General features: G+C 40.2%; 10 protein-coding genes across 10 annotated transcripts; 5 read left to right on the top strand and 5 right to left on the bottom strand.

Annotated features, from left to right (window-relative positions):
• The first annotated feature begins 3,238 nt into the window (after nt 1-3,238).
• Nucleotides 3,239-15,389, top strand: LOC131288128 (homeotic protein labial-like). Its single transcript, XM_058317240.1, has 5 exons — nt 3,239-3,382; nt 3,431-4,589; nt 14,672-14,767; nt 14,903-15,084; nt 15,156-15,389. The coding sequence occupies exons 1-5, from the start codon at nt 3,239-3,241 to the stop codon at nt 15,387-15,389; spliced, it is 1,815 nt and encodes a 604-aa protein (XP_058173223.1).
• A 5,208-nt stretch (nt 15,390-20,597) lies between these two features.
• Nucleotides 20,598-24,005, top strand: LOC131288127 (zinc finger protein 235-like). The gene is made up of 2 exons (XM_058317239.1): nt 20,598-20,813; nt 20,909-24,005. Exons 1-2 carry the CDS (start codon nt 20,709-20,711, stop codon nt 23,438-23,440), a joined length of 2,637 nt encoding a protein of 878 aa, XP_058173222.1. The 5' UTR covers nt 20,598-20,708; the 3' UTR covers nt 23,441-24,005.
• Nucleotides 24,006-24,110: 105 nt separating this feature from the next.
• On the bottom strand, nt 24,111-25,364 carry LOC131286971 (electron transfer flavoprotein subunit beta). Its single transcript, XM_058315981.1, has 2 exons — nt 25,199-25,364; nt 24,111-24,938 (listed from the first exon to the last, which is right to left on the bottom strand). The coding sequence occupies exons 1-2, from the start codon at nt 25,247-25,249 to the stop codon at nt 24,225-24,227; spliced, it is 765 nt and encodes a 254-aa protein (XP_058171964.1). The 5' UTR covers nt 25,250-25,364; the 3' UTR covers nt 24,111-24,224.
• Nucleotides 25,365-28,575: 3,211 nt separating this feature from the next.
• On the top strand, nt 28,576-29,878 carry LOC131288320 (3'(2'),5'-bisphosphate nucleotidase 1). The gene is made up of 2 exons (XM_058317441.1): nt 28,576-28,932; nt 29,000-29,878. Exons 1-2 carry the CDS (start codon nt 28,693-28,695, stop codon nt 29,684-29,686), a joined length of 927 nt encoding a protein of 308 aa, XP_058173424.1. The 5' UTR covers nt 28,576-28,692; the 3' UTR covers nt 29,687-29,878.
• A 7-nt stretch (nt 29,879-29,885) lies between these two features.
• LOC131288319 (uncharacterized) lies at nt 29,886-32,167 on the bottom strand. Its single transcript, XM_058317440.1, has 3 exons — nt 31,933-32,167; nt 31,588-31,798; nt 29,886-31,339 (listed from the first exon to the last, which is right to left on the bottom strand). The coding sequence occupies exons 1-3, from the start codon at nt 32,056-32,058 to the stop codon at nt 30,039-30,041; spliced, it is 1,638 nt and encodes a 545-aa protein (XP_058173423.1). The 5' UTR covers nt 32,059-32,167; the 3' UTR covers nt 29,886-30,038.
• A 1,621-nt stretch (nt 32,168-33,788) lies between these two features.
• On the top strand, nt 33,789-35,433 carry LOC131286089 (beclin-1-like protein). Its single transcript, XM_058314955.1, has 2 exons — nt 33,789-35,062; nt 35,138-35,433. Exons 1-2 carry the CDS (start codon nt 33,903-33,905, stop codon nt 35,247-35,249), a joined length of 1,272 nt encoding a protein of 423 aa, XP_058170938.1. The 5' UTR covers nt 33,789-33,902; the 3' UTR covers nt 35,250-35,433.
• Nucleotides 35,434-36,211: 778 nt separating this feature from the next.
• Nucleotides 36,212-40,167, bottom strand: LOC131289743 (nuclear receptor binding SET domain protein-like). The gene is made up of 2 exons (XM_058319051.1): nt 36,857-40,167; nt 36,212-36,771 (listed from the first exon to the last, which is right to left on the bottom strand). The coding sequence occupies exons 1-2, from the start codon at nt 40,157-40,159 to the stop codon at nt 36,403-36,405; spliced, it is 3,672 nt and encodes a 1,223-aa protein (XP_058175034.1). The 5' UTR covers nt 40,160-40,167; the 3' UTR covers nt 36,212-36,402.
• Nucleotides 40,168-42,855: 2,688 nt separating this feature from the next.
• LOC131287913 (uncharacterized) lies at nt 42,856-44,125 on the bottom strand. The gene is made up of 3 exons (XM_058317007.1): nt 43,788-44,125; nt 43,601-43,718; nt 42,856-43,524 (listed from the first exon to the last, which is right to left on the bottom strand). Exons 1-3 carry the CDS (start codon nt 43,881-43,883, stop codon nt 42,881-42,883), a joined length of 858 nt encoding a protein of 285 aa, XP_058172990.1. The 5' UTR covers nt 43,884-44,125; the 3' UTR covers nt 42,856-42,880.
• A 713-nt stretch (nt 44,126-44,838) lies between these two features.
• On the top strand, nt 44,839-46,530 carry LOC131286210 (mitochondrial import inner membrane translocase subunit Tim17-A-like). The gene is made up of 3 exons (XM_058315134.1): nt 44,839-44,957; nt 45,226-45,399; nt 45,476-46,530. The coding sequence occupies exons 2-3, from the start codon at nt 45,256-45,258 to the stop codon at nt 45,875-45,877; spliced, it is 546 nt and encodes a 181-aa protein (XP_058171117.1). The 5' UTR covers nt 44,839-44,957; nt 45,226-45,255; the 3' UTR covers nt 45,878-46,530.
• A 2,819-nt stretch (nt 46,531-49,349) lies between these two features.
• On the bottom strand, nt 49,350-53,158 carry LOC131285075 (uncharacterized). Its single transcript, XM_058313934.1, has 5 exons — nt 53,071-53,158; nt 50,314-50,349; nt 50,040-50,200; nt 49,794-49,948; nt 49,350-49,704 (listed from the first exon to the last, which is right to left on the bottom strand). Exons 1-5 carry the CDS (start codon nt 53,156-53,158, stop codon nt 49,350-49,352), a joined length of 795 nt encoding a protein of 264 aa, XP_058169917.1.
• Nucleotides 53,159-61,227: the final 8,069 nt, after the last annotated feature.

Raw genomic sequence — 61,227 nt, 5'->3', positions numbered from 1 at the left:
CACAAATGTGCCTGCGCGATTGACATAGGGTCTTAAAAGTTTGCATCCGATGACCAACGGTCAGCAGCTCTGAATTGCTCATGTCGTTGGTTTAAACGGCTTCTTTAAACATCCTATCTGTAAGTCCAGATCAGGCCGCTTGACAGGTTGTATGGTTGATTCAATTGGTTTAGCCTTCGAACGGAACAACTTCACCGATAACTCCAATTATTTTCTTCCATTTCGATTGCAACTGCTGATTGCGGCACCAAGCGGGCATTGGAAGTGCTACAGACTCGTTTTGAACATCTCGCTAGGTGCATCGTTCAAAGAAAGAAAACGGTTTCCTTATAGTCCGCTAGAAATAAGTTCAAAAATAAACACGCGAACATCATGTGCATGTGCAACGAGATGTGAGTAGTTCCATCCATCAACCGGATCGTGATGATATAACTGTAATCGGGCCATACAATGGGTTGGAAGAGCATGTTTTCAGTACTCTCAACCAAAATAAGCCATCCTCTCATAGTCGTTCCCCAGCAAGCTGCTACAGACAGCGAACAATTAGATTATTAAGGAACGCTTTCGTGGTAGGCCAGAGATTGTATGCAACCGTAGGGCAAAAAAGGAGTGTTTTTTAAATAAAATGCATACGTGAACCAACGATAAAAACGTTACCGCAATTAACTGTTGTCCATTTAACCAACTCGGACGTGTTTTGATTTGATGACGTGGATCAATAAAAAAACAAATTAATATGACACTAAGTTAAGTAAAACCAACCAAACATAATCAGACAAAATTTGCAGATATAATAGAGTGTACAACCAAATCAACAATAAAAATGTTATCAAACCAAGAAAACGATTTGATTATGGTCGTACCGATCAATCGTTTTCGAGCGTAATGCATTAGTTACTCTATATTCAAGTAGGCATACTACATAATTGTCAATAGCAAATTACACAGATGTAACAATAACATTTACTGAATTTTGGGTTTAAACTAGGTGAATAGAAAAAAAGTCAGAACTAGATTTGCAGTCGATTCAAGCTTGATTGTTTTTATGAAGTACAATGATTATAGAAATTACCAATAATGGGTGGAACTTTTTTCTTTACTATTCTACAAAATTGATGGTATACTTGCAAACATTCCAATTTTGTTTTCTAGCAATCAATTACACAATGAAACATTCATACACATTTATAATCATTTTGTGTTCTATTCCACTTGTGTTACCTAAAATCAAGCTTCAACCAATTCTATTGCAACGGAGCTAAGGATTAATTTTTATCTTAGAAATGTATACACTGTTTTTACTGTATATCTGTACTGTCAGTATTATCCCTATAAGATTCTGTGTTTACCTTCTTTAATGTATAGTTGCGTGTCCGTTACTTTTTTGATACAATCAACATGATGTTGATGTTTCTTTAAATCAAAGCAGAGGAACAAATAGAGACTGCTATTCACGCTGCTCATGATAATATACAACCCCATTTCGTAGTATCCGTTCAGTTCATTCATTCATTTTAGTTTTATTTTGTTATGATTATTATTAGTTAAATATACACATAAATGAGGGAATCCGCGACAGCCGAGCGGTAGCGCCGGTTAGAAAAATCGCGCCGGGGATTACCACCTCGACGGCGTGGGTTCGAATCCCAACCGAGACCAGACCCTCCCCTGTACGAGAGGACTGACTATCCAAGTACGCACAGGGTAAAAAGTCTCGTAAGCCCTTAACGGGCAGGCATGGCCAAGAGGTCGTTACGCCAGAAAAAAAAACACACACACACACATAAATGAAGAAGAAGAAGAACACATAAATCCCATATGATATGGAACAGTAACAACTTACAGATAAAATTGAAACAAATATTATTTCATTGTTGACAAGAAACCCATATAATGCATCATTCTTAGCTGCTTTTATAATTTTTCGGAATTTTGTTCATGTAATTTTGAAAAATTAAAGAATCAAAAATAATTTAGAGCTTCACAGACCACACCGCTATAAAAAAAAATTATCGAGATTTTAACGGATTTTGTTTTGAATAGCGCCTTACATAATTTGGCCTGGAAAGTCTACACCTTACTGCTATCATTGTCCTTCGCAACATAAATGTGTAAATAGCGAGCATCTATCCGTTGATCGTTTGATCATACAGTATGTTCGGCAGCCATTACTGCTACTTTCCTTTCTACTCTTCTTGGATGTAATTTGGAATATGTCTCAATTGCTTTTGACGAGGGATGAGGTTTTGTTGAAACTGCTATTCAAACGAATGACAAGCAGACGACAATGGATAGGGAAAGAACCCTTACAGCAGCGGGAAAAATTTCTCTGACTTGACTTAACTATACTGTTGCTTGAGGCTTGACAACTCGCTTCGAACCGGCATGTGTGCATTTGCTTTTTCTCACTTACATAATTCCTTACAAACTTTTATTTTTGCACTGTACTGGCATACGATAAACGATAGGTAAAGTTAACTTTTAAATGAATGTATCGTCACCTTCATTTGAATCAATTTAACACTTTAATTCTACCCGCTTCTCATCTGTTTTCGAATCCCCACCCCATTGGATTTTCAAAGCTTCTGATTCGTTGACCGCATCTCATCGGTAGCGAGAAAAGGGTCAACATAAAAGAGCCTTCTTAGTGTGAGAAAGACCAAAAGTCTACAGTTACGATAGCTCCTCCTACCATGTGCGGGTAAAAGAGAGAATACTATAGGACATGAAATAAAACCGAGAGATCTACACCGCTGGTGTGTGTGAAGGAGCCGATAACACCAACACCTCAACAACGTCCACGCCGACGAGTACAGGGTCGCTTGACGCGTGAGTTTGGCATCAGTTGGTCAAAGACGTTGGCGCGGTTGCGCGTTTTTGACGTTTGTCGAGTCGGTCGTACGAGAAAATAACCCACAATAAGTAAAAGCGATCGTTAGTTGATCGCACATTTTAACTGCCTATAGTCATTGTGGATTAAGTGCGGTGTGCTCGTGGCAGACAATGAGAAGGCTTGTTTGGTCGTAAAGTGCATCTACAATGATTTTTCAGTGATCAGTGGTCGTTGAGTTTCGTGTAATATGTGGTGTTTTTGAATAATATCCATACCTCACCTCCGGGTTCCTGTTGAGGCTAAAGTGGTGGAATTATACGGTTCAGTGTGATACGAAAAATAAAATTCAAAGAATAAATCGAAAGCGACCGTGCCCGCGCTACTGAAGCTGCGCGTCCCGCCAATATGATAGACATAAGTATGTACGGAAATCATTCTTCACACACCAGTGGTTTTCAGAACAGTGACCTTGGATCCGGAGGGTATCCTTACTTTACGTCGGGTCATCATCACCACCATCACTACCACCAGCACCAACGGCAAACCACGGCGGTCAGCTCGACAACCAGTTTAAGCTGCGGTCCTTCCCAGTCGCAGCAGCATCAGCAGCATCCAAATTCGACTCATTTAGCCAACTCGGCGCACAATGTTAACGCGCCAGCAAGCAACAGCAATAGTGGCAACAGTTCCACTGGAAGCACCAGTACCAGCAACACCACCACGACCTCTAGCAGCAACAACAACAACAACAGCACGCCGAGCAGTGCTCCCAACAACTGTTCCAATGCTCCTCCTGCCAACGTGCACCAGGCTTCCTATACGCATACGCCCCACCTTTACAGTCCGTCCGCGATCGAGTACGGCATTACTACCTCGAGTTCACCGACCACCGATTTGTATTTTGAAAGTGGTGATAGCCAGAGCGGCATTTACTACGGCCCTGGCGGTCAGACTGCGCCCACGGTACCCTTCCAAGAGAACCGTATCATTAGTGCGGATAATGGACTCAGCTACACAAACCTGGACTATGCGATGTACCATCAAGCACAAGCGCAAGATTGCGTAGAGGGCACGACCCCGTACCTGGCACACCACGATACCAAATTGCATCTCCATCGCTATGGACCGTCTCCATTTTCCGGTGGCATGGCGGACGATGCCGTTGCCGGTGAACACCATCACCATTTGTCCCACGGCCATCTCCACCACCACCCACACCATCACCATCATCATCACCTTCCACATCCGCACAATCCAACTTCTCCCGGAGTGGGTCCTGGCGGAAATAGTGCGGGTGTTGCTGGAGCTGGCTGGGGACATCCTCAGCTTTACCCGGACGCTGTTGTTCAACAGCAGCAGCAACAACAGCATACCCAACAGCAGCTCACAGTTGGGCAGTGTAATTCCAGTGTTTCGACGACATCGGCACTGCTGGAGTCGCAAGGTTTGCTCGCGAGCGCGAATGTGTCAGACGATGGCGATAGTAATGGTGGTGGAGGTGTTGGAAACAGTTTGCTACACTTACAGCACCACCAACATCTGCACCAACAGCATCACCATCATGGTGCTGGTTTGCATACCACGCAGAGTATGCACTCTCAGCAGCAACAGCAGCAACAGCAGCAACAACACCAGCTTACACATTCCCAGCAACATCAGCACCAACAGCAACAGCAGCATCAGCAGCAGCCAAACCACCCGAATGCACCCACCTACAAGTGGATGCAAGTCAAACGAAACGTGCCAAAGCCTCCAAGTGAGTATTTTCACCTTTCAAAGGTCCCTAGGTTCCTTCACACCTGGATAACCACAATCCTCGGGGCCCGCCCCGCTAGCATGCTAGGGACGTTCGATTGTGTCTGTCAAATGTTGAACTCCCTTCCTGACGGGATACAACTCCCACAGGGAGTACTGTTCCCAGTAGAATATCCTTTTTCTTCGTACCTAACTCACATTGAACCAGAGAAGAAACGATCATTTCATGCCTTTAGACATGCTTTGCGTAAGGTGAAATCACGTTTCAAACCCATTCAACTTCCATTTTCTATGCTGTACGAGACCATCTTTGAACCCCGAATAGATTATGAAGCTTCTTATTGTTTCACATACACAATGCAGTGATGTCGCCGAACCCCGAAAACTTTTAATCAAACTCGACAATCTTACATTTGTTTGCCATAACAAAACACACTAGACCACGTGACACTCCGTAAAGTCACTGGAAAGCGACTGCAAAGAAAACCTATAAATATGGGCAATAAATTATACCGCCCCAAAAAGGATCAGTGAGGTCCGAAGCCTTGCCGCCCATTGAAGGGGTCGTAATTCAAATTTTCAAATGCCCGTAGGCTACGGCCAGGGACTCGTTATCGTTGGCGCTCAGTGATAATGCCCACAAGTGCTGTAAAATACGTAACAAAACAAACAGACAAAATGTGATTTTCACTGACGTCACAGCGTAACAAACATCAACCCGATCTCTTGTGAACATAACCGCGAGATTAACAATCATGTACGCAATCGATGGGAAAATAATGGCGATAAAAGTGGGTACCGGTCAACTTTATCTTTGGTCGGGAGCATAATGAAACGGTATAACGGACAAGTTTTGAATGTCACACGATAACACGACGAACTTAAACATCCGTTTGAGTATGCTGTGGGGCTAAGAAAATGATTGTTCGAATAGAGATAAGTGGGCTAGCAAATTCCACTCCCAACATTATTTAAGTTAATTCCAAACAAGGATAGCAACCTGCAAAAATTATGCTTCTTCTTTGTTTGCGAACGTCTTCGGCCATGCCTATCTCATTAAGGGCTTACTCGACTTTTTCCCTTTGTGTACATAGATAGTCATCCCTCTTGTCTCGGTTGGGACTCGAATCCACGCCGTCAAGGTGGTGAGCCCCAGCGCTCATGGAGCGATTTTCTAATCGGCGCTACCGCTCGACTGTCATGGACCCCTTTTAATGATATAATTGAAATAATAAAAGCAATATGGACCTGGAAAGACACCGTTATAGTGAGATATTAACACGCATTAATTACAATAAGTCTCTCAACAATTCTTAAAACTAGTATACATTAGTCTTTGGGTTATCAACGGTGAGATTATCAGTTACTTTCAAAAATATTTCGCTATAACGCACATAAGTATTATCCACAGAATAATATGTTCTCCTTAAAAAAACACCGTCTATTGAGTAAATTGACAGAAGACTTTTCAAAACTTACTATAAACTGCTAAAAACAAACCCAAGAATGAGTAAGAAATCCAAACTTACTGCTATGTTAATATGAACTATGTTACTTTGTTTTTTTTACTGTGTTTCATTTTCAACTGTTGAATCAAATGTTGACGTTAATTTTTAAACATTTTCCGGATTATCCGCGATAACGATACCATTCATGCTATAACATTATTGATTTTCTAACAAAATAATTATACCGAAGCTTTTAGAAAAATGTTCACGATTTGGTTTGGTACACCAGGTAACCCCAATACAGCGACAAAGGTGAACAAACTTCCCTTACGACCTCTGCGCTATTTCTTACTCATTTGGATACTGTTATTCCTACCCTTCATTCGTTCCGAAAGCGTATGGTGTACCACCTACTGCGGGTGCGTGACTACGCTCTCCCATTTGAATACTATTGCCATTACTTCCAAAACCTGTACCAGTTGGTTGGCTGCCACGATAAGAAGCATACGAACCAGTAAAGGAATCACCTACTTCTTCACGCGCTTCCAAGGTCACTGCCGGCGCCGTTACAGAAGACGAAAGTGAAACGTTCTGGCTTTGACGGAGAAGTAAAGGTCCTGGCACTCTTGGTCTTTTTTGACCGAGTAAAAGGATCGATATTCATGCCGCGAACGGTAGCGCAAAGAACAGCGAGACTGACGCCGACCATTCCATTAGGTTTCAATTGGGCAAACTGTCCACTGTCAAATATGTCAACCATCGCAATAGGCCCAACTAGTCCTCGCAATTGGCGACAGCAGCAGCAACAGCAGCAAAGGCAGCAATTTTGAGTGTCACTCAAAACGAAAACAAACGAACAAATATTAATTTCGTCCCCTGCTCCCCTCGTGTGCTTGACTTTTTTTCTTTTAGCAGAGCTGGTTTCTTTTTACCTGCTTCCTTGAAGCGCTTTCAAACGTGATGGTCAAGTTTCTGCCAATGACCACCTTAAAGAATAGAAGCGCCAGAAGCGTTGTTTCACATGGACACCCATTTGCGAAGTAGTGTCTTTGGTGGCCACAGTAGAAGCAGTCGAAAAGAAAAGTTTAATTCGATAATCACCGCCACTTGCCACGAACCTAAAAACCCAATGTTACCCTCCATTACCGATCGCCAAACGGTGCAACGGTAAAGATATCTCTAAATTGTTTGGACTGGGTTCTATTCGTCCGCTAGGATTACGATCTAATGACAACGAAAACCCACCGACGACACGCACGATGACGACCTTTCAGACGGGCGTCTCAATATCAGTAACATGACACTCTTTCTTAGGACTGGGAAGTTACATAAGGGGCAGGTGAATTTAAGCTTGCGATGGGAACCGGTTTGACTAGTTTGAAAATCTCAAAAGTTAACAAATACTATAAAATATCGCACATGACCCGTTGGTGTTAATTTAGTATGGGACTTCGTCTTTCCAGTTTATTGTACAAATAAGTACAATATGCTTTGAGAAGGGATTCGTCGTGGTATAACGTTCCTATTTTCTAACTCAAATCGTCTACAGTCTAGACACCGGGAAAGTTGTGCTCTGTCCGTAACTGCCCCCCACACGCTGTATAAATAGAAGATTTTATCACGGCACATAATTATAATATTTTCACATCAAGTGACACGCAACGAATCGGTGATACCGAGAGGGGTGTTCGGTCACCGCTACTGCTCAAATGTATACTCCAGTGGCCACCATGGTTAGTTGATTTCTATTTTTTGCTTTACGGTCCACCCTCACCTTCAAAATCACAAACACCGCAGGGATGCGGATTGACGGTAAAAGGTAGTTTTTTATATCATTTTTCTTCAGGGCCGATCCCCATTCTCACAAAGGTTCCATAAAGTAATTAGGAACAACGTGGTGAATTTTTATTTTGTTTTCAGACCCCCTCCACCCTTTTTCCAGGAGTCATGAACACCCGCCTCAGTCCATTCCACGAAACGAACCACTACATTTGAGCGTTTCAAGCGGATCGTAAAAACTAGCCCATGCTAAGAACTAAGAAAGGACCTCAAGAAAACGGTGTCTCGAGGGCGGATTTCCTTCACGCGCTTCGAAACACCAGCTGTTTGCGTGTTTTGGTTCCAAAAATTGTTTCTAGATGTTTTTTACTCATTGTTGTGGTCCTTGCATTGCGTCTCTTTTGCCGGCCCAAAGTCGCTAATGCGACACAGTGCGGCCAATGGCATCAAGTATGTATAGCCTACATACCACAGAGAGATTCCTTCGAAGGTGTATGGCGTGTTACACTTTTGTGACCTTTCGTAGATTTCGAGATTTTTTTTCTATTCTTGAGTTCTAGCCTCTGCACTTTACGATATTTGATATGTGATATTTTACGATAATTGCAGCACTATAAAGTACATTTTAATTGAATAAGTGAATGTTTTTAACTCTAAAACCAAGCCTACGAACGTGATTGGGAATTGAAGTTTCATGAGTGAAAACATTTAGTCACGGACAGTTTCCTGTAGAATTCATAAATCAGATTAAAAAAGCAATATTTGGAAAACCAGTTCACGGATCGATTACGATCCATTAAAACGAATATCAAGAAGAATTGTTTATGAAAAATGTAGCGAAGTTTCTAGAGTGAAACAAAAAGATTTGCTCTGTCGCAGCTGATTCTGGTGTTATTCACCATAATTAATGATCTCATGTAGCTGACCAACAGACACCGGTAACCGGGAGACACATTTATCTCGACGAGCAGAAAGTTTAGTTGATAAACCTGTCCGCATACGCGTGATTTGCGCCGTTAAACATAACACAAAAAAGGAATTATGAATAAAGACAGGTCTACAGACAAGGTTTTACATGGTTGGTCTCTATCTCAAATACTCAAACTTTGTCTGCTTATAATTAAGATAAGGGAAAGTATTGATCGATGGAAATGTACTCTAGACATGCTGCTACGAGATTGATCCTATTTTCCGTAAACAGCCCTACAATGAACAATCCTTGACTTATAATATCGAATATTTAACATTTTTGTAAGAGCACCTGTATAATTTGTACATATGGGTGATTTTGATATTAGATTAGAAAAAAGTTTTTGTGAAAGCATCGGTATTCTTTGCCGAGCGGACAATCATTGATTGCATCCTGCTCGATTCCTTAACACGATCGTGTCTGGTGGTCATTTCTGATAAAATAAACCGAAAGCTAGCAAACAATTGTTCATCTACGGTAAACCGAAAATTTCTACCAACGAATGCCTTTCACGTCCTCGACTTTGTGTCGCTTTTTCTATATCGCACACTGATCGCACAGTTGAAAGGGTCCAGAAAATTGGAATTTGCTTCAAATCAATGCCAATCACATTTCTCTGAGGAATTTCGATCGACCATCGGTCTAGTACGCTTGGCATTTCCCAGGCTGAAGGTATTAGCGGGGCTCCTAAAATAGCACGCGCACAAGCAATAGCTGGACGAGAAATAAACCAGCGCCAGAATGGTGGCCATCGTCTGGCATCGTTCGAGTCGCCTTATCCATTTTCGGGGGATGGCAATAATTCGCCGTTCAGAATAACTCGCACGAGCAGCACGAAAAGTGCTGGCCCATGTTCCCTGTCATATGGCGAATTAATGTATTTGCCTAGAAAGAGCAAGTCGCGGACATCGTTCTCGTTTACTACGCCTAAACTTAGTTCATGAGTGTTGAGCAGGCTGGGTACTGTACTCCATTATCAAATTCAACAAACCACGAAGAGGGCGACAAAAAGGAAAACATTTTATAGGTTAGGTCACAGTTTGTTTCCTTCTTTAGATCAAACTGATTTCATGCATACAGCAAATTCTTGAGCCTTTATGTTGAAATCTAGCTTGCGTATTCCAATTATTGTCCTAAGACGTTAACAATCTACAATTAAAATCAACTTAGTACAACACCAAATATATTAGTATATTGAACTCATACAACTTCAACTAGTCATAAATTTGTCTATACTAAGTTATAAGGATAACTATTGTCGCAATATTGGTTCAATGAATTTTTCCGTCTTATTACGTTTACAATTGATAATTTTTTGACTGCTTTTCTGCATTTGCAATTTTATTTAAAGAAAAATGGAGTAATTGTATGCCTCGTACCACGTACCATCATTGTGATCTGTTTATCGGTGCAAAAGATCTATGGTTTTTTTCGTTAGTGTAACAATCTTAAAACCTGACCTTCTTGAATTAGAGCCTAGCATGAATGATTTGGCGGCCATGAAAAAATATCACTTTGCACGGCTTAAGCCCACCAATAGTTCTCGGTATTAACACGTCACTCAACTTAACAGCATAGGTTAAAGAAATATATCCGCGAACTCTTTTTTTCTCTTTTGTTGAATATGAACAAACAGATCAGTTTCTATATCGCAAGACTTACCGACAGCGGATGCATCGTTCATTGACGCGGCTGTTCCCGTGGCCACACGCTCGGTAATTCTATCCCGCTCATGGCATTGTGTCTTTCTAAGAGATTTGTGGTCGCGGAGCCGTTTTATTTACACTCCACTACGTACGTTAGAGTTACGGGCAACATTGGACGTCCCTACGATGACGACGATCCTGCGATCGGTCACGTAACGACGTGAGTCGCTGTGAGCCGCACGAAAACTATACTCGTACGCAAAGTTCATTCCCCCTGGCCTATCAGAGTTAAAGCGAGCGACATGCGACACGCGACATGAACGAGTTTATTGTTTATCATAGATCGTCAAGTCAAGTGGCTGGTCGATTCTCGGCCGCCGACGCCTACGTTAAATGCTCCAGCAAGCGTATCTCGTGCCGACCGTGAGGTTAGGCTTTTCCCGTTTACCGAGGCAGCAGTAATAATCCTTTCGAAACTCGGAGAACTTTCAGGACTTGTACCGTTAAGAATGGACACCTCGTCAATGAGCCGTTGCGCCATCCATTGTTGACATAGCTGGTTGCATAGCCAAAAGCTATCGATTACCGTACAAATAAACTGGAGGCTTTTAAGGGGTCCCCAGTGCAGTGCGTTGCTGTCAATTATGGGATGGCGCATGTTTTGTTTACGCAAGCTGTACACAAATTCGAAACCCACCCACCCCTAGCTTCGAGCTATTGTCAATATTGGCTATGAGCTACCGTCCGCTTGTAGTCCAGATCCTTTTTGCTGTCCGCGTACTCGAATCCCATCAATTCTCTGACAACTTCGGAAGAAAAGCCGTCGGTACGTGTACAATAGCTCAAAGTTTATCCTCCTTTAAAAGGGATCCAAAACATAACAACAAATACATTGGGGCTTATAGTGAAAACTCAACTCGTGGATTGTGGAGCGCTGATGCGTGTCAAAATTCTATACCTAATATATTTGAACTTTGAAATACCTCTTGCCAAAAAGCTTAAAGTTGATGATTCCTTCTTTCTCTCATAAATTGCTCTCTAATACACCGTCACTTCGACAGCCTGAGCCTAGTCCATCTTCCATGAAGGCCACTAATACAATCATCACCATCACCCAAGATCCCGTTTCAAGTCAGACGGCCCCGTTCCTTCCTTCCGTCGCATCGCGTCGCGATTGGAAAGTATAATCTATTAATTAAGTCTGTCAGTCACCGCACTTGGCCCCCACCGCATGCTGGTTGGTTTCGCCTGTCGGCTTGTCGGCTTGTAAATTAGTGCTCGTTTTGAACTTCAACAAGTTCACACCTCCAACCCCAAATCCATCCGGTTTGGTAGTGCTAAGGGACCGATGATGGAGATAAGCTGGGATGATGCTATGAATCGGAAGTAATGTTTCATCCTTGAATTATGGGGAACAAAATAGATACGATGACATCGGTCGTTACCACCGCGATACTTATGTTCGCTGAGTGTATCTGATAAGAAATAAAAGAGATTTTTTATGCATAGCATCATCTCCCAATGGTCTTTATCTCCATGCATTTAGCATATTCATAGAAAAAGCTAAGTGAATAGCGCGAATTTGTTAAAAGAAGATTGGTCATCTCCTTCGATGTACAAGGTGATTGATGATATTGTTATTCTTATTGCTTCATTGCAAGAGTTGGGAATTTCTTCTTCATCAAATTTACGCCACCCAACAAATCTGTTTGAAATGTCCCATATAAGTATTTGTATGAATCCATATGTCACAACCAAAACCTAAAACAATGTATAAATTATTTTATAAACATTGAACTCTGTATTATGGACTTTATTCTTGTTCAATTTTAAGCAGTGTATGATACTCCATAACTGAATGAAAAACAGACATTCACATCGCATACAGAACGATTGCGATAGAAATCGAAAAAAATGGATAGAAACGATCCATCGGAAACAGTAGCAACGAGTCTTATCAATAAATAAATGTTTATCACAAGTACTGCAGCCCCACATATGCTGGGACCTTTCAACCAGACGATAGGCTGAAAACATTAGAAAAAAGGAAAAAAGAAATCACCTTAGCTACCCGTAATCGTAAGCTTGTACTCCGGTCTTCGACTAGTGCGAGCTGTAATCGCGTCCCGTTGCAGTAGAACATAATAAAGTGTACCAAATATTTGATTTGCTACCGATAGATAAACACAAAGCGCCCATGAGGTAGACAGGGCTGGCCACAAAAATCCACCAAATGTACATTCTCCGAGCCTTGCCGCAGTGTACTGCATAGCGCTGGTATCTGCTCCGATAGTGATTCGAAGGTATCGTAACGTAATGCGACTGCGAGTTGTATCGATGTTTCAGCTCAGTCCATTTGGCCTGCGGATTGACATGATGTCAAGATAAGGTACGTGAAGCTTCCTGTCTGCAAAGTACGGAGTAATCGATCGAGCATACTCATCGCGTCTCAAACCGGACCCGATATAACATACATTGCTTACACTGGATTGGAAACAGTTCTTGATATCTTGCAAAAAGTAATGCAGCTTTCAAGACAATGGTTGCGAGGTATGAGAATAGAATGGTTAATGCATACCCGGATTATGTTTGAGTTCCTAAGAAAAATTAATTTTATTTTGCATTTCTAACGTTACACAGTTCTTTTAAATTCGAAAGTTTAGAAAAAATCCTGTCTTATTCACTTAAATCGTGATCGTGCGGGTAATCGATCAATGCTAAATCGTACATTTCTCTTTAATAGACAGGGTTTGCGTAGATTTCATATTATACTGTGTAGATAGAATTTTGTAAGGAGGATAGAGTTCTGCTCCATTTACAACGTGGTATCAATCATACCCATTTGCTACAACATTTTGTAATACCAAAACATTGGTAAAATGCAACAACTTGAGCGGGTTGAAATCCCATTCAAGATCGGGGTCCTATGTTGCACAATTTATATACGCAAGGGTTTAGTAAGCCTGAGTCGAATCCGAATAATATTTATAAACATTTTATTTTATTGAAGAAGAGAAAAATTCTCATAGTTGTATAAGGATAATGGACATAGATTAGCAAAAGAAGTGTCCTGCACATTTCCAAATATAGTAATTTTGCTCAACATTGTTTGTGGTTTTTCTTTTAACACGTGTTCTCAATAGAAACACTCAAGAGTTGTTTGAGGAATTAAGATACGTGTCCAGATGAGTCCTTGTTGTATCACGTCCAGTAAATAACCATTTTAAATGTAACTATGTCTTGTGAAGCCCACGGAGGCCGACAAGTGTCTTAAACAAACAAACAAATAAACAAATAAACGTGTTTGACGATTGTAAATTTAATTAGATAATTATAAAGAAATAAGTTGTTAGTTTGCTTGGCAAAAACTGATATTCTTGGAAAATTATTCTGTTTAAAAGTTATTGATTGTTCCGCATGAAGTAAGGTTTTGCTAATCAGGCTTTTGGCAATCAAAGCATTACAATGAAATAATATGTAGGAAAATTGTACTTCAATTCAATTTTGATCCTTTATGAAAAATGTGTTGTTTTATCAAAACTGAAATTTTGAAATATTTAGCCTGAGTGGTTTATTGCATGTTTATAAGGCATTCAACTTATAGCTGCTTAGGGTCCCCTGAACGCTTTATGCGCCTCTGACGAAGGGGTTCAAATCATTATTGCGGGCCAGCATCACCTAAGACAGTCGTTACAATAAAAAAGATACACTCGATACAGAAGAACATATTATCAATAGATAATCGCATTCCACGGATAGCCGGGTCAACAGATATGTCAAACATGTATATCATACGTTTATAATGCACGATTTGAGTCACAATGTTAACAGTAACTCAAATTTTAAAAACAACTTAAAAGAAAGAACAAAAACTATGTTTATCAAGCTGACGTTCATTGAAAAATTACCACACGATTGTAAAACTGCCTGTTTTAGACACACGGATTAATCCTCCCGCCAGTTAATCCGGCCCGGATAACTGACGTACTACTCCTATTGTAATAGCACATGTAAATTGCATACATACACAGAACATTCTGATCCTTAAATTAATTTTAGTAATTTTTGTTTTTAATTTATAGTTCTGCTTAAGAACAACCAATTATTTTGTCACATTTCTGCGGATGCATCCTCTACGAAACCGCAGGATAAATATCTGCTAAAAATAAATATTGTTTATGCATACTATCAGAAGTAAGAATCTAAAACATGTTTCCTCCTTGTTTTGTTTTGTTTACAGTGAATAAATCTGGACCAGTACAAACTCCTCCAGAATACCATATCCCCGCACATGTTCTAGATCCCCTACGAGGAGTTCCGAACCATCCAACTGTAGGTAGGTACCAGCATCTGAATTCGCAATTTGTGATCTTATGAAAATCAAACCAATCTAATTTTATATTTTTCCTCTTGGAATGTATCCTTAACGAACGGAATCAACGCTTGTACACATAAACTACTATTTCATCAGTTGCTCCCAGTACCGTTTCACCACATCAGACCAGCTTCCTAATGAACAACAGCAGTACTGGACGAACAAATTTTACCAACAAGCAACTAACGGAACTAGAAAAAGAATTTCATTTCAACAAATATTTGACGCGAGCAAGACGAATAGAGATTGCAAATGCATTGCATTTAAATGAAACGCAGGTAATTAAACCAGAAAAAGGTGGTAAAGCAAACACATGCTCAAAAAAAATCATTTTTCATACTTAATGTAGGTAAAAATATGGTTTCAAAACCGAAGGATGAAGCAGAAGAAACGAATCAAGGAAGGTCTTGTACCACCAGAAGCGCAGAGCCTATCACCGAAACATTCTTCTATGATAAGCAACTCCGAATCTTCGGTGATTACAACAACAACAACGACAACGGCACAAACTACACCAGGAGCCACGATCAATTCTTCCCTCAATGAAAGCAATGAAAACAGTCGCGAGTCAAACACCATCTAAGATAGTCATCTTACAACATACTCCATGTCTCTCTCATTTTATTTGATTTTTTTTCTATTTAGTCCAATCTGTTGTGTATATCAACCGAAGAGGAAAGTAAGCCAGCTTTCGTTCATTAAATCATTACTAGTATTTTAAAACAATGTTCCGATAAAATCTAACCACGCAGTCTACGAGTCACATTCTAGAGAAGTTTAAAGATGTATGCAAATAATTCATGGAAGACACATCGTTCAGATAGTCTCTCTTTTTCACCGTTCTTGTTCCTATTGTGCACATCACCAATATGGGTTGGCGTTTCGGCACGGAATCCAGTGTTGATTAATATGGAAATTATGTTTGTACTCCCACTGCCCAGTTTTGACGTGACAACTTGCCTAAGTGTAGTGAATATATTATGCGATTAAACTATTGTTGAATGTTTTTGTTCAATACATGAATGCTAGTCTTTCGAAACGTAAGATTTATAAGTGACACTTGAGTTCGATGATTCTATGATGTCCAAAGAAAAATTGATGACATCGACGAAATAAAGCACAAAAGAAACATTTTTAAAATAACTCAAACTGATCAAATGTTCCTCTTTGCTAGATATTAAGTAAACCAAATGATTCCTATTCGATAATGAACAAGTAAATGCAGACCCATGTACCCGCATTGCTCGTATTTTAATTCGCAAACTATATTCCTATATGCGCGAAATCTTTCCTCCAAATCATTTGTACGAGCACGAGCATTGTACATGATATTTCCAAAGTATAAATGAATAACTAACCATTTCTTACTATTTTTATTGTTCACTTGTGTAAGATCGATTCGTTAATGTACAAATCAAACAAAAATGTACGATTGTATCAAATCAGTTACTAAGCACTGGTTAAATAAATTTAATTATAGAAAAGACACATTGAAATTCATCATTATTGATGAAAGTAAATTTCTATCGAATACAATGCTGTATTGCAAGATAATTAGACAAACGAGAAATATATTTTAGAAAAAGAAATAGAACTTTGTCATCAGCGCTATTACCAGTCGGGCATCAAACATGATATTGAGAAATTCAATTTTTCAAAATTCATATTTCACACAGAGGATAACAATAATGATTTTTTTTATCTTTGTTTGTGTACGATGGTTTATTCTCATTCAATCCGATCACGTTGTTTTTCTGATAGCCCGTTGGAACGGTAAGTGAAAATAATTATAATTAGTATTATGTGGTACGACATTCCCTAGTGCGACAAGGCCACTCTCAGAAGAGAGTGTTTGTGGCCGAAAGACGGTCTCAAATGGCGTAGCCACGACAGTGATTTCGGCTGTGGGGGCTTCATTTGGGGTTTTAACGGGATTTTACCCAGAGCGTAATCTTTTTAGAATGGAAAGAAAAAATATGTTGAAAAAGTGTTTACCTTGTAAGGACCATTCAGAGGTCACTTTACAGTTGGTCCCCGCAGTACGCGATACTCGATATACGCGAATTCGCAATACGCGATTTTTTAAAACTGACAGCTCATAGCGTTGCTCGAGTTCTGATTAGTCAATTTTACTTTGTTTTGGTAGAATGAAGTTTTCAATATGCACTTTTTAACAGAGATATAATTATGCAATATAAGAAATGGAACGCTTATTAGTTATTTGGATAAAAGATGTGTTAAATAAGCGGTTTCCTCTCAGTGTCAACTCTTCAATATGAGGTATAAACGATATGGCAGAGGAAATCCGCAATACGCGAAAATTCGATATACGCTATTGCGTTCGGTCCCAAACATTCGCGTACTGCGGGGACCAACTGTACTTATATTTTTCACCGATTATTATTAAAACGTTCCGTACCGCGTCACCCAAATATGGGTGACAGCAGTTCTAGTTCTAAAAAGTTTTTGTCCCATAAATAAATTAAAATGCAACATAAAAGTTATTGTAATATTTTATATAAATTTTTTGGAGAGCTAAGTTTTTGCTTGGCCTTCGAAAACAATCGGGGTAACAAATATAATAAACAAATTGTAATTTAAAAAATTGTACTAAAAGTTGTGCTAAAACGCTTGGTACGCAACGTGTTAAATACCGTAAACTATGGTTCCAAACGTAAAACAGTCACGACGAAATTTTTTATTCTATTTTTCCATATTCCACATTTCAACTTATGACCACAGGTCTACACGGCGCTGCGACACTCCTGCGACCGGGAGTTTCTTGGCCTTATCACACTGGTCACCAATGGTGGCATGGCAAAATCACTGGACTGTCAAAGCTTGATGTTGGCATACAGTTTGATATAACGGTGCCTCTTGGTACTGTGACAAGGCAGGCCACCTAGGAGTGGGAGTTTATATTATTCACCTTCGGTTCATGCGGTTTTAGGCAGTTCAAGATTGAAATGCAGAAATATTATAAATAAAATATGCATGTAATTGATTGTTACTAAAATCAAGAAACATGAATCACTTTCAAATCGAGCTTAACATGCCAGATACAGCAAATTCCACACAATGGCAGCTCAGTTATATGAGCAAGCTCATTTCACCAACGGACCCCCAGCCACTCCAACGTCATTCTCGTTTGACAATCCAGTGTGATAACCAAGATGATTAAATACTGAATATAGTGTGTATTTATCTTGGTGATAACGCAGTCTGCGACACTTTTGACATACACGATGGCCGACTTGGGTTATTTTTTGATTACTTTAACACTTCCGTGGCCGCGGAAAACTCAGTTGCAGGAGTGTCGCCGTGTAGACCTGCATGACCCTTGTTGTGTCACCACGGGACCACACTACAGCGTACCAAAACCGATTTTGGTATGGTGCGCTGCAACAAGTGCTGGATGGCATTTGGTATGGTACACTGTCACTTGACTGTACCAGTTTTTTGGTATGGTACGCTGTAGTGTGGTCCTGCGCTTAGAAGCTTTATTGAAGTAACCTTGGTGAAAAGGTAAATATTTTGCTTGGCGACGACAGCCGAATAGTGGTGGGTATTGAAGCTCCGAGATAGGATCAAATGTTTAAACTCCAAAGGAGCAACAAAACAAATTCCGGTAAAAGAGTAAATGAGGCCCCGGGCTTGATTCTCCTCTTCCTGCTGGTTCACATTTAGCGCCTGAAGCTATACAAAGCGCGACACATGCATTCGTTTCGATTTTTGAACGCTAACGGTTCGCTTAAAAGAACATAACGGTTTAAACTAATCACGCAGTGGAGGTTGAATGCGGGTTAACATACTTTTACATGTTAACCTTCAGATCTACAACCGCCTACCTGGGTAAGTTTTGCGCTTTTATTTTGCAATTACTTCGAATTGAACAGTTATATCGACTCGAAATTCCTGGAATGCCTCAAGCAACATGTTCTCTATCATTCTGCCGAAAACCGACTTTTTTTTTTTATTCTAAGTATTTTTTTACACCATTTTTCTATTTATACCCCTTAAATCTACAACCGCCTACCCGGGTAAGTCATACGTTTTGTACGAGAGTTTATATTTTCCTGTACCAAGACAAACCACCAGTAGGTGAAAGGAGGTGCCCCTCGGGTTTTTCTTTTTATATTTATATTGAAAACAATCCAAATTTATCTAAGACACACTATGAAAAACTGTTTTACTCCTCGAACTCCTCGAACAATTAGTAATAAGATAAACTCGAAGACGATGTACAAATATGCAAATTATGCTACATTTTGGACCACACAGCGGCAACGAAAGCATTCTAGGTGAACTTTCATAATTTGCTACACAAAAAATAATTTATTAATTGCAAGAAAATCATGATCAACGGGTTGAATTAAATACAAAAGAAACTGTTATCGTTTGAAACAAAACGATCGAATTTATGTATATGAGCTAAGTTTTAAAATGTTAAGGCTTAAATATCAGTTGTTACAATGTATAATGAAGAATTTCCTCCAGATATGCCACTGAATTTACTGAGGAACATGAACATTTCCAAAACGTAAAATTTAATAGAAAAATATTTCTACATCGTTGAAATTTCAATTTATAAGCAAAAATGTTGAAGGCACCAAGAAGTTACTTCACCAGAAACTTAAGAAGTATAAACAAACACAATAACTTATTGAAAATGTATGGTTTACAGAGTTGGCGATTGTAGATCTATGGGATAAAATATATTTGAATGAAAAAATTACTTACTTATCGAATTTTTAATATTATTATTTGAATGGGATGTGTTAGAAAACATTCTTAAGTATCATTACTGAAAATTTCAACTCACTACGGCATCTAGAACAAAAGATATTAGCTTTGAAGCACAGCAAAATGCAAACCCCCATACAAAACGTATGGCCTACCCGGGTAGGCGGTCGTATGTTAACGTAGGTATTTTTGGTCGTAGACCTGAAGGTTAAGTTACTAGTAAGTAAACCATACCACACATGATGGACAGCATGAAACAATGAGTTTAGCCGAAGAAATGATTTGGAAACGGCGGCGCGCCCGCAGCGAGCGCAGCGAGCGGACTGCGCTAGGGCTACCGAAAAAGAGAGTTTGTTATAGTTTTGAGAAATAAGGCAGTGGGCCCGTGGGCCCCCCTCATACCGCACCCCCTAGGTTGATTGCACAGCCGAAATTAACGGTACACACTACAGTTCAAATATTCGTAGGTTGAATTTAACGAATTAATGTATCACCAATTGCATACATTCAGTTTAAACGTCCACAAGAGGTGTAGCCACGATCGAAAACATGGCGGCCGGGGCCTCATTTACTCTTTTACCCAAATTCCTTTGCTATGGGCCACATTACAGTGGAACACAAGCTATTTTGGTTCGATCGGTTGTCAAAAGGTTTTCCGTTTATCTACGTCTGCTTTGGCGTATCGACCGTTATGTGCCATGCATATCGATTAAGAAAACACTTAGCACATTATTATTGCGTACGTAGATAATCAGTTGGTTCGTACATAAAAAGGTCCGGAATCAAACCTCACACATTCCCGGATGAAAATGCGTTTTGATTTGGGATCGAACGAATGTCTAAATTCCATTCGCACAAAAATCAAATTCTTACCACGAAGAATGCATGCAGCTCCTCGGAAGCTAATTAAGCTAAAGCTGGGATCGGAACGTAAAACTCCTTATAGGGATCAGATAGAACCCATGGATCAATCCAGCTCCGACTCCGCAACACTAGCGCGCATGCGCGAAACATCGAACTTTTTTTTTTTTTGACATAGGATGGGAAACATTCGTACTGAATTGTGAAGAAGTACTGAAAAATTTTCCCATCCAACCGGCAGTTAGTACAGCTCTACTTACACTGAAAAACGACGATCCAAACATCCACCGGCCATAAAATGGTCCATTTCTGCAAATTGTGCCAGTTGCTGCACAAAAACATGGACTTCATCCAGTGCGATGAGTCCAATGTTTGGCTTCTGGAAGCTGTATTTGCCGTAAAGGTGCGTGGTACAAATTTTGCTAATGAAAAATAAACAGTAAGTCGCTACCTCGACTCGTGGAGTTCTTATATGTTGTTTCTTTTCATCCAACACAGATAACTCCACTTGATGGACGTGTCGAACCAATCTGCCGGAAATGCATACGCAAGTATAACAAAGTCATGAAGGATCTAAAAAAATCGAACGGTGGATTTCCCGTTTCTCGGCAGACGCTGGCGGAACATACCAAAATTGCGAATGGCGATGTGGAATCTCTTGCCATAAATTCCGGCGAGCAGCAACAATTTCAGCAGGCCGCATTGCAATCACCGTTACTGCCATCGCTGACACTGAACCAAGGTAGCCGCTCGTCGGAATCCCATCCGTATTTGATGGACGACGAAAGTAAGGAACTGATGTTTACCGGTGCTTCCGATCCGGTGAATGGTTGCCAGAATGGAAGCAATGGGTTTGCATTGAACATTAGCGGTGATGCGGCAACAGTGTACCGGACGTCGTTGGGTGACACGCAGGAATCTTCTGACGACGACAGCTCCGATGGGAAGAGCAGTGTCCCAGATGAAGACGATGAAGAAGATGATAGTACCGAGGAATCCAGTGAAGACGACGACGACGATGATGATGACGATGAGTGCTGCACTGATGATACTGACGATACGAGTTCGAGTTGTACCAGCAGCAGTAGTAGCGGAGGTAGTTCCTCCGAAACCGGTGCCAGCCTCCGGTTGGAAGAACATATCGAACCAAACGCGCAGGAGTCTACAGTGCTTTATAGTTCATATTTGCAGGCACCGTTGATGCAAAATCTTCCGGAAGGAAGTCTGCTGCAGTGTAACGGTGATGGGCTTGTTGTCGAAGACCAAATACCGCCGGATAAGACAGGTGATGATTTAGAACCGTTGCAGCTCGAAGAACCACTAGCGCAAATAGAGAACGACGTTGACAAGAACGGAGACAAACCTGAAGAAGCGATTAGTGAAGAAAACTCCAAAAAGTCTCGGAAACGTAAAAAACGACCTAGTGGGGCGGCAGTTCAGACAAAAAACTACATATGCAATGTGTGCCAAAAGCGTTTTTCCAAGGCAATTTATCTGAAGGTGCACTATCGGACGCACACCGGAGAAAAGCCGTACGCGTGTGATATCTGTTTCAAAAGTTTTACCCAAGCGTCCAGCTTGAACACGCACAAACGTTTGCATTTCAACGTGAAACCGTTCGTTTGTGAGATTTGTAACCAACAGTATACGAGCGCAGGGAACTACAAGGTGCATCTGCGAACGCACACGCAGGAAAAACCGTACGCCTGTAGCTACTGCGACAAACGGTTCAGCCAGCATTCGAGCAAGAAAATGCACGAACGGGTGCACAGTCAGGAAAAGCCGTACCCGTGCCAGGTGTGTCTCAAGGCGTTCAGCAACGTGAGCAATCTAACGGTGCATATGCGCATCCACCAGGGTCTTAAGCCATACAAGTGTGATAAATGCGATAAGAGCTTTGCCCAGTCGCAGACCCTAAAGACGCACTACATCTCAGCACACACCGACGTCCGGCCCTTTCAGTGTGACCTGTGCCCAAAATCGTATGCGACACTATCGAATTTAAACAACCACAAACACACGCACATGGAGGAGAAACCGTTCGGTTGCGAAGAGTGCGGAAAGCGGTTCACACAAAAGTCCTCGTTGAAGACGCATATCCTTTCGCATAGCACAGAACGTCCATTCCCCTGTACCGAATGTACCAAGTCGTTCAACTCGCAGGCCATGTTGAATACGCACCGCCGTAACATGCACTGTACAGTGCGTCCGTTCCAGTGTACCCAGTGCACTAAATCGTACGCACAGGAGACGCGGTTACGACAGCATATGCTGAGCCATGCAGAGATAAAACCGCATCCGTGTGTAGAGTGTGGCAAAACGTTCGCGACTGCAACGAACCTACGCATACACCAACGGGTGCATTCGGGCGAAAAGCCCTATTCTTGTCCAACGTGCGGGAAATGTTTCTCGCAGAGATCATCACTCCGAACACATGAAATTCTTCATTTGCCCGTTGAAATGGGCCCCGATTCGGCGGCCTCCAGTGGAGGTGCTGTTCCGGGCGGGGGGAAGAAAAAGCGCAAGTCAAAAAACCTCGAATGTGATCAATGCGGAAAGCAGTTTACGGTGCGGGGACGGTATTACAACCACATGAAACAGGTGCACCAAAAGGACGTCCAGGGGGAAGATGGGCAGGATTTAGGAAATTTAAATCACCACAACGACGACAACGAGACAAACAATCAATGTGTAAAAGGGGACGAGGCCATGGGAGAAAATGAACACGATCTGGATAGAAAGCATACAATTAGTAAGGAAACTATTGATGGTATTCTTATAGCTTCCGATTCCGCTGTTTCATATGGCATCGATATGCCCGAGGGAGGAGGTTCTCATGAACATACCCAAGATACAGACGACGACGAGGAAGACGATGACGATGACGATGAAGATGAAGAAGAAGATGAGGAGGAAGCTGATGAAGAAGAAGAGGATGAAGATGAAGAAGGTGATGATTTGTTGGACAATTCTAGTGTGCCCTTGCAGGAACAGTTCCATTATGGACAGTTAATGTCCGAACAAAATTAAATTCAGGTCTATTATCATCCTTGGTCTTTAATTCCTACTTTCCCTTGGTATGCAAAAACAGCCTAGAAATAGTGCAGTTCGATCATTAGCACAGCGTGACAAAAAACTAGACCCAGATCTCTTAGCATTCGGTAAGCTCGTTAAGTTATAATTTTAGGTTAAAAAGAAGTATGATCAAGTGCAAATTTAGTCCTCCATAATTACATCCCCTGGATAGGGAATCCTCATTTTAATTTGTTTTATGCCTCCTAGTTGTTAAGCAAAATGTGCAATGTTTGCCCTTTGTACGCATTAGGTTTAAAATGAAACCTGCAACGAGCGGTGGAAAGGACTATTTTATATTGTTTCCGGTATTTTATGAAGCTTACTGCTCGAATCCCAACGTGTAACTAAGTGTATTTATTATGAATAATTTTATTATTTTTCATGAGATGATGTTATAGCAACAAACACGTATTCCAAACAACTAACCCAAAAAACTAATTGTGTGTTGTACTGTCACTTGAAGAAAGAATGGATCTAGAGAGAAAAAAATAAATGGAGTTTAGAGAGTTATTAAAATATTACAAAAATCTAGAAGCATTACCGAATGAACATATATATGTGCTCTCCCATCATCGGAAGCGTTAGTATACGAATATTAACGTTAGGTTGGTAAACGCGCATCATGTGAATTCCAATAACAAATTATTTTTATTCGCGCAATTTACGATTGCAGCACTTCATTGATCGCGAACTTTCTACCTTGGAATATGCCAACATTTTCCTTGCCGTGTACTGGCAACTACTTGATATGACCGCCATCGCGCAATTTCGTCAACAATGTATCCACGTCGGGAAGAACAGAACCGGCCTGTCGAACTGGTGGATCTTCAACGGAAACAATTTCGATGCGGGGCGACGTATCTACGCCCAGGTCTTTCGGAGCAAGCTTTTTGATAGGTTTCTTCTTCGCCTTCATGATATTGGGAAGGGTGGCATAACGGGGAGTATTGAGACGTAGGTCCGCACTGATGACTGCCGGCAATTTTGCCTTGATAGTTTCCAAACCTCCGTCAACCTCACGCACAACCGTCAGGGTATCGCCGTCTTTGTCAACCTTCGATGCAAATGCACCCTGCGGCCAGTCAAGCAGGGCGGCCGTCATCTGCGCCGTCTGATTGCAATCGTCGTCGATGGCCTGCTTACCCAGGATAACCAAATCGGCCTTCTCGTCTTGCGCTAGTTTGGCCAGTATCTTCGACACATGGATGGGTTGCAGTAGATCATACTCCTTGCCGGCCACTTCGATGTGGATGCCCCGATCAGCCCCCATCGCGAGTGCCGTTCGCAGTACCTCCTGAGACTGGGCCGGTCCTACAGACACGGCTACCACTTCGGTGGCGATCTTTTTCTCCTTCAGCTTGACCGCTTCCTCCACGGCTATTTCATCGAACGGGTTCATTGAATGCTTCACACCCTCGGTAACTACACCTGATTTGTCTGGTTTGACGCGAATCTGTAAAGATGAAGAAACGTAGCATCATCATGAAACAAGAACACCGCTTCGCTCTTAGAAACAATCCGAAAATTAAATATGTTGTGTAACTAAGCCTGCGAAAGCACTGTAATTCATGCATAACATTCCAGTGTTTGACCTTTAAAATCTTATCAGTAACAATCTCGCCGTGCCCATGCTATCTCTTCCATAAGCTACAGGTGCCGATTCAGAAATCATGTTCGAAATAAAACAAGCGGATGGTAAAAGATGGTACTCACCTTCACGGCATAATCAATAACGCGCTTAACACCAACCAAAACTCGAGACATGGTGATCGTCTGTTGGTCCACAAAACAGAAATAACTAGTAAATTAACGGCAATAAGAATTCCGCCCCACAAACTCAACTTATTAACTAAATTGACGTAAATCGCACACGCACAGTGCTCTATTCCGCCAGGACAAAGGTCGACCGAGTTTGTCTCCTCACGATGCTTTTGAACGGCCTGTCTGTGCCGAGAACATGAGTACACAGCGTGCATGATGTTGTGGATCTTTTGTGTAAGTAACGTTTTACTGAATATCTTCTTGAACACCTCGCACCATCAATGATAACCTCGTCTTACGACTAGTTCGCTTAAGCCCAAACTAGACGAACGAAACATAAGTTACCGCTACACTGCAACAAAAGGTGTTCAGCTACGTTACTGCCTTAGGCTGGTGTCAGTGCTTTACCGCACGATGTTTTGTTGGACGACAGTTCCGCCAATTTTTCTGTATTTTTTTAAATTCTAAGACGATCAAATAAATTTTATTATTTTTCTTAGATGAAAGCCACAACTCCGAATTTATAAAGTCCAACTTTGTTGACAGATAAAATCGGATGCGTCCATCCGATAAAATCAAATGATTTTGATTTTATAGTGCGAATAAATCGTGCGAACCTTGCAGCTGTCAAATCCCATACATTTTCGCCTGTCAAAACCTAACGCGGTAAAGCACTGACACCAGCCTAAGCTGTTCGTTTCGGTTGTTGCTTGCCTTTGGGTATTAAAAATAATATGATCTTCAAAATAGTACAGTTGGTCCCCGCAGTACGCTATACTCGATATACGCGAATTCTTGAGTTCTGATTAGTCAATTTTACTTTGTTTTGGTAGAATGAAGTTTTCAATATGCAATTTTCAACAGAGATATAATGATACATTGGAAGAAATGGAAAACTTATTACTCGGGGTCCACACTACAGCGCGACGTCCCATCACGAAACGCGACGTCGCCTGACAGGCGGCCGAACTCCATACAAAAAAAATGTCGCACAAATCGCGCGAGTGTAGAAACAGCGAAAACCGCGACGTCGCGCTGGCTCTTGTCAAATGTCAATTCGAAATGTAAACAAACCGACAGCTGGACAATACGTAAACAAACCGAAACACAAACGGGAACAAAACGATTAAAATTCTTCACAAAACATGGGTTTTTTCGTTGTACAGTTGGTCCCCGCAGTACGCGAATGTTTGGGACCGGACGCAATCGCGTATATCGAATTTTCGCGTATTGCGGATTTCCTCTGCCATTTCGTTTATACCTCATATTGAAGAGTTGACACTGAGAGGGAACCGCTTATTTAACATATCTTTTATCGAAATCATTAATAAGTGTTCCATTTCTTACATTGCATAATTATGTCTCTGTTAAAAAGTGCATATTAAAAACTTCATTCTACCAAAACAAAGTAAAATTGACTAGTCAGAACTCAAGCAACGCTATGAGCTGTCAGTTGTAAAAAATCGCGTATTGCGAGTTCGCGTATATCGAGTATCGCGTACTGCGGGGACCAACTGTACTACTTATTTTTAGGCTTCACAAATGTAATTCAGTTATCAAACTCCGTTTTAATTGATATTTTTACCAAAGTTTTTTCGGGTGCCGAAACATAAACAAACTGCTCTTCAACAAGTAGGAGATGATGTGGAAATATATACTTCCTACGGCGGGCCAAAATATCGTCGTTGTCTGTTTAAGTTTGTTTTCTCAGTGAATTCAAATGAAGCGCCAAACTCACTCAGGGTGCATAAAATACGTAGCTAAACAAATATCATGCATTACTACCTCAAAATTCAATAAAAATTTTAGCCGAGTTTGCGCCCCAATGTGATACATATTTCCACATACTCTCCTACCTCTGTCGCGCTTGGCTTGCGCGATTGTTCTGCCGAAACTGGGCTTCTTTTGAAACGGGACGTCGCGCTGCAGTGTGGACCCCGAGTTAGTGATTTGGATAGAAGATATGTTACTCGGGGTCCACACTGCAGCGCGACGTCCCGTTTCAAAAGTAGCCCAGTTTCGCGCGACAGAGGTAGGGGAGTATGTGGAAATATGTATCACATTGGGGCGCAAACTCGGCTAAAATTTTTTTGTTGAATTTTGAGGTAGTAATGCATGATATTTGTTTAGCTACGTATTTTATGCACCCTGAGTGAGTTTGGCGCTTCCACATTTGAAATTCACTGAGAAAACAAACTTAAACAAACAACGACGATATTTTGGCCCGCCGCAGGAAGTATATATTTCCACATCATCTCCTACTTGTTGAAGAGCAGTTTGTTTACGTTTCGGCACCCGAAAAAACGTTGGTAAAAATATCAATTAAAACGGAGTTTGATAACTGAATTACATTTGTGAAGCCTAAAAATAAGTAGTACAACGAAAATTCCGATATTTCGTGAAGAATATTGCTCGTTTTGTTCGCGTTTGTGATTCTTCTTCTTCTTCTTTCGCTATGCGAGTCGGGGTATATCCTCCTACGCTAAGTCGAACGTTTGTTCCCTTACTCGTAATCAGAGGCGTACCGACTCTGTCCGAACTCCTATGAAGGGGCTCGTCCTTTAGGACCGGCTATAAAAGTCATATGTCCACCCGCCGTCCACGGGAGGGATATTTCCTTCCGTTGTCAGGATTCAAGAACTCGTGGTCCGCTTGATTGACTCAAACAGCACGAGATGTGCGGCAGCTAGGATTTGTCTGACCTGAGCTCCAGCTCGGCGTGACCACGCGGTCGTGCCGTAACCTTACTTTTCCGCTAACCCTTTCAGGAAACTTGTGCACTGCTAACCTCCGCTCTGATTCACTACCGAACTGGAACTGGCGTTTGTGATTCGGTTTGTTTACGTTTTGTCCAGCTGTCGGTTTGTTTAGGTTTCGAATTGACATTTGACAAGAGCTAGCGCAACGTCGCGTTTTTCGCTGTTTCTACACTAGCGCGATTTGTGCGAAATTTTTTTTATATGGAGTTCCGCCGCCTGTCAGGCGACGTCGCGTTTGGTGACGGGACGTCGCGCTGTAGTGTGGACCCCGAGGGAGAGCAAACGAAAATCGATAGACGTTACATGCTTTCTAGACTGCACCGTCGCGTAACGCGAACTCCACACAAAAAAAACCTAGCGTGATTTGCGCGACACCGCGCTAGCTTTTTTAAATGGAGTTCTGTGAAAGTTTGTTACGTGTAACACGTGCTTAATGAATTCATTTGACAAAGCCGGATCATATTTTAATCAAAACAAACTTGGAAAAATTTGTGTCTGGCAAGGTAACATTTGTGATAACAGAAACATTACGAGACTGTTCTGAAATTGTTAAATCAGTGTGACATAACGATAATAGTTACCCTTTTATTCAACACAGGGAGTTATTGCTGATGAAATCAACGTTAAAAGACCACCAGCGCTTTTGGCAATTATCTGTACCGAGTTTGAACACCCGAAACCCTTGCGATGGCTGGCACTGCTCCACTGGTAATGCGTGTTGTCGGGAGCTCGATAAAGATTGCTCACCGTGCCGGAAAGATTATCCGGGACGTTATGTGCCGGGGAGATTTGGGGATCGTTGAGAAAGGAAAAGACGACTTGCAGACAGAAGCCGATCGATCAGCCCAACGGTGTATCGTTGCATCGCTTTCGAAACTTTTTCCCAACGTTACCATCATTGGGGAGGAAGGACAAAGCGACTTAAACGTAAGAAATGTAAACGCTTTCGAAAGCAACGAAATGTTCAAGGTTGTTTTATTTTTAACAATTACAGGTTCCAGACGACTGGTTGATAACTGAGTGCAATAAGGATTTTATAGAGAAACACAAATGTCCCGACACTCTCAGCGATCTTAAGGAGTCCGATCTGGTCATATGGGTCGATCCACTTGACGGTACGAGTGAATATACTCAAGGTTTCCTAGAGCGTGTGACTGTCTTGATAGGCATAGCGGTAAATGACCGTGCGGTTGGTGGTGTCATTCATCAACCCTACTACCAAAGCGAGTCAGGCGATGTCGGTCGCACTATTTGGGGACTAAAAGGATGCGGCACCGGGGGCATTCTTCCAGCTAAGGCTCCGTCGGATCGTTTCCTCGTGACTACTACTCGTTCACATTCCAACACAATCGTACAAACGGCACTTGATTCTCTTTCGCCAGACGAAGTGCTGCGTGTTGGAGGTGCAGGGTATAAGGTGTTGCAGCTCTTGGAAGGCAACGCCCATGCGTACGTTTTTGCCAGTGCTGGGTGTAAAAAATGGGATACTTGTGCTCCAGAGGCCGTGCTAGAAGCTAGTGGTGGAATGTTGACAGATATGCTAGGACGTCATTATCGCTATGGTAAAGATGTAAGCTTTCCTAACGGCAGTGGTGTTCTTGGTACTGCGGCAGGAGTATCTCACAAGGATATTCTTTCGAAAATACCTGATCAAGTAAAACAGGCTATGGATAAACCCTAGATATAGTTCTTGTTGTTAACCAGGGTTCGTATTGTCTTGTTGGGAAGAAAAACCGTGATAAATTCGGAAAATTATCACCATACACCTGATTTTATTTTCATTGAATTATGTTGGTCGAATAAAAATTATTGTTCACTGGCATTCGTTGTAACGTTATGTAGGGGAAAAAATAAAGAAAAGTATATGAGTAATGATTTGTCCTAAATTGAGTTATTTTTGGTCACACATTAAACTACCACACTTCTTTTTCATATAATTAACCCATAACCCATGCTCTTACGAGATTCAGTAAGACGACTATTCTATCTTTATAAAAAGGAATTTTTCATGGCCAGTCTGACTGATGATTTACTTAAAGTTTTGATTTCGGGCGATTCAACATTGCGCGAAGTTCCCTCCTCAAAATCTTACCACTAACATTTTTTGGTATTTCTGAAACGAATCGCACGCCGCCATGGAGTCGCTTAGCTGGAGACGTTCGTTCAGCCACATATTGTTGCACTTCAGCCTCCGTCAACGTAACGTTCGGTTGGTTAACGACGAATGCCAAAGGAAGCTCTCCAGCCGCCTCGTCAGGTACTCCAACTACTCCCGCATCTTTGATTTTTGGATTAGTCAACAGAATTGCTTCAATCTCGGCCGGGGGTACTTGATAGCCTTTGTACTTGATCAATTCCTTCAACCGATCGATGATAAAAAATTCTCCATCCTCATCGTAGTAGCCTATGTCCCCAGTGTGTAGCCAACCATCTTTATCAATCGTTTCGTTAGTTGCTTTTTCATTCCCTATGTAACCTTTCATAATCTGTGTACCTTTGAAGCACAGCTCGCCTGGTTGATTAGGACCGAGAATTCTTCCCGTTTCCGGATCGACGACTTTTGCTGTTGTGCCAAACAGCAGTTTACCTACGCTTCCTGGTTTGTTGCAATCGGCCGTCTGTACCACCATCGCTAGCGTTGTTTCACTCATTCCGTACCCTTGCAGGATATTCTTCACTCCGATGCGCTGCTTCACCAAGTCTGCCGTTTCTTTACTGAGCGGAGCAGCTCCGCAAAGTAACGTGTTAAGACTGCTGAGATCATAGTTATCGACCAGTGGGTGCTTTGCTAGGAATACCATCAATGGAGGTACGACAAACACGAATGAACAGCGATAATTCTCAATGCAACTTAAGAACAAACCCTCTTCGAATTTGGGCAATGAAATGAGCTTTTGTTGATTACACAGCACATTAATCAGAGTCAGGCAGCCAAAGGCATGGAACCAAGGTATAACTCCCAGGATTATTCTCGGACCTTCAAAAGAAGATTCCAGTTCCGACAGAAGCGGAAGGCTAGCTATCACGTTACGTTGGGTAAGTTGCACACCTTTTGGTAATCCGGTTGTCCCTGAAGAGCACATAATCAATGCGACATGCTCCTCCATGTTAGTCGGTTCGATCCAGAAGGTATGGGGATTGATAGCGGGTTTTTTGGACAGAAACTCATCGTATAGCATTACATCTGCTCCATAGGGATTATCCTCGCCATAAAGAAAAACCTGCTTCACAAAATTTGTGTTACGTCTAGCAGCCTTAATGGCCCGGTCAGCGGAATATGGCGAAACAAAAACTATTGTCGGTTTCGATAAGTTAAGCGCATGGTCAAATTCTCCTGAAATTGAGAAGAACAATTAAATGACACAAATAATTTAGGCAAAGTAAGAAAAACCCATTGCAAAAGATAATAAAAGCTACAAAGGACAAGCTTGTTATCTTAATGACACAAGTGATAATTTGTTTTACCATCTACGATGGCGCTATAATGGATCAACTTTAATGACAATGACTTTAATATTATCTTGGCAGATTATTAGTGTCCTGATAAGAGAGCAGCATACATTTTTTTACGACTCTACTTACTCTCGGTGTATGTGAGGTTGATTGGAGCGACAGTGGCACCAAGGAAAAAGGCTGCGAAGAGCGCAACCGGGAATTCCAGACGGTTTTCACTTATTATTCCCACGACATTTCCCGGTCGCAGACCAAACTCGCTTCGAAGTGCATCGGCCAAGCGAACAGCTTTTTCCAACAACTCCAAATATCGCAACTCGCTTGAATAGACACCATCGACCTGGAATGATTTGAAACATAAATTAAGGCCAGTATTGCAAAGGAAGACAAGCTTTTGGAAAAATGCTAAGTAGTTGTCGGATCCAAAGTTCATCGGAACGGTTGATCATCAAAATATTCAATTTCATTTCTTACCAGTGCTACATTATCTCCGTTGCGTAGAAGCCGTTTTCGCAGTAAAATCCCCAAGGAACTACATCCCTCCGTAATATTCACTGGTTCGGGTCTGCCACTGATTATAAACTTGTTACTTTGATCCATTGCAAACGGATTTTATTGAGTATAGTAGACCTCGATTTGTGCAGACAGTAAATACGATAGTATGTCTTTGAGGAACTTAAACTTTGACGACGACTGCCTTCACCTTTTGCTATCGACAAACGAATAAAAACTGATTGTGCAAATGTACACGGTATTGCCGGCTCGACCGCTGAACAATGTTTACTATCTAAAACCCCCCACACACGAAACCATCTTTTTCTGCTACTTTTGCATGTCACAAACACATACTTAAGCATTTCGCAAAATTCTGAAATGTATCGAAAATATGTGACTGCTTATAAATTCGGTCGTTTGTAGTTTAATAAAAACACACTTGCTAATAAATCAATTTCAACTTGTTTTATTATACAGTTGGAAGACATTTTTATCCAATTATCAGGAGATTTCAGTGAATTAATAAATGAACGAACCTGGATTAAGTTAATTCGATTCTGATTTCAACTGACACAGTTATAATAAACATGATTGCCTTATAAAATCAACTGATACAGTTGGAATATCATGTGCTGCAGTTGGAATAAATGCTGCTAATGTTATGATATCATCTGAAAATCCCTGTGATATCGCAAGATACTTCCGTCCCTCTCAAACCTATGTAGTGGTAAGCGGTGGGACTCATCATCATCATCATCATCATCATGTAAACAAATCAATGTCGGTCTGGAAATTGTGTACAGTCTGTTCTCGAGTTACGCGGTTCGGAGATACGCGGTTTTCAAAATTTGACAGTAAATTGGGTTTATTACATCGATTTAAATTCCTGAGATGTACAACCACACGAATAAATATGTAAATTACGCATTTGCATAACTTACGCTGTTTATTTCGATTGTTGCAATTTATGTTGTTTGAATACGCTTGCATTGCATTCATATTAATGGACAAAGAAAAAAATTGAATATCCTATGATACATGTACACAAGAGCTCGATCTCTTGTTGAAACTATGTGTCAAGCAATATTCGAGATACGCGTAAATTCGAGATACTCGGGGTCCACACTACAGCGCGACGTCGCCTGACAGGAGCTGAACTCTATATAAAAAAAACCTTGCGCGATGTCGCGCGAATCGCGCTAGATTTTTTTTGCATGGAGTTCAGCGCCTGTCAGGCGACGTCGCGTTACGCGACGGTGCAGTCTGGAAAGCGTGATACGCGGATTTCTCTGGTCCCCATTATCCGCGTAAGTCGGATACTGACTGTATCCTAATCTAAATCCCCAGAATCCGATTCAGAATCCGGTAAAAATGGTCTGGTCCTGATGAAATGGGTTTGGTTGGGTAGAACAACTCGGATAATGGACATTCTACTGTATTTGTTTGTAAAAAATAGGTTATAGGAATTTTTCTAGAGCCTAACTTGCAAATCGCGCAAAAAACACAATCTATGTCCATTGGACATTCTACCCAGCGTTCGATTTGAGTAAACTTAAATCAATTACATTGTCTCTAGATCGAATAGTTATGTGATTAATTCGACTCAAATCATTGTGAGTCGATTCAAACAGCTTAGGATCAAGTCAGAATCGAATCAAATCGATTCCCAAACCAATCAAATCTGATTCGAATCCTAATCGAATAAAATCTTCAGAATCCGTCAGATGGGATTCGAATCTTTAGAATCTGTCAAATGGGATTCGAATCTTTAGAATCCGTCTAGGGATCGAATCTTCGAATCTTCCGAATCCCGATTCTGCCAACACTAATATACATTTTACAAACAAAATTACGATTTCTTCGAAAGACAGTTAGGTGAATGTGGATATAGTTTGCGAATACATAAACGTTTGGATGCAACTAGTTAACACAAAGAATATTTTTTAAAGATGAACGACGCCAAGGTAAGCGTCAGTTTTTCTTGCCAACGTTGTTTGCAGCCCATCCATGTCGATGACGCATTTGCTAGTCTGGGCGAGCATACGCTGGCCGAACTGGCCCTACCAATTCACTCCCACTTGGAAATAGACCTGGAATCGCAGTCGGCCAGCTTCGACCACTTCGTACCGCCGTTTCGAGTAACAGATTCTACGAATGATACCAATGGATTTATGTTGCTCTCCGATGGCCCCGATAAAGAATCGCTTGGCCATAGTCTTCGTATCAAGGCGGAGCTGTTTGATACGCTATCTAATAATGCAGAGATTGACCATCCACTTTGTGACGAGTGCACCGACACACTTCTTGAACTGATGGATAAAGAACTAAAGATTGCTGAAGACGAGTGGAACGATTATAATAACTATCTCAAGAAATTAGAAATGACGGATGATGTGCCAAATATTGCAGAGCTTGAACAAGAGCTTGCCACATTGAAACTCGACGAAAAGGAGCTGCTGGATGAACTCGCTGAACTGTCGCGCGAAGAACAATCCGTTCGTCAAGCGGTAGACGAGCAGGAGAAGGAAAGACAACGGCTCGAATGCGAGGAGACCAAGTACTGGCGAGAATATACGAAGCATCGACGCGATGTCATAACCACCGAGGACGAGTTTCGTTCACTTGAATGCCAGATGGCATATGCTCAGAGTCAGCTAGAGAAGCTGAAGAAAACCAATGTATTTAATGCCACTTTTCACATCTGGCACTCTGGGCACTTTGGCACTATTAATAACTTTCGTCTTGGGCGGCTTCCGTCAGCACCGGTGGATTGGTCCGAAATAAATGCAGCTTGGGGTCAAACCTGCCTTCTTCTGTCTGCTTTGGCGCGCAAAATGAACTTCACTTTCAAGCAGTACCGGCTCGTACCGTACGGAAATCATTCCTACATTGAAGTGCTTGGCGAAAGCAAAGAATTACCCTTGTACGGTAATGGTGGCTTTCGTTTCCTGTGGGATTCAAAATACGATGCAGCAATGGTTGCATTTTTGGATTGTTTACAGCAATTTAAAGAGGAAATCGTCCGGCGAGATCCAGATTTCTGCCTGCCTTATTTGATGGAGAAAGGCAAGATCGAGGATGCATCTACTGGAAGCAGTTTTTCGATCAAGTAAGTATCATCGTTTTGATTGCTCGTCATCAGCTCGAATGAATCTAATATTTTTTCTTTGTTCGATGGCTATAGGATTCAGTTTAACTCCGAAGAACAGTGGACGAAAGCACTAAAATACCTACTGACCAATTTGAAATGGGTGCTGACATGGGTATCATCCCAGTTCACCGAAGAAAAAAGATAGGTGCGTTTCTATTGGGTCAACGTCAATCAGGATTTGGAGATTATAAAATGTGATATTACCACCCTGGTAGTTATCTTCAATTTAGGGCAATACCAAACTACAAATGTTATATAATGGAATAAACGGTAGGGAATGATACAATAAAAATACCGAGTTAATATATTGTACTTTTCATCATAGTAATATGGATAATCAGATGTCAAAACTAATTTCTAAACTTGTTAGGGTGATCTGTGACAAAGTGGCGTTTTCCTTAGCTTGCAATCGAATATTTCACTAGAAGTTGAAAGCAAGGTGGGTTCTAAGGGGGATAGTAATCACTTTGGTTGAAAGAAGTAAACAGACCAGCGGTGGCAACGTTTACTTAGAATTTCAGTATCTCGTTGTTCAGGGGAGTCCTGTTGGTAGAACAAGCTAACGATCACTTTCTTTGGGTATTTATTTTAGGTGGACAGCAAATATTTTCGGAAACTTTGAGACTATAGCATGCGGAGAAGTGACCTGGGCTCTGCGGCCATGAGCGGATCACGCGAAATTATTATGTATATATATTTATCTCAGTAAATCTGAAGCAATGAAAATACGAAAACGTTACCAAAACTTGAAGTACCAAGTTATGTTTTATGTCATTTCAATATGAAAAACATCACTTTTAATTCGTTGCTGTATTCACAGTGCACCACAAAGCATCACGGATCTGTAAACAATGATTTGATGACATGATGACAACAATGATTCGTCTTTATGTGGTCATTACACTCGCTCGAGCTCAGTATCGAAAAAGTCAAATAGCTTTAACAGTCTTAAGATATCTACATTGGTATTCTCTATGATAAACGCAACTCATTTCATCGTATTGCCGATCAATTGCAGCAGAAAGATTTTCAAACATGTTTGTACTATCATTACAAATAAAAAAAAAAACAACTAAGATTATAAAACTAAAAAAATTATAAATGTAAAGCAAACAAATTTTTCCTGAAAAAATGGTGATGATAGAAAATGATAATAAATATAATATTTAGCATCTTGATGCAGACGACCACATAATACGATGCGATGATAATTATTATATGTTTCATGTGCTTTAACTACCATCCCTAAGCAATCGTTATTCCTTTCAGTAGCCAATAAAATGACGACTTTTCTTCTCTTAAGTTTCGATATCGTTGTCTACTTTTTCCGTCTTGATAACGAACGTAGGTGATATCGCTGTGTAGTCTAGATCATCTAAATTGATTGTTTCAGGCTCAGCCTTTGGCACAAGCAAAATATCATCGTCACTTTTCCTTTTGTTTGGTTTCCCTGCTCCTTTCAATAAAGTTTTTTTCTTTGCTTTGTTTACTCCTATTTTTTTAATAGAAAGCAGCGACGGTCCACTGGAATTGCTATTGTTTGTATCCTTCTTCGGCGAACGGTATTTTTCACCTATAAAGCCGGAGCACTTGGAAGTTCCACACAGACATACCCGTTTCTTATTTCCCAAGCTCTCCAAATTGTAATTGAAAGTTAGCTCTTCACCCTGAAAAATATGTGAAAATAATAACAGAACATGGCTTTATTTAAACCGCCTGAGCGCTTGTTTCATTTTGAATTGTTTCACTCACCGGGTGGATATCTTTTATCGCAAACAATCCAATGACGCGTGCATTTCCAATGGTCCATTTTTGAGTTTCACAATTCGGCTCGCAAGAATGGTTTATAAAACGTGAAATATTGCCTTTTGTCCCGGCATCGATGGTCATGTCGGGATCCACCGTAAGAAAATAGTAGTTTGTGATCTTTCTCTCCTGGATCTCCTTAATTCTGCGGTTAAACTCGGCCATGTTGATGACTTCTCCAACGTACTCTATAACAAACGCTCCGCGTGCTATGGCTTCCTTTGCCACTAGTCCATAACCCTTGTCGGCAAAGTGACGCACCTCCAAGGATGGATAAATGCGCTTGGCAAAACGTTGATTTGAACAACGATTCTTTGCTGGGCAGGTGTTAGGAATACATTCGAACATCATTGTTCGGTTGATACATGAAGAGGTCGGGCCACAAGGATCCTCATCGTCTGAACGGCAGTAGCAGTTTGAATCGTCGTCTGATTGTGGTTGCTTAAGCGGGGCAACGTAACGGTTTGTTTTAATTTTTTGATAAACTGGAGTGGGTATTTTCTTTTTCCGAACAACCGGAGCTGTTAACGTTTTCATCTCCTGTATTGTTTGGTATATTTTGCTCGCTTCGGCCATGGCAATACGATATTGTTTGTCTAATGATCCCGATTTCTTCGTGTCAAGATTTTCCGAGTCATCATGCTGGTAAAGATACATCCTCCTTCTATTCATCCAGGCTACAGTATGGGATTGGAAGAATTTTACACAAATGGACGAAGCGCTTGGCTTCTGCTGCAGTAGATAATCCGATATCTCTGATGGTGGCATAATCAAAGCTGGCCACCAACGAAACGAACTATACTTTGCTATCACAATCTCATTGTACAAAGGAAGCCGTCCGGATTCACATTCTTCGCAAAAGTATTTGCCGTCCGGTATTTGGAAAGGTAGACAATCCTGGTGGATTGCGTTGGGGCACGTTTCGCAACAAATTAAATCTCCTCCTTTGCAACACAAAAAACACCAATTCACATTGAGAGCTATCTGATCAAGGCTGTGTTTGGGACATATGAGCTGCTGCGTGGTAAGCATTTCCGACCCGGCCGGAATGCAGCGCAGATCCGGATGGTACGAAGACGGACACTTGATACATCGTACTAGAGCTGTTTTGTCGTTAGAGGCTTTTCCCCTTGGATCGTCGGCGACGCAAGTATGGCACACGTGATATGGACAGATGATTGACTGACTATTAATTACTGCAAACTGTGGAAAAAGGCGTAAACATGAAATGTGGTACTGGCGAACGCACAAGCTACCAGCACAGCGACACTTCGTTTCGTTTTTGGTTTCTTCCAACTCATCATTGCACACAAAACAGCTTTGTTTCACGAGAACATCCTTCAACTCGCTACCCGAACAGTCGTTACAGTTAAAACGACGCTCATCCACCATTGTTTGCAGCTTCACTTGCTCCAATAGGTCGGCCGTCATACAATGCAAATGCATGTGACGATGGCACTTCATACACTTTACCACGCTTTGTGGGTGTTTACAAATGCAGCACACGTTGCCCTTCGGCAGACCCTTGGTAATGGATTTCGGGTCGATCTGGAAAATAAATTCTTCTTCCAACGTGGGTTTTTCTTTTTTAATCCGTACGGCAACAGAATCACCATGTTCACCACTGTGCTCTGCCATAAATTCATCAAGCATGTGGCATAAGTTACGCATTTGAGTTAATTTACGCAAGACCACGGTGCGCTTGCTTTTTTGATGATGAGCTCCGTCACTTTTGAGTGAGGTAATTTTCCTTGCATATTGTTCAAGCATGATTGTCTTCTCATCAGTGCTTTGATCATCTAGCAGGAATGTGCGCCCCAAATTCACAATCAGTTTGAACGCCAGCTCTGTGTAATGTTTGGAATCATCACTAAAAAGGGTTCCTTTCTCTTCACTTCCATGCATCGCTGCATCGGACGGTCCGGCTATAGTATTTTGTAACGTGGAGATTTGCTGCAGTTTCATTCTTTTTGTTGTATGTTCTGTTACAATCGGAATTACATCGTATGACGGACTTTCGGGAGTGGGGGAGCGTGTCCTCTTGTTCTGTTTTCCTTGTCCTTTTATAACTCGAATCGATGTCAAACGGACTCTTTCCAGTTCAACTGATAAGTCGAACTTTTCCAGGCGCAACTCAATGTCAATAGCGTTAAATTCCTCTGCCTGCTGTGATGCTACCTTCCAGTTATTCCGCAAAGCTACCTTCAGCGCTGCTTTCACAGCCTTCCCATATTCATAATTGTCCACTCGGGAACAATAATCAGCGAGTCCTCGAAATGATGCGATATAGGCCTCCCGGATCCATCCGCGGCGTCCCCGATCGCCAAAGAATGCAACATGTATCTCTCTTTGATTTGATCGCATTCGAATTATTTGATTCGTTTCTGGATCTATTCGTACGATGCATGGCCAATGAATTGTTTTCTGTGTTTGTGCTCCCCAATATATTTCACCAACGCGGTACTCTCCTACCAAGTCGATGGAGGATCCTTTCGCGCTATCGACATCCGATGGGTGATTATGATCAATCGTATTTTGTGGAAGAGCATTCTCCAAAAAAATATTGTCGTCGTTGATATTTTCGAAACTAACGTTCATTCCAATAATGTTGATCGCATCCATATCGAGCACATTATCTCGATGCTCCTCTAACATTGGCAACATTGGCGGCAATTCATTATCGACAGAAGTTTCTGCGGGAAAACTAGTTCCCAATTCTTTCACGTCTGTTGCATGTGCCATGTTCACTTCTAACTGCTGTACATCAGGCCCGATTTTAATGTCAATCATTGCGACCTCCTTTTTAGGTTTAATTTTGGCTGGCGATTTACCCACGAATTTCATTAGCTCAACAGGAACATAATTAATATTTTCTTTTTGTTTTTGGTGGCGTCCATAGCGACTCACACGACGGTTCCCATCGATGTTGATCTCAGTCAATTTAGGGCTCAGCGATGTTTGCAACTGTTTTAACAAATTCCGCCCCGATGGAGATTGATGAACGCTTTTTCTGTTGTCGTCGATGGAACGGTACACAACTTCGGGGTTCTTTTTTCCCGTATTCAGAGATTCATCGCTGTAATCACCTATCTCCGAAATGCTATTACTGTTCATGTCGGTGAAGGTATTTTCTCCCGTAGTTTCTAATGCGGGCTCATTGTTTTTCTCCCGACCAGATATTTGTTGCCCTGTAGGTGTACGCTCCTGCGATTTTACTCGGCTTTTTGTCGTTGTCGGCGAAACAAACATTGCTTCGATGTTTCCTGTTACACATAGTCAAAACATAAAAAAAAAACAGTAACAAATTAGGAATCTGCTTAAGAAGTAAATGGCAATGCATCTTACGCTGTTCCAAACTGGCATTGTCCTGAATGTGTTTTGTTTTCCCACTGGATGCTGATCGTTTTCGCGCAGCTGGTCTTCTATCAAATAAAGCGTAAAAAGTATTTTATTATTGTAATAGATCCATGTTTTCACTGTTCGAAACGTATTCAACAAGTTCGAAATAAAATACCGCCAAAATGGCGCGTAAAGACCACGACGCTTTGACAGCTTACCCAATTGCGTTCTGAGAAACAAACAAAAGCTAGCAAACTTGTTGCATCGCCGATACTTTATATTATTAGAATACTTAACATATTCGTAAATATTTTAGAATAAAATGTGTTTTTTGAAGAAATTGGTTAGGTTAACCTTATTTAAAACTGATACTTACTTTTCCCTAGAACGATTTGGCCGACCCATCATTTGTCGCGTCCTTTGGATGATTTCTCTCAAGATTCTGTCCGAAAAGTTTTAACGCGATTATCGACGACGCTTATTATGGATTACATTAACAACGCAAAACAACATAAGCAAGATAAACGAACGAATGAAATTTCACAAAAAGAACAAAAAAGATTAATACATAAAATTGCTAGCCGACTGCAAGTACTGACGCACAATGAATACCACGGTCGTCATATAACTGGGTAGCGTAATGTAGACCAATTTGACACATATTTACCAGCGGAATTTCAACACGACACTTGCCCAAGGTCCGTTTAGACAAGGTCCCATCAAAACGATAAAAACAGATGCTCAAAACTATTGAGGCTATCAGGATTAGAAGGACCGAAAGCGAGGGTAAGAGCCCCGCTACACGACCCGAAAACTCAAAAACTTCTCGGCGAGAAGAGGGGAACAACCGAGAAGTTAACGTCAAAAACTTTTCAGCTCCGTGAGCTGAAAACTGCACCCGAGAAGTTTTTGGCAGCTAACCGAAAACTCAAATGCGTCAGAAGAAGAAGACGAAAAAGAAATAAATGTAAACATAACAAATCTCAAAAACAAAATAAACGAATATATGGTGATAAATTTACGTGTTTCTTTTGTAGTTACGGTTAGTTAATATTTTGTTATTTTATAGCTAGAATATCAATTATAAATTCACTATAGATCAGGGGTTCGCAAAGTCCGGCCCACCAACTGATTCCAAAATCTAAAAGTTTCAAAAAGTTTAATGATAAAGATTAAAATATTTTATTCTACCACTTTTTATGTAACTTGAGAACATCAAAATCTTCCTTCTTCATGCGAAGAAAGTTAATTATAGTTTCATTTGCTTGCTCTGCTACAGTATTGTCCAGCAAACGGTTGCCATCTTCTTGCCTCCGCACAATACGCCTGTTGCGTTGTTGCAAGTTTTGGGTACTCAACTCGATGACCCGCGATAGGGTAGTTAGCCACACTTCAACAGATTATCCATCTTTTACTTTTTGTGTGAATTGAAATAAGATCTTGTTTGCTTTGAAGGAAGATTTTTGAGTTAACTGAAAAATCAAAAACAAAAACCTCGTTGCGCCGCAAAGTTTTGAGTTTGCGGCTCGTGTAGCGTGGCTCACAGAATTGGTACCACAAAACGCGGCTACACGAACCGAGAAGATTTTGACGTAAACTTATACGGTTTTTGAGTTCTCGGTTGGAGTTTTCGGTTCGTGTAGCGGCCCGGTAACTGTCCAGTTTTTTCGACGATGTCCCATACAACACGTAAACAACAGAACAAAAAAGCGAAAAAAAGGCTTCGTTTCCGCGCATCGTCTCGATACGTAGGTGACGTCGTTTTGAATCGTCGAGACGGCCAGCCTAATATGATTTCCCAACGAGAAATTTTGGCGTTATTTTGGGGTAAAAGAATTCCCTTCAGAACTGCCCGCTCTTCTTTTCAGAATTCTTTTACTCCTTCTTTTGCAGCAGATTTCCAATGCAATCTAGGCGTAAACCGACTTCTGAAAAGAAGGGTAAAACAATTCTGTTTATACTTGCGGGACGCCTCAAAACAGCCGGGCACGACCGGTTCCGATTTTCTTTCGACTAGTATGTTTATGTCAAAGATGCGATTTGTTTACTTTTTGCTCTTTTTTTTGCAACAGATTTTGTTCATTACTCTAGGTTGAACAATACGCTAAATTCAAACATGAAAATGATCAAATAACTGCAAAACACATTTTATGGAACTTTGCGTTATTACACGAGCGGACAGCATTGTTATGTCAAAAGCCAATTTTGGCAGAAAAATATTGGGCAAAGATGACAGAAAAAGACCTCGTCTAATAAGGGTATTATGCGGAGTCCATGTCTACCAAAAATACACTTGGCAAGGTTCTTTTTGGTAGGCATGTATACCTTTGGTAGGAAAGTGCAGCAAGGTTCTCCTTGGGATGTACAGTAGAATTTTTGCGGTTGTTGGTTTATCGAATCCCATGGGAAACTAGACTAAGAGGTATACCATGCAACATTTAATTCCCTTTGTACAACGGAGTATCTCAGCGTAGTTGATGATTTCAGCGTACATATAGTATGAAGTCACGCTTCAGATTCAACTAATTCGGCGGTTTTCTCTAATTATTCGCGTTTGACTAAGCTTTAACAATCAGTTTCGACGTCTCAAAGGTGCTTTTCTATATTTATTCTTTTTCCATATTGACCAGCTTAATACATTATGATAGTTAAATCAGACCGATCCACATCTATCGTAGTTGGAGGAGGTTCTCTGTTGATTATATGTCTACGCCAAATGAGCAGACCGATATTGGAGCAGTGCAGCAATATTGGCAAAAATAGAACCCAATAGCAAGCTCCAAGGGAAGCTAGCCCCGTTGAACTGTAGGGTATTTGAACTGTCAATGTATCCGTTACGGCTATGTTATCGATAAGCGTACTGCCGAAAAGTGCGCCCCACATAATCATAGTCAGCGCAGTAGAGGCAATCACTATTCCATTCCAAATGAATAGTCCAAAAACACTAAAAATTGGTTCAACGGGATTGAAAAGTACATTAATAATAGAAAAGGCGGCCGATGCACTGGCGAACGCGATTGCAATTCCAAGGAAAACAACTGTCGAAACCCATAGGCCAGAGTTGATAAAGTTGCTGCGTTCGTTAACAGACAGGTCTTGTCGGTTCATTAATTGCGTTTTTTTGTCGGACATGCTCGCGGTTGCCGATTTGGAAGTTCGTATAGGACAATCTGACGGGCGTAAACCTTTCAAAAGCAGTAAAACCTCTTCTGTTCGGCTTTCTTCAGTATCTTGACAACTTAAAGCGCAGACATACTCTCGGTAAAGACAAGTCACTGAAGAAAATAAAGAGAAACATTAAATAAATTCTTCAAAGGCATCGTGTTTGTTGTATCCGCGCAGAAAACTTACTTGTTAAGTCGTAGTATCGTGGATTGGGGAGAAAATTCTGCGTCAGGGATCCAACAAACAATCCATAGTTGATTTCACTATTTTTGAATGCACTACTTTCGTAGGCTTCGGATGAAATCTGTAAAAGATCAGTATTATTGTAGCAAATTGTGTATCTACTCCAAGAACTACTTATATTACACATTACCCAGTAAGGAGTACACAGAGAAACGATGAGAACGGCCAATGAACCGCAAGATAAAATGAATGTAGCGAACAGCAAATTCCACTTTGTTTTGGCCATTTTGAGACAACCGTTGCAATCACGTTTGATATGTTCGATTTAGAAACACTTAAACAAATGAACTAATTTATTCGCATTTTTACACTTTCTCATCCAACATTTGATGGCCTCACAGAGCTCAAATAGTTGTTGCAGTAAAACTGAGTCATTTGGCCCGTAAAGTGGGGTTGCACCTGTGATGGATGGCGCGTACGAGTGAGACTCAGATAAGAGTTTAATTGGCTATCAAAGCTTGATAACGATTGTTTGTTATCGATGTGATGAAGCTTTCACACTTTCATATTCCCATGCAGTAAGAGTGTAGGTTTCGGTTGCTTGCCGACTATAGAACTACATATTTGGAATGTCTTGAGACTGCATTCCACGAGAATCAATATTTCGAATCGACAGAAAACGATCTTTCTAGGCGTGTATGTTCGGAATGATATTTATCTAAATCTTAAATATAATACTGCGCAATACTAGCGTATTAAGTCAAAATGAATTTCATATGTTGATTATAATACAATACACGAAAACAGTGATATCAAGAAAAAATAAAGATGCTATAGTTCTTTTTTTAATTTCCTAATTATTCTTGAGCCAAAATTTGTATTTAGCTACATAGGCACATGAAATGAGCAAATCACATTTGACAGCAGCATTTGCTCTCATTTAGTGATAGTGATGGATAGATTGTTGAGGATCCATCTTTGTAGATTTTGTTTTGCAACGATAGGAACTGAGTTTGGTTCTGCAAACGAATCATGCAAATCATTATTTCAAATACTGCTGTGATGCAGCATATTTCAAGCTGAAGTTTATTTATTACTTTTGTTATAATTTGTTCTTTACATTTATTTTATTTCAACTCTGGACGGAATATAATTCCTGCAGTTCACAGGTCCAATAATTGGATCGATATAGAAATGCTGGGTTCAGAACTGTATCATCAACTCTACTTAGTAACATTTGACAAGATTCCCGAACGAACGATCAAGTAGAACGAACGAGAAAAGAATAAAAAGTTGATGTAACAAACGTGGGTTTTAAGCAAATCCTTGTATAAAGTCTGCTTCATTTCGTGTTTCTAGGGTAGGTGTGAATAATAAGCTTGATTGAGTGCGTACTATGGAAACGCGAAGGGATAAGCAATTTCTGTGAGGTGACCGGTGGATAAGTTCCCATGATGTGGTTTTGCGTAATAGATGCATGCTTTGACAACCATACAAATCTGAGACCTATGCTCTTTGAGTGTGAAAATAGTTGTAACTATAAATTAGAACAATTCATTGTTACTTTTTCGTGACAAATAGAATAAGTAGAATAGTTCAATACATCAGTGTGTAAATTTTCTTTTTAGGTGTAAAACAATAAACAAAACTCGAGGACCATGGAGGAGTACGCACGTGAACCATGTCCGTATCGTATAGTCGACGATTGTGGCGGTGCATTCGCAATGGGATGTATCGGTGGCGGTGTGTTCCAAGCTATTAAAGGATTTCGGAATGCACCATCTGGCTTCAACCGGCGTTTGGTATGAAGCTGCTTGCTTTCACAGAGCGACTCGTAGGATTCGCAACAATTGGACCTAATTTTATTTTTCAATTTAGCTTGGCAGCTTAACAGCGATTAAAAGTCGCTCCCCGATTATCGCAGGCAACTTTGCTGTATGGGGTGGAATGTTTAGCACCATCGATTGTACACTAGTTCACTTCCGGAAAAAAGAGGACCCTTGGAATTCCATCATAAGTGGTGCGGCTACGGGAGGAATTTTGGCAGCACGAAATGGTGTCCCGGCTATGATTGGAAGCGCGGTGATCGGAGGTGTTCTATTAGCTTTGATCGAAGGTGTCGGCATTATGTTTACCCGTATTTCTGCTGAACAGTTCCGAAATCCTGCTCCACCGACGGACGATCCTTCGGCTCTCGGTGACCCGGGGCAACAACAAATGCCTCCGTCTGCATCGTCACCCTTTTCGTTCGGACAAACTGGACAAAATAACTATCAGTAAGAATCCGCGCAAGTCGGACGATAGAGAATAATGCCGTCAATGTCAGTAGGGCGTATATGATTGAATTGGAAACATCTCGGTCATACATAGTGAAGTTGTTAAGATCGTTTTTTTCTGGCTAAGTGTACATTTTAGGATTTAGTTAAAATTCATGAAAGCTATGATGTATGAGATTTTGTACATTTTTACTACCGATTATGTGTACCTCGTTCATGTGCATGCGTTCGTTATTATCCTGCTAGCAAGACCGAATACACATTTTCTACAGGCAAAAGTATAGTGTATGAATGTGTTTGCTTGGAATGGCATCTCGTGTAGTAATTGATCATTTTCGTTAACTGAATTTCTTTCCTGTGATGATTTTATCTGAAAGCTTTGACCATACGAAAATGAGATATTACTCGACATAAAAAAACACACATGGATGAGAGTATATATGAATGTGGTAAGACGATTTGTAACGAACAGAGCTAATAAGAATTGGAATACACAATCAACGTGAAATGGTAAACAAAAGACCCGATACTCTTGTTGGGTATGTGTAAATAAAACTGAAACATAGCACAGATTGTGTTATTCAGGCACAGAAAAACATAATCTTTTTAATTTTGCTCTAACAACATGTCAACGCATAGTAAAAAAAAGTTTATAAAATTGTCATAAAATAATTGTAAGAATATAAATTCATTAACTCTATCCCCCGTTGTACTTTTCTAAAAAGTCTTCCCTCTATTCAGCAAATACATGCTAAATAAGTCTTGTAGTGATGCTTAGTGAACCGCTGAGCGGTTGTAATCTTGTAGATGTCATTTAACTCTGTTCATATTCGTCCGCAAAATTTTGTTCAATTCGGTATTTCGATTTTACTGGTATCTGAAATCACGCCTCTTTTAATTAGCTTTCCTTTGTCCACCGGCACGACCTTAGTTTATGACATGGATCGTCTGGCGTCATTCAGATGGCATGATGAGATTTTTATGAACATCGACATCCCCAAGAGGGACAAGGCCTCTCTCCGAAGAGAGTTTTCGGTGACCGAAAGACGGTACAGTCGACTCTCGATGAGCAAGTTGCAACGTGATAGAACGCGCCACATTGAGGGTAACCCCCCGTAACATTCTGTTGAAGATTTTCGTCCGAATTAGATTACATGGTGTAGACGGGCTGACGGACATATTTGGGGTACACATGCTTTGTAGGAAGGTGCACAAAGAAAAGTAAATAAAAAACAGTTAGCGAAAACGGTGGGTAAAGGCACAACGTAAATCAATACACGCATACTTATTTCTAGTTCATAACTCAGCAACCGTAGCTGCTTATTTCCTACCACTATTGATAATTCGAACTCTCGATAAATCGAACTTTTTTCTGGGTCCCTCCAACTTCGAATTATTGAGAGTCGACTGTATATTATAGATCGGTGGTCAGCCGTTCGTAACACCGGGGGGTGCCAGACTCGAGATTCGATCCCACGCCTGTGGCCTGGTGTTTCCTCGCGCTACCGCTGCTCCATGGGCACCCCCGAAATTGTATTTTACAACCACTTAAATATTGGTAGAATCGTATGGTCTACTGGTAGAATCATTTTTATAATACTCGTTACAGAGTAGTCGTCCAGCTTCGTATGTCCTAGCGAAAGAGATGATGGTAACGAACCTTTCTCCTATTGGCCGCAATAACAGACGACTTCGTGGCATTATATTTTATGATAGCGATAGGTTGTTATATTGAAGCGGAGTTGTTGGTATTACAAAAATAACATGTTCAATATTACTAAGTTTTAATTTTAGGATGCCTTAAATTACCATTTTATATTTTCTTTTACATCCTCAAGTTTCAAACAAAAGAAATGTAAAATACATACAAGAATCGAATCATTTTGATAAAATTATATTCAAATAATTAATTTTACCACTCATTTGGTTACACATGCTCGGGATTGTGCCTAGGGTACACTTTAGATTTTTTTTATAGACCACCAACTACCAGTACAAGGAATTTTAATTCTTTCTTACCCTAGCTAGTGCGCAAAATTGATTAAACACAGGTTTGCCCGAGCTTCATTAGCGCAAGCTAAATCCCTCAGTAAGTTCCTTATTTTGTCTCGCATAAAAGGCATGATGACCGAAACTTGATATTTTAGATATTCATCACTTGTTTCGTATAATATTATTTTGCAAATAATAAACATTTTTAATAATAAAATATTGGGTATCTCAATTAATTATTATCAAAATATTATTTGTACTTGAGATAACTTTTTGCAGAATCAGTTAAAAAGAAAAATCTGAACCATGCGGTATACGGACTTTTGTGAACGAACCTCGTCAAGAAACCATTCCATGCACGGTGGTGTTATCGAAGCTGCCAGCAGAGGACACGAAGCAGAGCTACATACTTTCAACAGCTTCGGATAGAACTTCGTGAAGTCAAGAAACCCCTTTTTTATATTCAGAGAGAGAGTGCCTACGGTTCCATAGGAATAGATCTGAACCGTTAGACGTAAGTTTATTGGATAAAAACGTGTTGAAAAGCTCAGGAAAAATCAACAGTATAAATATAGACTATTAAATAGTATGTTAAATGAATGCAAAAACAATATAAATGACGCGAAAACAAAATAATAATAATAATTCGATTGATACAAATTTTGCTGGTTTAACCATTGACTTTAATTTATTTTACATCCATATTTATCTGTTGTATAACTCGCTCTTATAATCTATTTTTTATATACAAATTGAGGAAAATTATGGAAGTTCGTGTGTCCCTATTTCACTGTTTCTTTCTTCTTTCCTGTATTATGCGCAGGATTCCAGGATAATTTTGCACAAAATCCACGACGCAAAAAAACCCTTTACGTCATTTGAACAGATAGTCTTCCACGAATCGTGTTTGATAAACTTTACTTTCTTGTTGGTATAACGTCTGGAATATTTGACCAAGAAAGTGATGTTGGCGCCAAATTTGGCGAAGGAAATGAGTTTCTATCACCATCCCAGCCATCGATGAACGTCGCTAAATATCCAGCCATGTGCAAATTGCAGTTAAGTTTGGCAATATTCATCTATGGTGATAGATTGTCATTTCAGGGTTTGCGCTATCACTTCGGGTCCGTAAGGTGTGCGTTTGACGCGATAGTGAAGTAAGCGATAAAAGTCAACATTAGCACCCGATTATGGGCTTACAGTAATCCACCAACGGCAATCCTGGCTCATAAAAGTAGATACTTTTAATCGTCTGCAATGGTGCTGCACTAACTTTCCCTCGAAGATTCGATCTCCCGTAGAGTATGATTACGAGCCTTCGACAGGTCCATTACAGAGGTATAATAATTTTAAAAGAATGAGAATAACTAACGGAATTAGCAGACATGGTAAGAAAAATAAAATCTTCCTCCGAAACCCAGACAGAGTGGGATCTGTTCCAGACCTGATTGACAAAAATCGACTAAATTTTTTTATCGAAGATTTCAGGCGCTCATCGATGCTCCATTTTTGGAACTTGTACTAAGCAGTTTCCGAGTGAACGAGCCAGTTGAGCCATCAGAATCCGACGGCACTGCAGCAGCGGCAGCTGCGGCCGCATCTAGCAGCAACATTTGTCCTATTTCCTCGTCGGTCGATGCCATCAACCGGTCCGCAGTGGGACTGTCGTCGTAGCTGGCGTCGACGGTGGCATACGGAGTGCGTGTGGCCATGGAAGGCTTCTTGCTGCGACCATGATCCCGACGGCGAGTAGCTGCGGGTCTACTGGATGTGAGGAGTTGCCGCTCATCTCCTAACACGAGACCCAATTCAGGTGATGTTAGTGATTGTTTGTTAGAGCTGCAAAGAAAATTAAAACCGAAATCAACTCCAGTCATGAGGAAATTATTCGCGGACCCGTTGTGGTTGTGCCACCCACAGGAACGTACTCATTGCCTGCTTCCGCCGATCTAGCTGCAAGTTTAGTGCTTGCTTCCTGTAGCGAATCTGTTTCGATTGCGTCCGTATCGTCGGTAAAGTAAAACGGTGCCGCCGCTAATGGTGGCGAAGGATGCATCACCTTGCCAAATGGATAGTATGGGTTCTTGGTAATAGAAAAACCGCATGATTATGAAATAGCATGAACGTATGTATGCGATGGAACTATGTGGTTTGCCCTCTTGGAGCGAACTTACCTTGTTCGGGAGAACCCTGACCAAAGCCCACCGGTCAGCGGCGGTTAGAATAGAAGGAAGATTGTTGGTTTGGTCCGGAGCAGGTAACCCACGAAAAACCAACGATGCTGGAGCATCATTCGAAACTGCACGTTTCGGTGGGCCACCTCGTTTGCCGTGTGCTGCATAAGAAATGAACATTAACCATGTGCGTCCAACAAGTAGCATTTCACATCACTGATGCAGTCTTGAGGCAATTTTGGGACACATTGATTGGTGACCTAACATAGCTTACCTCCCCAACAGGAGTGTCCATAGCTCAGACAAGAGCCTGCATTACCACAAATGGCGAGCATTATCGAAGGGAAGAGAAAACAAAATACATGAGAGAGCAACGAAACGAACAACGTCCGTTAATTGGTTTTCAGTTTTGACTACGATAGCTCACGTTTGAATTCGATGGGTGAAAAACTGTTGATGGATGGATGGAGTGCAAAGGAACGAAAGAAGTGCAAAGTCTCAAAGAAATTAAACTCTGTAGTATTTCCCATGGCCCTATGTCCTAAAATTCCCTAATCAAAACGTTTGTTTGGTCACATGGGAGCGCCGTTTGTTTACTTCCGTTCAACGCTGACATTAAAAGTACACGTATGCCTTAAAATATGATTGGCCACGAAATATTTAGCTTTTGGACAAAAACACGTGCATCGATTAAAATTTCAATGTATCTAAGATTATTATTAATACGAGAATTAATATCTTCTTAATGAACAGATTTGACCCTTTCACTCTAGAACAGCACGTACTCAGGGATAGTTTTGTAAGGAGAACCTTCGGAGTTTGGTGAAATAACAAAATGAATCAATAAGTGCTCAAAACATCGTTGAAAATTCTCTTTTTTAATGATTTATAGAAGGATTTTATGGGTTGAAAATAATATTTAATAAACATTTCAATGCAACGACAAAGAAAACAATAAAATTACATATACACGTGACTCTAACTTGTTACGCTGCATGACCCTTTTATCCAAGTACGACTCCTGTTTGTGCTTTCTTGCTATATGAGCTCATAGTTTGACCACTGATAAAAGAGTAATTACTATTTTCGGGGAGGTTTATTGCGAGATCTGCTACATGACTTGATAAGCTAGGATGTTATATTCGGATACCAGCAATAAACCGTAGCACATGATTAATTTATGGAGTCGACCAGCAGAGTATATGACATCGGCAAGTTGTAGTAGTCAGCATGCTATCGATTTATCAACACTTTCTCATTCATTTTGCTACTCCAGGTGTTGTTCGAACTTTTGCTATTGTAGTCCTTCCTTCCGTAGGCTTCCGATTTGAGCGTACTTTATTTCATCTACATCTACTAATGTAGTAGTTTTTGATATCTTTGCAACGATGACGCACATTCAACCATAGCCAGCAGGGGCATGGAAAAGGTACAACCTTGGTCAATTAGGTAACATGACACATTGCACCAATTTTGGTCGATACGGAAAGATTGTTTGAGTTGGTTTCAGTTTTCAATTTGGATGATTCTGGAATATATGTAACAAATCCAGAAATGTTTAGACATCAGAATCAAGATTATTATAAAATATGAAATAAAATATTTGAAATTTTTTTTGTGCTCCACGCGTTTTGAGGTCATTCTTTATCCATTCCATAGATCAGGTGAAATTGGAACTGCATGAATGAAACATGTTGTCATGCATTGTCATCTTTATAACAAACCCATCACTTTTCATAAGCTTTAGTAAGTGCGTTTATGATGTGACGCGTATTGTTTGTCCCCATATCCTCAATATTATTTTTAAATTTCACGAAAGTGCATCCTTATGTACATTGGGGTTGGTCGATGTAACTGAACGGAACTTGTCTTAAAGGATGGCTTTCGGGAACAGCACGGCCCTTGATAGTCTACCCGATCTAACGAAAAGTTGATTTTTTTTTCTGAACATCGAAGTATAAGAACATCGTGGGTGGGCTTGCGGATGTAAAAAATAAACTATTTACATTTTTGTGTCTATGCAACCCGTATTACACACAGCTCATATTAAACATATCCGCTGAAAAGTCCTATATGCACCCATGTGTTGACCCTGAGTTAAAATATTTGTCGTCGCCGTGGGCTTAGATCAATGCAAACAAATCGAAAAAGACATAGCAGAAGCTAGTAGAAGGGTTTGTATCTTTTCTGTATCCCTTAAGCTTTTTATGGAGAAAAAAACTGAACAGGGTTAACTGAGGAGAGAACAAATTTCTCCCCAACTCTACCGGGTTAAGCGGGTTGGTGACGTCACCGAATAAAGTAAAAAACCCTGACTGAAAGGAGCGAATGTTGAATGAAAACCGAAACGCAACAGAAGACATACATGACGCAACCTTTGGTCGCGAATGTGTTCTTGTCGATGGGTTCCTGATGGTAGGCTGGATGGAATAATGCGCCTTTGAGCAATTGTTTTACGGAGGCTTTGGCACTTTGTGTGCAAGGTGCTATGTTGACGGAGCACGCCTTATCATCATAGCCTTCGAGCTTGGCCTTTGGCTTCTCGTGGATAAACAAAAGGGTATCAAACATGAAAATGAATTCTTCCACATACACTGGTGGTTAATCAAAGAACATTTTCCTTTCATCGGACGTAGAGAAAAAATGGAATCGTGTATATCATATCCAGGAAGATTTTTATGGATAATTCCTACTTAATGTAGCAAAAACCGTTCTCTATACTGTATAACAATGTGTTGACTATGTCTTCTAAGCCATACATCCAGATTTTCTATGTAACAATCTTTTGTTATCATGAAATGTTCATCAATGCACAATTATATTTTCATTGAAAACCAATTAAAAAAATAGGTTTGCGATTACCTTTAAAAATATATTTTAAGGCTCTGGCTGTGTATTAAACACATGGAAATTAAACCAAACTTAGAGCTGTTAGAATAGACGTAAGGGAATCATATAAAGTTAACTTTTCAAAGCCATCAATTTATTTAATACATTTTCTATGTTGCGGTACATATACTAATTTTAATACCTTTCACGTGCTGAAAGCACAAACATGTGATCACAAGTATCGCCATCATAACCCGGAGTCTTGTCCCATAACGACACTTGCTGATCATTTTCACTGGCTAGTTTTTATATGCTTAGTTTTAAATTTATTATACCTTAAGGGTATCGTAGTGTAGTGTAAAATACAAGCGAATAAATTAATTAAAAATCCATGTGCTGCAAATTGAATTATAAACGCTATTTTCACTATTGCTTTTAGTTTGCTATATGCAATGCTCTTTCACTTCACAATCCGGTCACACACAAAATGCTGGTAGTCGATGCACGCAAATGAAGTAAACGAAAAAGATGAAATAGTTTGTACAATTCCACTAGAAAATGTTCACAGCGCTGGACACTACCCGAAACGAAAGTAATACCTCTACTGATTATAGGGAGCGTCGATGGCAACGTACCAACAGTAACTGCCAGCTTTGCGCGGGATCAGCTTTGTCTTATATAGGGAGAACCGAAACATACAACTCCACCTACTCGCAGCATGATCCAGTTCGCGAATCCTTCCAGTGATAACGATTTGTAGGCGATTTGAAAATTTGCAACATGCGCAACATGCTGTGACATTCAATGATGCTACATTATATGTGTAGCAGTCCGACGAGACATTCCAACAAATCATATTTCTACAGAATTTTTCCTTAAAGTATTTCTGCGTTTTATCGTACTTGAATAAACAACAAAATTCAAGGTTACAAAAAATTATGCAAACACCTCAAGAAGCTTTATTTGAATTCTGTATTATATGCTAAATCAACTTTAGCAATGTTCCAAGACAAGAAAATATTTGGTTTCAGAAAAAATGTATTTGAAAATTAGCTTTAAAGAAAAGGAAATGATTAATAGAAGAACACATTATTTTTGGATCATGCTTGCTCAAAAGTCAAAAGTGCGGACATGGTACCCTTTCTTTTCGGGACTGCTCTCTCAACAAAAATTTGAAAAATACCCGTAATATAATTTCAGGTTCTACAAATATACAGCGTTTGGTCTGAAAAAATATTCACCCGCCAAAATATATTGTTTATATTTTTATCCAAGATTATTTTAGGTTTAACAAAACGATATTTAAAGTTGGATCGAGTCTAAATGCAGATGCATATTACTGTAATTTTTTTTGTTGAACATTTGATTCAACTTGGAAAAACTCTGTAAACACTCGTCTGTAGAATAGAGATCTGGTAATATTTTACGCTGACCGGTTAATGGTAGGTTAATAGTATAAAATGTTTAAGGATGTTTATATATTTGCTTTTGTAGAAGTAAGAGACAATGCCTCATTCTAATCATGATCGAGTTTTTCGCAAGTAAAATTTTCCATAATAATGTAGCATGAGTATCATATGTTAACATCCTATTTATGTGTAGCTTTGAATGGCCATTTTTTTAAATTAATAAAACACTAACCACCACGTGCAACTACTTCTGTAGTCCCATTTCCATAGCGTTCCTAGGGTTAGAAATCAACAGGTTCGCATCTGGAGAATTCCTGTGGATAAAATATCGTACAATCTCTAGCGACCATAAATTCTGTCACGACACTGCATGAACAGAGTTTATGGGTACCTGGCAAGTACGAAACTATTGAATGTGTATGCTTTGTATGTGTAGTAGAGTTTCTTTCATGTTAAAGAAAGGGCGAATGTTGGACTATAGTGTGGTTCTTTAGCGGTTACGCATGCATTTTGAACTTAATCAGATTGGATTAAGAAAACCCAATAATGTAGCAATAAAGGACATCTTTAGATTCTCAAATCAGTGAAAAGGGTTAATTTTGAGCCATCACGTGGAAGTGATTGGTGTTCCCAAAGTATATCATGCCCGGTATGACCATCGTTTTTGTATGTCAACGGACACGGTAGCATGTAGTATTGAACAATCCTTCAAGTTAAAGGAATGTAAGAGAAATGCCGTTTCCTTTAATTTCCCAACGCTCGTTTGAACACCTGGGGCTTCGATGGGTAAATGGTTGTGGATAAAAAAGTCATCCATATTTGAACTCCTTCATCAAACACAAAGCCACCTGTCGCTTAGGGTCGTGGTCGGTTCGCCACATTTATACGTCAAGGCTTTAACTTAGAATTGATAAAATACTTGAGAAATATGATAAACATATTTAAAGGACGAAACAAATAACCAACACCCGTTTCTGAACGATTTGTTATTTTGGCTTGGGTGTTGTACGATACGAAAACTAGAAACAGCAACGCTGCCAAAAATAGCGTTGAAGTGTTGAAATGAATATTTACGACTATTGGAACTCAATTTAAACGCCTTAACGTTTGACACTGATGCTGGGTTAACCGTTGGTTAGAAACTTTCTTTCGCTAAATTGATTTGCCACGTATCGAGAGATGATGGCAGGATCAACCGTTCCTGCACATGGCTGTTTTACGTACAATAAAAGGTTTGTTTATGTCGGTTTAAGTGTCGTCGGTTTGCCAGCAAGCAGGAAGGAAATGGGCAATCCGAGGCAACAATTCAAGATTGAGCGTTATCGATGCCGGGCGTGGTCGTGGTAACATGGAGGTTAGCGAGCGGGCAGTTCCTATCGGGCTGGCCATCAAGTTGTGTTTGGGGTTGAATGATGCACGAAATAACCAATGATGCGTGGGGGTAACTTTATAGGTAAACGATGACGGTGGGTGAAATTCTATTAAATTAGCTTGCGCTTGTTACGCGTAAATATTTGGGAAACACGTGAGAGTACCAGAGCTCAACACTGGTTGCACCATGCCATTCCGTCCCCATCCTTTTTCAGTGGATACCTTGATAAAAGGGATTGCTCTGTGCTTAGCAATGATTCCTTTTTCATACAATGTAATTGTCGTATTTCTCCACACTTAATGGCGGAAGGCACTAGGAATGGTGTGTTTGTTTTGCTGTTAACTAGGGTAGTCAAGTTTATATGCTAATAGTTTGTGTCCTCAGACATTGAACTTTAATAAACCACAGTAAAAATACAAATGGACATGTAGGCACATGGACTGTACACTTTGTGCAGTTGCTATAAGACTACCTGGATTTTCACGATTTACCATGAACATATTGGTATGTTAGCTCGCTCTCGATAATTTTTTGATAGAAACCTGCCTAAATTTCTTAAACAAATACAGAAATTGATAGTTTATCATAATTTCCCAAAAATAATCTGATAAAACGTTGAAAGTCGATTCAATGATTGTTCAGTTGCTATAATACCAGTAGCGGACTTTTGATGAAATAAAAACCACCGATGATATAATCGAGATTTTGATGAAAGAAAACTGATAAATAGAGCTCGTGGCAGCATAAATTGTGTTATTTTGAGCGATAAATGTTGGAATGTGAGAGAAAAACTGTCCCTTTTGTCGTTCTTAATTGTTTTGCATGATCCCTCTAAAGGTTGGTAAAAACTGCAAAAATATTTTATAAATCACAATTTTCTATTAAAAACAACTTTAATTTCATTAAGATTACCTAGACTTTCTTAAACCTATGAGACAAATGTACAAACCATGGGTCGAACGTTTTTTGAGTTAGTGTCTCTCGAATGTAATCAGAAGTCCTTACAAAATATTAACAAAAAAGATCCCGGTTTCTATACTGACACAAAAGTTAGTAACAAACTACCAAATGTTGTTAAAAACAGTGTTAATACGATGGGAAACGATGTAAGACAGTTTTATTAATCATTTGTTACATTGGCGAACATTGTTATAAAGCTGATAAGTGAGTTGCTTAAGAATATTGACTTCACTTTCAGATATAATGTTACAAATCATTGTTTGATGCTTAAAACGTTTATTTGTGATGTTTAAAATAGAAGCTATCCGTGACATTCATGCATGTCGTATACTGCAGTAGTTAAGACTTTATTTTCGAGCTGGCCATTATATTATCTAAAAATGACCTGTACCTGTATATTGATGTACTGAACATTCGTTTGCTATCATTAACCAAGCAACTTTGAAAGGAAATCTTGTGTTTGAACAACTTGTTTGTACCATAGCAGCAAACAAATCATTCAACATTTGGGAAAATGTGAAGTTTTTCGATTGGAAATGGTTAAGTAAGCTCCCAATACATTGGGGATATTAAATAAGCTGTATTTATTAAAAGGAACATGGTACGCAACGATGTTAGAGCTAGTACGGCCTATTTCGACACGTTGGACAACCTTTGAACTATCTCTGCTAGTTAACTCCAATCAATCTAAACTGATTGAAAAGTATGTTTACCAGTGGCGTCTCGTGAGAAAATGAGATGGTTGTGCACCTTCAAAAAAAGCAATACCTTCTTAGGTACGTGGTTTATTAGAACCAGAACGACACGACACACCAAACGAATTTGGTCAGGTTGTTAAGTGAAAGAATAGTTTGAGGAACTGAATGGTCTATTTAGTTCTGCAATCTTTAATTGCTACTAAATGGATCTACATTGAAACGAGTTTAACAGCTCATCTACGATGTACAAATTGACTGGTAATTCCACGCTAAATAGAACAATTGCATGAAAAATCTTTCGAATGAAACTGTGTGCACCAGCAGTATTGCCCAGTGCCTGTTTAGACCTTTTTTAATTAGCTTTAAATTGTTGGCTATATTTGCGTGTTTGTTTCTTCGATTTTATTCCAAAGTTTTATTTTATTCCAAATTTACTTCACGAACGTCAATATCTACTCGATAAATATATCCGCGGTTAGTCAATGTCTGTGAATCAAATTCTTATTTGGCAAGTCAGACTCACTTCGGGTCCGGCCTGGGTACAATCAAATGTGCACAGGAAAGGCACCTATACATCGACAATTTCACATGGACGCATTCAACACATGCACGAGAGAACTAATGTGTACATATACGATTGGCTAGTGCACTGGCAGAAGTGCCCACCCGTAAACAAAACTGATCGACTTTCCAACAGGATTTTGACTCTTGCTAATAAGAAAACTAGCGCTTCTTCACCGTTCGTAATGAGAATGGTATTATGAGACTGTTGTTAAGAGAACTGTTCTTATTTGATTAAAGATGCTCGTTTGTAGCAGCGGTGCACCAGCAGAAGTGCCCAGCGCAACGTTGTAAAGCGTTAAGTAGATTTTGAACGCAACTATTGCGGGTGGAAATAACAATACCATAACTAAACAAATAATTTTGTGATTCTTTTTATAAATTCATGACTGTGCAGTGCACAGGTTGCTCAGGTGGACGAGACGCCACTGATGTTTACACATATCAAACTTAAAAATCTTGTCTACATACACAATAGTTGGGGATAATGCCTTTTAAACCTGATTGTGCTTAAGTGTAGAATCATTGAATGCACTTTCAATGTTTTACTATATTATTTTTGGAAGGCTATATTGTACTATATATTTCTGCATAGATTATAGCGAATTTGGCAGGTTTTTACTAACAAATTATCAAGAACGAGCTAATTTACCCAAATTTTCATTGAAAATCGTTAAAATCGAGGTGGTCTTATAGCAACAAAACAGAGGGTAGATACAGTTGGTCCGTTTGCTCTTTCAAAATCTGACAATAGATACGGAGTCAGTATACAATGTGACTTGTCAAAATATGTAGTCGCCGACTTTCGAAAAATGCATTTTTTTATTAAGGCCTGCGAAAGCCAATAAAATGGACCATGAAGCAGAGTACAAAGGGGTATTTGAGGAAGTTTATAAACTGCTGAAGTTAAACACAAATGCTCAACCGCATACTATCTGCAAACGATAGGGGCGTTAGAAAGGAACCACAAAAATATCGTTGCCTTCGAATTTTTGCAAACGATGGCAAGGTTGACTGGGGTAAATGGCTTCCCTACTATTTTGTTTCAACTATAATACAATGACCAATCTGGCACATTATTCGCATTCGAACATTGCAACAAAACAATAATAGCATCCATATATAACAAAGAGGCATATGAATAGGAAGTAAAATACAGACTACATAAAACATACCACATCAGCGAGCGAAAATGTGAAGAAAACTCATTTAAAATTAGATCTAAAGTAGATCATATCTTCCAGGGTCCCTTTACTGTCACTGAAATAGATTTTCCTATAATAAATTCCTCCTATAATAGATTCATAAGCAATAAGCATAAGCAAAACCAATTTATGCATAAATCTAGATTAATTGAATAATGCAATGCATTTTCTTAAACGTTCATCTATACACGTGTGTGCTGTACAAAATAACAAAAAATGAGGAATGGAAACCGTTGGTTCGAAGTAAACGGAAAAAATAATTCAAAATACAAAATTCGAAACATTTCAAATTACTACTATAGTAGAGTCTGGACTCACTAGAGGGCGATAGCAGTAATCACACTTGTCCGGTTCGATGACCTCTGTCCAACAGACTCGCAATTTTTTGACCTCTTATTCCCGGTGACCTCTAATTGACCCTCTTATTGAACGGGTCAAACCGGGAGTCAGAGGTCAAATAAACCGTTTGAAATGCTTCGAATTTTGAATGCTCAGTTTATTTTTCCGTTTATTACGATAAACTCATTATAAGTTTTTCGGGACTCCAGCCATTATGTCTCTGGTAACTAGTAACCACGACGAGCAGAGTACATCTTTTCTCCCGTTGCTCTCATCCCGTCTTTCCCACCGAGCAGGTGTGGATCTTTAACACCAGCCGATCATCCTCGAGTTCTCGATCCAGTTGAATAGAATAGTCCGGCGCGTAGGCCTACTGCAATCACTTTCTCTTCACTCGAGTCCGTTAGGATACACGATATTTGTCATACGATCGTTCTGGTAGTAGAACTTGAACAGCGTACGATCTTTCTGTCGAATCCACCCGCCGACGAACGACCGTCATAATCGAGAATCACATTCTGTTCGTACGCTGATGTTTTGACCGTATAGTTGGACAGCAGATTGTTAGCGATATAGTTTAACCATACATTCGATCCGTTATCCAAATGGAGTACATGGTTTGGAGGCGCATGAATGCAGCAGGAGTGGGGCAGTTGCACTTCAGTGAAGAGGTAATGGATCACAAAACATGCGTTCAAATTTTGAAAGACAGTTACATAAAATGCGCCGAGAAGTTAGGATTTCAAGGAAGATGCCTATTCCACCAAGATAACGAGCCTAAGCACACAACCGTAAATACCAAGTCGGGGCTTCGTTATAATGCGCCAAAACAACTCCATTCGCTTCCCAGAGAGTCCAGATATGAACCCGATAGAACATCTATGGAATATTTTAGATGATTCTCTTCGTAAACGGACAACCTCTAACAAGGATGTGTGAAAGGCACATTACAAGCAGAACGGGACCGAATACCGCCTACCGTCACGGAAAATTTGATCAATTCCATGCCACATAGACTAAAAAGTGTCATTGAATCAAAGGGATACCCTAAAACAACATTAAATCTTAACAAAGTAATGTTTTTTTGTAATTTTGCCCCATGGCCTCCAGTGTTGTTAAGTTGGTGGTTAAACATTAAACAATTAAAGTACACAAGTACAGTACAGTACAAAGTAATAAGTAGAATTCTAAATCCATTTCTGAAGTTTCACATTTTCGATACTTAACGTTGCTGTTGCATTGTATGATAAAACAGAAAATGTAATTTTCGGTAAAAATTAAAAAATGCGACAATATGTTTGCACTTTTACTTTGTTACGATACCATTTACAAAAATGATGTTGGATGATGTTTTTGGCAAACGTTGGTTCGTACGATTACCTACACATGATATCGCGCGGTCATTGGCCTTGGAAACAAACAGGTGGAAATATCTGCTATGTCCCGCGACGAGCGGTAACAAACACATATACTTTAGACCAGTGTCTCCCAATCATTTTGCTAACAATACACCCTAGACAAAAAAGAGACTCAATGTTTGCAATGCAACAACTTGCTGCAGATAAGTTGCGTAATGCGCGTAGTCTGTATGATGCCGAAATGCGTATAACTGTACTTTACGTTGGTCTTTAAAGATAAAAACATGTGATAAGATTTATGAGATGCTATTAACTGTAAAGTAACATTGTAGCGCACCATGCGCAAACTGTTCTTGTGTGCTGGCAATGAGTCAAGATCATGGTGTAATCTACCGGAGGGAAAAAGGCGTACTATCACAAATAGAAGAAATGAATGCATTTGTTAAACTGAAGCATT

Source organism: Anopheles ziemanni, chromosome 3 (genome assembly GCF_943734765.1).
Source record: "Anopheles ziemanni chromosome 3, idAnoZiCoDA_A2_x.2, whole genome shotgun sequence".
NCBI classification, from domain to species: Eukaryota; Metazoa; Arthropoda; class Insecta; order Diptera; family Culicidae; genus Anopheles; species Anopheles ziemanni.
The sequence above is the reverse complement of the archived record's forward strand: the minus strand, read 5'-3'. Positions and strand labels throughout refer to the sequence as shown.

Coding starts and splice junctions, on each gene's coding strand:
- LOC131286210 (XM_058315134.1), top strand. CDS start 45,256: ATGGAGGAGTACGCACGTGAACCATGTCCGTATCGTATAGTCGACGAT. Junction 45,400..45,475: donor CTGGCTTCAACCGGCGTTTG/GTATGAAGCTGC, acceptor TTTTCAATTTAG/CTTGGCAGCTTAACAGCGAT.
- LOC131288319 (XM_058317440.1), bottom strand. CDS start 32,058: ATGGATCAAAGTAACAAGTTTATAATCAGTGGCAGACCCGAACCAGTG. Junction 31,799..31,932: donor ACGGAGATAATGTAGCACTG/GTAAGAAATGAA, acceptor AAATCATTCCAG/GTCGATGGTGTCTATTCAAG. Junction 31,340..31,587: donor CAACCTCACATACACCGAGA/GTAAGTAGAGTC, acceptor TCTCAATTTCAG/GAGAATTTGACCATGCGCTT.
- LOC131289743 (XM_058319051.1), bottom strand. CDS start 40,159: ATGTTTGTTTCGCCGACAACGACAAAAAGCCGAGTAAAATCGCAGGAG. Junction 36,772..36,856: donor CGATAAAAGATATCCACCCG/GTGAGTGAAACA, acceptor CATATTTTTCAG/GGTGAAGAGCTAACTTTCAA.
- LOC131287913 (XM_058317007.1), bottom strand. CDS start 43,883: ATGGCCAAAACAAAGTGGAATTTGCTGTTCGCTACATTCATTTTATCT. Junction 43,719..43,787: donor CTCTGTGTACTCCTTACTGG/GTAATGTGTAAT, acceptor GATCTTTTACAG/ATTTCATCCGAAGCCTACGA. Junction 43,525..43,600: donor ACGATACTACGACTTAACAA/GTAAGTTTTCTG, acceptor TATTTTCTTCAG/TGACTTGTCTTTACCGAGAG.
- LOC131285075 (XM_058313934.1), bottom strand. CDS start 53,158: ATGATCAGCAAGTGTCGTTATGGGACAAGACTCCGGGTTATGATGGCG. Junction 50,201..50,313: donor TGGACACTCCTGTTGGGGAG/GTAAGCTATGTT, acceptor TTTCTTATGCAG/CACACGGCAAACGAGGTGGC. Junction 49,705..49,793: donor TCGGCGGAAGCAGGCAATGA/GTACGTTCCTGT, acceptor TTTTCTTTGCAG/CTCTAACAAACAATCACTAA.
- LOC131286089 (XM_058314955.1), top strand. CDS start 33,903: ATGAACGACGCCAAGGTAAGCGTCAGTTTTTCTTGCCAACGTTGTTTG. Junction 35,063..35,137: donor GGAAGCAGTTTTTCGATCAA/GTAAGTATCATC, acceptor CGATGGCTATAG/GATTCAGTTTAACTCCGAAG.
- LOC131288128 (XM_058317240.1), top strand. CDS start 3,239: ATGATAGACATAAGTATGTACGGAAATCATTCTTCACACACCAGTGGT. Junction 3,383..3,430: donor AGCACCAACGGCAAACCACG/GCGGTCAGCTCG, acceptor TCCCAGTCGCAG/CAGCATCAGCAGCATCCAAA. Junction 15,085..15,155: donor TGCATTTAAATGAAACGCAG/GTAATTAAACCA, acceptor TACTTAATGTAG/GTAAAAATATGGTTTCAAAA.
- LOC131286971 (XM_058315981.1), bottom strand. CDS start 25,249: ATGTCTCGAGTTTTGGTTGGTGTTAAGCGCGTTATTGATTATGCCGTG. Junction 24,939..25,198: donor TTATTGATTATGCCGTGAAG/GTGAGTACCATC, acceptor TCATCTTTACAG/ATTCGCGTCAAACCAGACAA.
- LOC131288320 (XM_058317441.1), top strand. CDS start 28,693: ATGGCTGGCACTGCTCCACTGGTAATGCGTGTTGTCGGGAGCTCGATA. Junction 28,933..28,999: donor AAGGACAAAGCGACTTAAAC/GTAAGAAATGTA, acceptor TAACAATTACAG/GTTCCAGACGACTGGTTGAT.
- LOC131288127 (XM_058317239.1), top strand. CDS start 20,709: ATGGTCCATTTCTGCAAATTGTGCCAGTTGCTGCACAAAAACATGGAC. Junction 20,814..20,908: donor AAGCTGTATTTGCCGTAAAG/GTGCGTGGTACA, acceptor CATCCAACACAG/ATAACTCCACTTGATGGACG.